This window comes from Chenopodium quinoa, unplaced genomic scaffold (assembly GCF_001683475.1).
Source record: "Chenopodium quinoa cultivar QQ74 unplaced genomic scaffold, ASM168347v1, whole genome shotgun sequence".
In the NCBI taxonomy this organism is placed as follows: Eukaryota; Viridiplantae; Streptophyta; class Magnoliopsida; order Caryophyllales; family Amaranthaceae; genus Chenopodium; species Chenopodium quinoa.
Genome location: NW_018744887.1, coordinates 330168 through 402256, shown reverse-complemented (window position 1 = coordinate 402256; position 72089 = coordinate 330168). Strand labels below are relative to the sequence as shown.

At 35.7% G+C, this 72089-nt stretch overlaps 2 protein-coding genes and 1 long non-coding RNA gene across 11 annotated transcripts; 2 read left to right on the top strand and 1 right to left on the bottom strand.

Annotated features, from left to right (window-relative positions):
• Positions 1 to 17518: 17518 nt before the first annotated feature.
• Positions 17519 to 19516, top strand: LOC110705898. Its single transcript, XM_021883815.1, has 2 exons — positions 17519 to 18469; positions 18617 to 19516. Exons 1-2 carry the CDS (start codon positions 17519 to 17521, stop codon positions 19514 to 19516), a joined length of 1851 nt encoding a protein of 616 aa, XP_021739507.1.
• A 13835-nt stretch (positions 19517 to 33351) lies between these two features.
• On the bottom strand, positions 33352 to 44553 carry LOC110705911 (MAR-binding filament-like protein 1-1). 7 transcript variants are annotated; one of them, XM_021883830.1, is made up of 6 exons: positions 44466 to 44546; positions 44309 to 44354; positions 43546 to 43831; positions 42134 to 43386; positions 36084 to 36770; positions 33352 to 34177 (listed from the first exon to the last, which is right to left on the bottom strand). In XM_021883830.1, exons 4-6 carry the CDS (start codon positions 43250 to 43252, stop codon positions 33593 to 33595), a joined length of 2391 nt encoding a protein of 796 aa, XP_021739522.1. In that variant the 5' UTR covers positions 43253 to 43386; positions 43546 to 43831; positions 44309 to 44354; positions 44466 to 44546; the 3' UTR covers positions 33352 to 33592. The 7 variants fall into 7 exon arrangements, with proteins under 7 accessions (XP_021739522.1, XP_021739518.1, XP_021739519.1 ...); XM_021883826.1 differs by having other exon boundaries at positions 44309 to 44553; XM_021883827.1 differs by having other exon boundaries at positions 42134 to 43339; positions 44309 to 44553.
• A 5865-nt stretch (positions 44554 to 50418) lies between these two features.
• Positions 50419 to 52915, top strand: LOC110705910. 3 transcript variants are annotated; one of them, XR_002508145.1, is made up of 3 exons: positions 50419 to 50661; positions 51167 to 52011; positions 52434 to 52915. It is a non-coding gene; the product is annotated as an uncharacterized LOC110705910 (long non-coding RNA). The 3 variants fall into 3 exon arrangements; XR_002508144.1 differs by having other exon boundaries at positions 51167 to 52027; XR_002508143.1 differs by having other exon boundaries at positions 50465 to 50661; positions 51167 to 52915.
• The last annotated feature ends 19174 nt before the right edge of the window (positions 52916 to 72089 follow it).

The window sequence follows — 72089 nt, the reverse complement described above, 5'->3', positions numbered from 1 at the left end:
GGGGCCAGAGCTTGGCGCCAGAATTTTAGTTATAGCGCCAGACGCCAACATTGGCGCCAAGCGCTACAGTTAAAAGCTGGCTCCATTCTCTGTTTTCTTGCGCCAATTTCCCCCAATACCGAGCCAGTAATATGCGTTCTAATTTCGACCGGTTTTTCGTATTGTTTGCTCGATCCTACTTCCTGATTGAATTTTTTCTCACTTTTCTGAAATCCATATGTGTTCTACATATGAACATAACCCTCTAGGGATTCATGCTCCATTTACCTGATTGAACGCTCCGTGCAACAAAGGGTACATCCGAGATGTTGAATTCACCAAACCATGGAAGCGAGTTATTCTAAAACTCGCGGTGTCCCATCCACTCGCGCCAACCCTTCACGGTTAGGCTTCCGCGTGGTGCATCCGGACAATTAACCATGGACCCCTCTATTGACTAAACCATATCCCGAACTTTAGAGAACTAGAGCCATGGTTAGGTTGCAAACTCATTGCATCATATTGTGCCTACTTGACTAATTGTGCATTATTTGTTGTGCATATATTCTATGTTTCTCTTAACCGTTTGTTGACTTGTGTTGAGATTAAATAAATTAATGACTAAAGAACTGTGTTTAATTAATTAATTAATTAATTAACTTGAGCTAATAAATAAATATAAAATCGAGTCATAGTTCCTTTAAGTCAACACGGATTTTTATTCCCGTACGTATACTGCACAAACGTCAACTTGTTTTGGTCATATCCGGAGTTCTAGAAAGACCTACGAGTCGTACAATATATGGATCTGTAGCCCCGAGTTTTATCTTCAATTTGGCGTTGGTTTCATCCAAATCAAAGTCACAGATCAAACGTTATGACTAAAATACCACAGTCTGTCCAGTTTAATGCATATACGTGAAGTCTTAACTTAGTCTTTGCTTGAGTCTAGTCACATAGTCTAGCCACATGGTCATGACACGAGTCTTAACGTACCATCTACACTCACTAGTCTTAGCACACACTTTGAGTGTATGTCACCATGACCATGTCTTAGGTCCATGCATGAGTCGGTCTTTCCGTCATTTGAGTTGGGGGGTACATTCTATTCTTAATTATTCATATCCCTCCGTCTACATCATTTTTCCTCCACATTCTATACCATCTTTCTTCACTTCCTCCATCCATTGCATGTTGAATAAAGTTTGAGTCAAATAATTAACAATGAATATCCCCAAATTCCTTTTCCACAGTACTTGGTCGAGGAGAGAAGGGCGATTAATCAAGGACAACCTCTTTGTTCAAGTCTCACTTTTTGATAAATCAATTCGTCAAAAGAGGAAAGCTAAAAAAGATAATGGCAAGTCAAGAAGAAGTCAATGAGCTTAGGAACCAAATGGTTACCGTGACTGAGACATTGAAGCTTCTCACCCTCAAGGTTGATGATCCCGTGAAGCAACAACAAATGAACCTCATGCAAGAAAGTTTGAGGAAGCTATCTAATGACTATAAATTTCAGGGCATGAGTTCACAAGGGGTCTCGCTGGACAAGGAACTTCTTCCACATAAGTTCAACGCCACTGACATCCCTAAATTCAAGGCAACAAATAATCCTTATTTTCATCTAAGAGCTTTCGAAACTATAATGAACATTAAGGGTATCGATAAGAAGGTTTTCCCCTCTTTGTTCTCACTATCTCTTGAAACCGTTTGCCAACAATGGTACTTCTCCCTTGACAAGGAGAAAACCTCTACCAAGGAATCGATAGTAAACGCTTTTGTTGATCGGTACAAGTGCAATATTCAAGTTGAAACCGACCATAGACAACTTGAGATGCTAAGACAAAAAGAGAATGAAGGCTTTACTTCTTTCTTTAATAAATGGAGGGAAACTTCTGCCAAGATGATTGAGGTCCCCACTGAAAAAGAATCCGTGAGGATGTTTATCAAGAATCTCCAAGAGAAGTATTCAAAGCATCTAAAATATCAACACAACTTGAATACTTTCAAGGCCGTTTATGACATCGGAATTGAAATCGAAGATGACCTTGCAAAGCAAAAAGCTACTAACAATATTAACCACGGTGGCTGGAAAGGAAAGAAGAACGACAATCCTTCTCCTTCCGAAAACGCCCACTCTAGTAACAATGTTAGTAACTTTGATCTCAGTGAAGTTTTAGCCATAGATAACCAAGGATCTAAGAAGCAACTAAGGAAAGACTTCACCCCCATTGGGATGAGCTACGATACTGCCTTCGATCGACTTCATGCCAAAGGACTCATTACTCCCATTAGACCTATTCAAGATCCCGCACCTGAAAAGAGATTGCCTGGTTGGAATCCAGACGAACACTGCAAGTACCATCAAGGTAGGGGTCATACTACTGAGAGCTGTTGGAAGCTAAAGGAGGCTATCCAACATTTGATTGATAATAACAAGCTTCCCATGCCTCCGGTTAACAAGAGGAGCGAGTGATGATAAAGGAAACAACACAAGACAAGAGGCGAGCTTCAACGACGAGATTTCGTGACCTCTATTTTCTATTTCTTTTTTATTTACCCTTTCCCAAATAAGTCTAGCATAGGCACCTTTTCTTTTCCCTTAGATTAATTTTGTAGATTATTTCTTTTTCCCCTTTAATAAAATGAGCATTTATTTCCTTATATATGATCATTTCATTATATTGCATTAAAAAAAATAAAATAAAAAATAAATCCATGTTGAATTAAGCATAAGGTATACCAATGATTTGAGGCACCCCTTGTAGCCACATCATATCTCCTTTCACCTTTCAAATATGCAATCCTTTCTTCATAAACCACTTTGAGCCTCGTCTAACGATAGCCTTTCTTTTTTCAACCTACATTTACCTAACCTTGGGATGGGATGTTGTGTAACTTATGCAACTCTAAGCTTGAGTGAATTCAAAAAATTAAAATAGAAAAATTTGCAAAAGCAAAAAAAATAATAAAAGTGTACAAAAGGGTAAGTGTTCCAATGTCTTTGATATGAAAATATCTTCGATAAGAACACGTCTTAGATTGCGTCTCTTATCGAGTGCTCGATACCGTGCCTGAGAAACATGAATGCCAAGTGAGTGATAGACCGCATGATCGGGATTTCCCACACTTGCAAAAATAAAATAAATGCTAAAGCAAAAAGAGCTAAAAAAGAGTAGAAAGTCAAGCATAAAAATACAAAGATTCAATAGCAAGGTTGCACACCTTGGGGGCTTATCTAGGGTCTTGAGCCTTTTATCCCCTTCTTCTTCAGCCTTTAGCCTAACCACGTTACAACCCTTAAAAGACCTTTTTGAGGTATACACACTTGTGCGAGGTTCGGCTAGAGCTACGTTCGGCCTGATTCCTAACGGATACGTAGGCAACCGCATATCGAGGTGCGGCCGTAATAAACATGCATTCATATTCACATTCACACACTTACACCATGATCATATCAAGGGATCTCCAATGCTCATCCCTATTCACTTAGAGCTAGACTTGGGGGCTTGATCCCTACATCATTAGCTTACCTAGCCTAAGAGTCACCACCATTTGACTCTTTTCAATATATTTTTCCACACACTTAGCCCTTGCGGCCTAACTTTAGTGTCACTATCACACACATCACACATACATGACCAAATATACTTCCTTTAGGAACCCTTTGTCATGGAATCTTAACACAACGTTGAAGCATGCCTTGTCATATCAAAATTCACTCATCAATCATAATTGTCATTGCATCACGAAGTATGAAGTGCTTAGCCTCCGTGCCTAAGTTACCCAAATACTTTCATCATTGAGTCAACCATTGAGATAACCTAGGATGGATTAATCCTTGCACCTTGAGAGATAGTATCAAATGACATTTGACTAAGCTCATTCAACATGCACCTTCAAACACTTTGATTCTTTTTTCGCGTCTTTCTTTTTCGGGAGAAAGTCGGTACCCTCCACAAAAATGACGGAAAATTTTTGCTTTTTTACATTTTTGAGTCGCACAAATCGTAATACAATGCACACACGGGTCACGAGTCACACGTGTCACTTCACTTTAAGTCGAGTCAACCTCGAGTCAGTCGATCACATCGAGTCAAGTTTATACCTTGAGTCGTGTCAAGTCAATGAGTCAAGAAACATTAAGCCTTAGGTCAACCCTAAGATGATTAAAAATATTGGCAAAGTTCTATAGTCAAAATAAATACAGGTGTAGCAGAACAAGGAAGACCCTATCACAGCGTTCGGTGACAGAGTCAATTCTTGGCACCAGAGATATTTCAGCAGCGACAGAGCTCGAAGCCTCTCAGAAAGGTAATTTCGACCTCATACAGCAATTTCGGGTTCCTTGGTACGCCATTTAGCCCCTATAAGCAATTTGACATGATTAAGTAGTCGGTTTGATTACAACAGCAAATAAGTGATCGACCTGATGAAAGATCGTCTCACTTAGCTTAAAGCGCCTAAGAATTGGCTCAAAAGCAGAAAAGGCACCGACGTATAGGTTCAAAGCAACAAAAGCGCCGACGTACAGGCATAGCGGAAGCAAAGTTCGAGCGAGCTTTAAAAATCGACAAGTGTTGGTCTTCGGTAATTTTCTTCGGAATATTATCGCAACAACTGAGGATGACTTCAAGTAAAGTTATTTTCGACGGCATTCGCTAAGATTGTGGAAGTTGTCACCAAATATTTGAGAAAATAGCACGATATGGGCGGTCTTCGATGGCATTCGCTAAGATTGTGGAGGTTGTCACGAAAGATTTGAGAAGATAGCACGAGATGGGCGGTCTTCGACGGCATTCGCTAAGATTGTGGAGTTTGTCACCCAAGATTTGAGAAGATAGCACGAGATGGGCGGTCTTCGACGGCGTTCTCTAAGATTGTGGAGGTTGTCACCAAGATATGAGAAGAGCGGTTCATGATGAGGCGGTCTTCGACGAATTTTTCTATGATTGGAAAGGTTGTCACTATGATTCAAGAAAAGGCTCGAGATGTAGCAACATTGATCGACGGCGTTCCCTAGATTGCGGAAGATCGTCAAAATAAGCAGCAAGATGGCGTTCCATAGATTGTGGAAAGTTGTCAAAAAGCAACTGAAGGTGATTTCAAGAGAAATAATCTTCGATAGTATTCCCTTGGACGTGGAATATTATCAATGCGGATGAGGATTGTTTCAAGAGAAGCAATCTTCGATGGTATTCCCTTGGATGTGGAATATTATCAAAGCGGAAGAGGATCGTTTCAGGTGAAGCAATCTTCTAATTTGGAAGCAGTTACGGGCGTAGCAGTTTTCAAGCGGGATGGCATTCTCTAGCTTGCAGGAAGTCATCAAAACAATCGGTTACTTTCAGAGATGTGTGCTCGACGGTGCAAGATACGCGTTTCTTAACTCTTTTATTTGTTTAACTAACGCAAGTTTTTCAGGTATCGGCATTACAAGAGTGGTTTAGGATCGCAGAACGTTCTGAATCATTCTCCGTCCCTATCGATACTTTGACTTTTGTATTTCGAAACTTGCGTTTCTCCAAACTCAGTCAAAGTGGGGGCTTCTGTAGACACCCATTTGTGTCTCCCCAAAACCAAACTCAGTGATGAGTACCTTTCACGTCAAATCATAAACGAATGAAACGAAAGTGTGGAAAGTATAGTGTTGCGGAAAGTTTTTATTTTCTTTTCTCTTCTTTCTGTTTTTGAAAACTTATTTTAAGAAAACATCCAATCCAATTTGGTTGGTGATATGGGTCCAATAATAGTGTAGTTGGATGGGGCTTGCAAAGACCTTTCCAACAATATATTATAAGCCCAATTCCGATGAATATTGAGTAAATTATGGCCAATTTACCAAAATGGGCCCGGTTTGAGCTTTATGTACGGCCTAATGATCTAGGGGAGGGCCTAATATGATTTATCATTCCTAATGCAATTAGGAATGGTTTTAGTCTTCTAGATTCCTCTAGAAAATTCTTTTCATTCCTAATTCAATTAGCATTGATAAATTGACTTTTGTTGACTTTTCAGAGTTTTAATCAAAATCAAATAGCATTTTTGAGGAAATTATATGATTTTATCCTCCAGTACGGTAAACTTATCGGATTTTCGAAAACGCGTTAAAATCAGGCTTGGCGCCTAACCCCAGGCCTTGGCGCCTGAAACCAGGCCTGGCGCCTGGCGCTAGTGTTGGTGCTTGGCGCCAGCTAGGCAAGGTTGGCGCCAGCTCTGTTTTCTGAGCGTCAGACTCTATTTTGTTTAATTTATCTTTTGGCTGATTTTCTCTATAAATATCGTATTAAAAACTCCGTTGTCATTAACGATTCATCATCAATTCTCATCTTCATTCATTCATCACCTATTCTCTCTAATCATTCACCAATTCTCATCATTCACGAGTTCTCATCTACAATCAGTTTTAATTAGCATTCTTTAATCTTTCAATTCTTTCTTTCTTAATTCTTACTTTGCTTTTCATACAAAATTCCGCATTCATTATATCTAGAAACACCTAGCCATATTCGAAGTTGCCTTTGCCCTAGACGTGAAAGGTTTAATTTCTGAGGGTTTGGTCCCAAATCTCTATTTCAATTATTTAATTTAATTGTTTGATTTATTATTTTCCTTGAAGTTACTAACGTGTGTATTTTGTTATTAGAAAGAGGTACGAGGCATCGAAGTAAGTGCTTTAACGGTTTTTATTGATATTATGATGTAGAAATCATGTTTACATTGTTATTATGATATTCCTAGTATCATGTCTAGGGTAACTTTAATATTAAATATGATTGTTACGATGCTTTCTATTCTCTTCCTAATATTTATTGATGTTAGTATCATGTTAGGGTTAAAGATTTGATTTTTATTGCTTAGTGACATACTAGGGTTTGTTATTAATCTTGTTAGTATCATGCATAGGATCTTGCTATTTTTATTATGCTTTAATATTAATATGAACATGATTATGATTATAATTGTTATAATGATGATTATTTTATTTATGATGATTATTATAATTATTATTCATGATATTTATTATTGTGTTGCTTGATATTTATTCTTTATTGCTTGATCACACATTTTATACATGTTTAAAGGGAATTTAATACTTGTACTCACGCTTAATAAGATATTTAATAATCTTGTTAGGGTTAATTCGATTATAAATTCAAGTGATCGCCAATAATAGTTTATTTGTGCATAATATTCAACCAACATAGATAAACAGGTTTAGGGGTAGTCCTATTGATTGCATGTTAATTAAAAAGCGCACATGAATACAATCAGAATAAAGTAGAGGCCTATTATTAGGGCAGGTTCAATCTCTTTTAGGTTGGATTTGTACCTTCATTCTCGAACCCTTATTTGGTTTTAGACCTTATTGAGTTGACGATCTCTTGGATCGTTAAGGGGTGTAACCTTCACCTCGTGAACGGTTTACAAGTTCCTTAAAAAACTTGTTGGCGACTCTTTTGCTCTATCTTCTTCCCTTTTGGACGCCACTGTACTTTAGTTTATGATCACAGTGGGGTTCAAGCTAGTGGGATTTTAAGGCTTGAATTTATTCCCTACAACCAACATCGCTCTAATTTCCACCAAAGAAGGGTTGGAGGATGAGGAGGATTGTTGTGGTTTGATTTTCTGGCCGGCATTAGGATGGTAATATTTTTGCAGCTGTTGCTGTGGCCCCTGTGGTTCTTGTGGTGGTGGATTTTGAACATTAGTACTCCAGTATGAAAAGTACGGATGATTCCGATACCTAGGATTGTAGGTGTTGGAGTATGGGTTATATTGCCTATAAGCTTGAAAGGCATTAACTTGCTTCACGGAACTCCTGCAATCTTGTTCCCAATGACCTAAAATACCACAATTTTCATAGAAAGCCTCATTAGAATTATTATTAATCGCAGAAACATTAGGTACATTTGCAGTGCTAAGATTATCTAATTTTTGGCATATAGAGGTCAATTGAGCTTGCAAAAAGGATACAGAGTCAACACTATGTTTCCCCTTGTTAACAAATCCTCTAGGATTCCCATATTGGGAATTGTGTATCGCCATGTCTTCAATAACCTGACCTGCATCATCAACATTAAGATTCATAAATCTCCCACTAGCTGCAGAATATAAAATTATTCTAGAAGAATTTCCAATGTCATTATAAAAGGCTTGGATTAACTGCCATTGTGCTAAATTATGGTGAGGGCATTCTCTTTGTAGGTCCTTGAACCTCTCCCACGCCTCATATAAGGATTCATCGGCTTCTTGGGCAAAGTTCTGAATCGCACTCCGTAGTACGGTTGTTCTCTCTGCAGGATAATACTTGTTATAAAAATTCAAAACCAGAGTTTTCCAGTCAGTTATACCAAGTGCAGTTCTATTTAAGCCATTAAACCACAATTTAGCTTTTCCAGTTAAAGAAAAGGGAAAAAGAATCTCCCTAATTTGGTCTTGAGTGACCCCGGCTTGCCTAATGGTATTGAAATATTGACAATAGTCGGCAATGTGAAGATTTGGGTCTTCACCCTTGGCTCCACTAAATTGCTTCCTCTCTATCATCGTTATAAATATAGGTTTAATTTCGGATTGAACCCCATCAAGAGCCGGAGTGGGAGTGAGATGTGGAAAATCTGAAAGCTTTGGTTGTGAGTAATTACTAAGCTTCTTTGGAACCGCCATCTCTGATTCTGCGTCTGATGATACCTCTAACTCGCTAGAATCAGTTGGAGGATCGCGGTGATTATTATTATTATCATCAGAATCCGCCAGGATTTGCTTGTAGAGATTTTTCTGTCTATAGAAGGAACGCTCGATCACAGGATTGAATGGAATGTACCCTGATCTGGAACACCTGGGCATAAACAAAAAACTAGAAGCAAATGTGAGATTTGTCTCAAAGAACTAACGTTCTTTGAGACAAAAAGAAAATAATCTAGAATACAAAAATAATCAGAAATAAAAATAAAATTGTTTCCCCGGCAACAGTGCCAAAATTTGAGAGGGTAAAGTCGTATCCCCAAATCAAAAGTATTCCTAAATCCTCTAACTAATGTAGATAGGGAAGTAGGGTCGAATCCACAGAGAAACGGATCTTTATATTCCTAATTAACTAATATAATCTAGATTATTAGGTAACCAATATATAAGTTGAATATGAAACTAAATTACGAAGGTTAAGAATAGGGAGAAAACAATATATGAAAGGATCTAGGGCATAGGTTCACCAATAAATAATATTCCAGGGTAAAATATAATAATCATTCATCAATGCATATATTAATCAGATTATAAAGGGCTTTCGCTACGTATTATAATCACACAATTAATTTACCGGTATTAAATCTCATCTTTCGAATCTCGACCTAACCATTTATAAATTAACCTGCCTATTGAAACTAGACCTAAAAATTAATTCTCATCTTTCGAATTTCGAATCAATATTATCAAACTTATGCATAAAAGATCAGGCCTAATCTAGTCATAGAGCATTAAATCAATCAATAGGAAATTAATCAAGCATTGATAATTAACAACAACAAATTACCCCTTCATATTATTTATGGATCCCCATAAACCCTAGAAAGAAAACTACTCACACATAATAGAAACGAAACTAATCAAAGCAATAAAGCAAGACATGATTAAAGGAATAAAATAAACAACTAAGATTAAGAGAAGAGAAATCATTCCCAAAATAAATCTGGGATTAAGAGTGGGTTAAGAACAAAAGTTATAGAGAAAGAAATCTAAGAAAACAATTAAGAGAGTAAAGAAAAAGTAAAAAGAGAGAGAGAAATCCTAAAATCGTATAACGGAGGAGTATTTATACTCCGTACAAATCCTAAACTAAAACAAACTAAAACGACGCTAATCGTCTCCTAATAATTACACGCGCCCGATTGGGCGAGGCACCGCCCGATCGGGCGCGCCTTTTTGCTCATCAGTAACAATCTCGCGCTCGGTCGGGCGCGTCACCAGGCGCCGACCTTAGCTTCTCCCGTCCGGCCAGGCGAGCCTCCGGGCGCCAGCCTCTTTGGCCGGACGACTCTCTTGGGCCATTAATTGGACTACGATTGGGCTCCAATTCTTCGGGCCAATCTGGGTTTCCTCTTTCAGTCTTGAATACTCAGTCCAAATGCCTCGGTATCACGTATACCGAGCCCTTAATCACCGGTTCGATGGCTCTAACCGGCTCTGGGCTATAAAATCTGGTCGTGCTTCTCCAGTGCTCGTGATTGCTCCAAAATATCTCGGGAAAATACTCCAAAAGTGTAAATCCCTGCAAAAGTCAACCAAATCTACGAAAACACTAGAAAACGCCAATTAGTAATAAAAGTGGCTCTAAAGAGCCAAAAACGCTACTAATTATGACCAAGGGACGGGGGTAAAATACTATATAAAATAGACACATCAGTATTATATCATCACATTGAAGCGGAGATTTGTGATAGTGATGATGTCCCTAAATGAAAGACAGTGGGGTGTAAATCAAAAAGTAATCATTTTACTTGGAGTTTGATGAGGAGGATTAAAATCTGAACTTCTCTTCCGGTTTTTATGTGTGGGGATTTTAATGAGATTATTGAATAAAGATACATGAGAAAGATGGTGGTGTCATTATAAGGGAACGCCAATTTAATGTCTTTAGAAGTGCTCTTGACGATTGCTCTTGCAAATATTTATTTGGGCTTTAAAGGCAACATTATACTTGGCAGCGTCATACGTTCTAATATGGAGACTTTGGTCCGAGGATTAATTGGTCGTTTCATGTTTACGTTCTAATATGTTATTTTGTATACATATGATATTTTTTATACGAGTTATGTTATTTTTTAATATTCATGTATTTTTTTATTATTTTAGGCTTTACTGAGGGAAAGGAATCTGAACTTTATCTCAAAAAAGTAAAGTCTGATAATGAGTCATATGAGTTGTACAATAACTATGCATTTAAACATGGTTTTGGTACACGTAAGGCGAAAAAGAATTTAGAGAAGATAAGGTTACTATTTGACAACGATTTTGTGTTTGTTCTTATGCTGGTTGTAAGAAAGAAAGAAAGCCAGGTGATGAACCAAAAGTGTATCAGAAGAGAAACTTTCGTACAGAATGCAAAGCAATGATTCAATTTGATGTTGAATTAGATTCTTGTTTGTTTGTTGTTGTCAAACATCTCATGGATCATAATCATAGCAGAGTTCCAGTTTCAAAAAGACATTTGATTAGGTCTCATAAGAAGGTAAGATCTTATTCATATATCTCATATATAACTGTTACCATATGTTCTTTAATATTTAACATGTTCTTTATTATACATGAGTATGTTCTTTGTGAAAACATTTGTATTTTTTTCTTAATTATTTATAGGTCAGTCAGGAACAGTTTGGTATGTTTAATAGTTTAACTTAGAATGGTATACGTGTTGCTGATGCTATTCAAGTTTTACAAAATCAAGCTGGTGGTGAGAAAATTTTGGGGTTTCTTTGCAGTGATGCTTATGATGCTTGAGCGTCACAGAAGAGAAAGAAGTTTGATGGGTGTGATACTAAGCAACTGCTTAGTTATTTTAAAGAACGTAAATCAAATGAGTATGACTTCTACTATGATTTTGATGTTGATGATAAAGGTCATTTGCAGTCTTTTTTCTTTCGAGACAATAGGATGAAGGTTGATTATGATGCTTTTGGGGATTTATTGGTTCATGATACAACATATCGTACAAATCAATATGCTATGATTTGTGGTCCATTTGTTGGCATGAATCATCACAATAAAAATGTTATGTTTGGCATTGGATTTTTTATTACTGAGAAGTGAGAGTCATTTGTGTGGTTGTTCATTACCTTTTTGAAATTGATGGGAGGTAAACTCCTGTTACAATCATGACTGATTAGGCTCAAGCTATGGCCAAGGCTATTAGGATTGTCTTTCCAAATTCTCGGCATCGGTTATGTACTTGGCATATCAAAGAGAATTCAAATAAAAATATCAAAGGATTAAGGGCAAAAGAAAGGTTTAATGACTTGGTTGACATAGTCCTAAAATACACAGATAATATTCAGGAGTTTGAGCACTATTGGTCTAGGTAATATTCTTTTGATGTTCTGATTTTATTTTGATTTTATGATTTATATTATCACATGTTCTTTTTTGTATAATGTAATGTTCATTATGCTTTAACAGTATGTTCTTTTTAATAATGCAAATGTTCTGTACAGAAATAGTTTGCATCACATTAATGTTTATATTGAACCTGATGTTCACACGTTCTTTTTTGTATAATGTATTGTTCAATTTATTTTTTTTTTTTTTTTTTTTTTGCAATTACTGATGTTCATTATGTCTTTACAGTATGTTCTTTTTAGTAAGCATTATGTTCATTAATGTTTTTCTTAATTTCAGCATGCTTACAAAATATGATTGCAAGAATAATAGGTGGATCAACAATTTGTATAATATCATAGACATGTGGTGTCCTGCATACTCTAAGGACTATTTTAGTGGTGGTATTTTATCTTCTCAGAGAAGTGAAACTATAAACAGGTTTGTTTCCCGTAGACTTCATATCACTCATGGGCTTTGTGAGTTTTACAATTCTTTTATTGAGGTTGTTGATGAATGGAGAAGTAAAGAAGGCAAAAATGATTATGACAGCATGTCTGGCAAACGTCATTTAGTGAGGGCAGATGTTAGTTTGTTGGAGCATGCTCGAAAGATTTACACTATTCACGTGTATATACAATTTGAGGATAATTTTGTGAGTGGTTTTCCTTGCACAGCAAAGATAATAGGAATTCAACATCCTCTTTATGAGTATCATGTTGGGCATCCAAAGAGGGATTTGGTCATGCACACTGTTACTTTTGATGAATCATTGGTTTCAGTTGATTGTACATGCAAATATTTTAGTGAGGTTGGACTACTATGTAAGCACTCATTGCGTGTACTTCATTTGAACAACATCACCTACATCCCAAAGAGGTATATTCTAAAGAGATAGACAAAGGCTGCAATGTGTACTCGGGTTGATGATAATGTTGTAGCTGAATCGGGAGTTATACCTTCTAATGTGTAGAGATTACATATTATTAGGACTTTTATAAGGATTGTTGATCGTGCGCAAATTAATTTGAGTTTGCGAACTGCCATTGAGGAAGCTATTGATGAGTGCACAAACAAAATTGATCTTCTTCTGAGGAAAGATGAAAGTGAAAATCAAGAGTATTCAAACAATAATTGTCAGTCAACTGTAACACAAGATCAAGGGGATGGGAATTTTTTGGAACCACAAGGAGTTTCACAAGGAGTTAATGAAGAATGTGTTCCTCAAACTGAAGATGTGAATGGTGAAAAAGAAGTTGCAGTTCAAGAAGAAATTAAAGATGATATCAAGAGAAGAAAGAAGGGGCAAAGAAACACTAGAACTAAGAGTACACAAGAAAAGATAACCAACAAGCTAAAGGGTCAAAAAATCAAGTCATGGAAAAGGAAAACCACAAGAGGTGTTTCAAAATTGAAACAAAAAGCTCAAACTACGATTCAGGTACAGATTTGAGAACCCACAATACCATGTTCTTTTTACCTTACGCTATGTTCTTTTTTACAAAATTAAAAGTTTATATATTCATTTCACATTAATATATGTTCTTTTTATATATATGTTCTTTTTACCTTACTCTATGTTCTTTTTTACAAACTTAAAAGTTTATATGTTCATTTCACATTAATATATGTTCTTTTTATATGTATGTTCTTTTGACCTTACTACATGTTCTTTTTTACAAAATTAAAAGTTTATACATTCATTTCACATTAATATATGTTCTTTTTATACGTATTTTTGAATAGTTCTTTTTATATATATGTTCTTTACTTATCTTAACTTTCTTTTTCCATTAATATATCTACTACTTACTTTTTTTTTATTTTTATATTCATATGTTGTATTATATAGGAATTCATGGTTGTACCAGAAGGAAACGTATTGGCACATTCAAATGAGTTTGGAGGATCACTAGAGTATTTTGAACCTGATGAGTATGTTGGAGTTAATGTAGTTCCTTTTGAACCTTGTCATTAGAAAGAAACTTTAGATTAAATGTTTGTTTTACTTTTGTTTTATTTTGTAGTTGGTTTAGCATATTAAAGGTTATTGAACTGATATGATTTTCTTATACTGCATATTATGCACAGTTGTTCTTTAACAAGTAACAATTGATGAAAAATAATATATAATTGATTAGTACTTGTATTCATTTCAAATCACATAAACAACAAGTCATTGATTAAAAAGAACTTGTCATTAATAAAAAAAGAGCATTTCATATAGTAAAAAGAATATATCATAAATTGTAAAAGAGCATTACTTATATATCATAAGAATATGTTTTATGCAAAAAAAAGAACCAAGTCATATCGATACATAAAATAATAAGCTGCTGCTATTATGTTAAAGTTTCAAAATCTAATTAAACTTGAAATTTTAAATGTTCCCTAATTGTTTGAAATGTTTTTTTGGCAAGAGCGCACATTTAAGGTTTCTTCTTGTTGACATCGTTGGTGATAAGCTCATATGTGTACCTCATTCTTAGCTTCTTCAATGCATCAAACTGTAAAAAGTCAATGAATAAATTAGAACTTAAGCAATAAAAACAAAGCACAAATTCATTTATAGATAGACAAATCTTACATTATTAGCTTTAAGACCACAAGTCCACTTTTTCTTCCCAAAATATGTTTCCATGTGTCTCATTGCATACACACCACAATCCGTATTGTTTTCTGCAGTCCTCCATGGAATTTCAACCAACTTCACAGAGTAATTGGACATGTTTTCCCCTATTTTAATATCTTTATTTTGCAAGTATGACCCAAAAGCATCTCTCAGTTAAAAAGAACATAAGTTATTATCATAAAGAACATAAAAAAACATAACTAATGACTAAAAAGAACATATGAGACTGAATCCTAACTAATTTTTCAGGATAGTCAAAATATTTATTCTTCATTGGGATGTCATCTGCAAGTGGTCTATTGTCAAGTATTTCCACTGTCTTTGTCTTAGTGTTGATGACAACAACATAGAAATGTAAAGATACGTACACAGGGAAGAAAAACTAAAACAATTAAAAAGAACATGTCATCGAAAAAAAAGAACATAAGTATTAAATAAAGAACATGTCATTGACTAAAAAAGAATATAAGTAGTAAATAAAGAACATGTTATTTATAAACAAAAAGAACATGCTACAACAAACTAAAAAGAACATAAGTAGTAAATAAAGAACATGTTATTTATAAAAAAGAGCATACTATAGTATATGAAAGAAAATTTACAACTTACCAATTGATATCCATTTACAGATTCTTGATAAGCCTTCTTATCATGGGTTGAGAGAAGCATTTTAGGGTGTGTTTTGATGCTTTATATGTACTTTTGTTAGCTTTTGTGAGTTTTGGGCTGTGATCTCACTTATGTGCAAAAGGCGGGATTTATGAGTATAAGTGAGTGAGTGAGCTCGGGAACCAATGAAGAGTTATGTAAGAAGGATGGACCTTGGCTCGTGATTTGAGAGTTGTGATGGAGCATGGAAGAGCAAGGAAGAAAGCTTGAGGAAAAGGTGAAGCAAAGCAAGAAGAAGAAGCAAGGAAAGAAGGCGAAAACAGCAGGAACCGCTGCCAGGGCCGCTGGCAGCTGGCCAGAGCCGCTGGCAGCGGGTATACCAGAGTGAGGGGCTGCCAGAGCAGCTGCCAGCGGGTCCAGAGCAGCTGGCAGCGGCTCTGGCAGAAATTCGGGCTGTTTTGGTTAATTTTCAGCAATTTGGCTTTGTTTTGGCTCGTGTTTTGGATATTATTTTATTATTATTATTGTGTTATGTTATTAAAATATAGAAACATATAAATAGCTTAGTTTTAATTAAGTTTGAAGTGAAAAAAGGAGAATTAAGTTTTGAGAAAAAAAAGCTTTCTAGGGTTTTCTTGGAATTTTCAGAATTCTTTGTTTTGGAATTAGAATCCATGGAAGCTTAATCTTCCGGATTCTTGGTTAAAGATTGAAGCTTTTGGCTACGAATTGTGAGATTTCTCTTCTCTTTATTATCTATTGAATGTTTATTATTCCTTTGAATTATTTCATGATTTGCTTTAATCAATTGCTAGGTTAGAATTATTGGATTCGCTTGCATCTAATTAATCTTTCCAAAGTAGCAACTTTAGGTTATTGATGCATGCTTTTGGTTGATAACTTGAAGAGGGAATAATATTATTGAAGAAATTAGACCGCTTGTGTTAATTTATTCAATCCTTGTTGATTTCTCCGTTTATTTTCTTCTTGTGGATAATTTAGAGCGCTTGTCTTGAATTGTGCATTGGAAAGGGTTAGAAAGGAGCGCTTTGCTATTTCTAACTATTTATGAGAATTTAGAATCTAGGAATTCTACAACAAGGTGTTCAATAGAGCTTGATTGAGGAGACCTCTATGATCAATTTGTATGTTCATTAGTGGATTTCGCATAACCAAGACCGTTCTTCTCATTGATTACCTATTCATTACGTTCGTTGTTCTTACTTAGTTCATTTATCATCATTGCTCGTGAAAACCCCCCTCGTTACTTAGGTTACTACCGTCCTAGAGTATTTCCACTTAGGTTTCCAGTTATTAGTCCCTTTTTCCCTGTGAATTCGAACTCGACTTCCCTAACTACGTTTATTTGCAGTTAGCTTAGTTGTGATATTTTTGGTTGCATACGACTGAGGCACACCAAATTTTGGCGCCGTTGCCGGGGACTTAAGGCGTTACTTTTTAATTGTTTATCTTAGTAGAATTTATTTTAGGACTGTTCTTAGCTATCTTTCTTTGTTTGTTCGCTAGGGTATGATAAGTACCCGTTCTGCTAACAAAGAAGTTTTGCAGTTTGATCCAGAAATTGAAAGGAATATTTCCAGGTTGCGAAAAGAGGCAAGAACAACCCCCAGTGAATCAACATACTCCTTCAATATTCAAGAAGAAGAGGAGATGGCTGACAATCGAACTCTAAGGGAACTCACAGCTCCCAACTTGAACCAACAACCGCTGTGCATTGCATACCAGCAGTTGGAGGAAGGTACTAATGTTGAGATCAAATCCGGTTTAATTCATCTATTGCCGGCATTCCATGGCATGAAAGGCGAAGATCCGAATAAACATCTGGCAGAATTTCATGTGGTTTGCACTAGCATGAAACCGATTGGGATGACTGATGAACAAATTCAGTTGAGAGCATTTCCTTTTTCTCTCAAAGATGCAGCAAAGGATTGGTTTTACTATCTTCCCCCAGGTAGCATAACAACTTGGGCAGATTTAAAGAAGTGTTTCCTTGAGAAGTACTACCCAGCCACTATTTCTGCAAGCCTTAAGAAAGCTATCAGCAATGTGGATCAGAAGGAAGATGAATCCTTGTATGAGTATTGGGAGAGATTTAAGAGATTGTGTGCTAGTTGTCCTTACCATGGGTATTCCGATCAAGACCTCATCCTATACTTCTATGGAGGTCTAATTGATGATGACTTGAGGATGGTGAATGCAGCAAGTGGTGGAGGGCTAGTGAATAAGACTCCAGGAGATGCAACTAGGTTGATTGCAGAGCTAGCAGAAAATTCTAGGCAATTCAGTCAGAGAACTCCCACGCGCCGGGTGAATTTAGCAAATTCGAATACAACTGAGTTAGAGAGTCAAGTAGCTGATTTGACTTCTATGATGCGTGAGTTCATGGTGAACTCAAGGAATCCACAGCAACTGAATGCTTGTGGTTTATGCACCTCCATGGGACATCCCACTGATACATGTCCTCAATTACAAGAGGAGCAGAATGAGCAGGCCAACGCCTTAGGTTTTCAAGGGCAAGGTCCGCAAAGAAGATATGATCCCTTTTCAAATACCTACAACCCAGGATGGAGAGATCATCCAAATTTGAGATATGGGAATTCCCAAGGAAACCAACAACATCAGCATGCTCAAGGTCAACAACAGTTTCAGCAATATAGGGCACCGTTCCTAACACCTCAAGGCCAAAGCTCTAATTCAGGTAATATGTCAACTGAAGAAATGATTAGATCACTAACTTCTAATGTTTCTACCATGCAGCAGAATATGATGCAGTTTCAACAAGAAACCAGATCAAGTATTCAAAACCTGGAGAATCAAGTCAGTCAAATCTCAAGTGCAGTAAGCCGACTTGAAGCTAAGGACTCTGGAAAGCTTCCATCCCAAACGGAGCTGAACCCTAAGCAACAAGTTAATGCAATAACATTGAGAAGTGGCAAAAAGTTGCAAGAAACTGTAGTTGCACCTAAGAAGGCTAAAGACTTGATTGGAGTTGAGGAGGAGGAAGTAGAACAAGAAACTAAGGCGAATCCTCCAACCTTTACCTCTTATGAGCCTGTGCCACCTTTCCCAGAAGCCTTGCAAGATACTCGAAGGTATGAGAAAGACAAGGATATTTATGAGACTTTCAGCAAATGTGAGGTAAATATGCCCCTCTTGAATGTGATTAAAAGTGTTCCTCGTTTTGCTAAGTTTATGAAGGAACTGTGTACGATCAAGAGAAAGCACAGGTTGGGAGGAAAAGAAAAAGTGAAGGTGAGTGCTCATGTTTCTGCAGTTTTCCAAAAGAAACTCCCAGAAAAATGTGGTGATCCTGGTATGTTTACTATTCCTGTTACAATAGGAGACACCACATTACACCGAGCCATGTTGGACCTAGGTGCATCAATCAATGTCATTCCCTACTCCCTGTTTAAATCTTTAGAACTTGGGCCTTTGCATGAAACTGGGGTAGTAATTCAGTTAGCTGATAGGTCCAATGTATATCCTAAGGGGGTAGTAGAAGATGTACTTGTTAAGGTTGATGGATTGATCTTTCCTGCTGACTTTTACGTCCTTGACATGGAACATGACAAACAAGCAGCCCCTATCCTGTTAGGAAGACCTTTCTTAAAGACTGCTAAGACAAAAATCGATGTGTCTACCGGTTCTTTGACTATGGAGGTTGATGGGAAAGCAATTGTGTATAACATTTATGATACCATAAAGTATCCTGTTGATACTCATTCTTTATATTCTATAAATGTTGTCGATCCAATATTGCATGATGTTTCTAACATTGATCATGGGGATGAGCTCCTCACACCTATTACTAATGTTGTGTCTGGTGATTGCTTGGATTCTTCTATACCTACTAATGTGCAGGTGAAGGTGGCGGAATTGAATGAACAGTCCAAGCTTCCACCTATACCACTAGGGGCAACACCCACCCCGTCATCATTTCCGGGCAAGAAATTATCCCAGGTATACCACAAAGCAAAGAATAAGGTGTGGCATGACAAGATGAGCTCCCGTTGGAAGGGTCCAATTCAAGTTGACAAGGTCTATCCGCATGGAGCGGTAGAAATTCGGAGTTTAGAGACCAACACCATGTTCAAAGTGAATGGAAAAAGGCTCAAACCATACTACGAAGGGTTCAAGGTCAAGAATTTGGAGAACATCGATCTCTACGAGCCATCAATTGATTAACGAAGTTTCATGAGTTGTGTCGAGCCAACGACGTAAAACAAAGGCGCTAATCGGGAGGCAACCCGAAAACTCTTCCCCGTTTTCATTTATTTTAGTTTTTATTGTTTTTGTTTTGATGTACCCAGTGCTTTTGGTGGATTTATGTAGGAGGATGCTTTGGGAGTACGTATTGTGAGCAAAAATAGAGCAAAACAGGTAAAAACAGGCTTTGGGAGGCAGCCCCTGCAGGAGCCGCTGGTAGCGGGTTGGCAGCTGCTCTGTAGCCGCTACCAGCGGCTCTCCAAGCAGCCAAAAAATCCCAAAGTTCTGCCCCAGCCGCTGGCAGCGGGTCTGGTGCCGCTGCCAGCGGGTGTCCTTCACAAAAAAAAAAGAAAAAAAAAAAAAATATATATATATTTTTTTTTGCAGCAGCCGCTGCCAGCGGGTCTTCCAACAACATTCACCCTAAATTCCTTCTTAAGACGCTGGCAGCGGGCCCCAAGCCGCTACCAGCGGCATTCCCTGCATACCTGAATTTTTGCCCTTTTAAACCCCTTTTTCTTCAATCCTACAATCCAATTCATTCTAGTCTTTATCCAAAACCCCAATTAATCACTTCCCTCTATCCCTTAGCAAGTATTCTTTATCCAAAACAACCCATTTGCCCCATTTTCAATCCAAAATTCAGAAATTTAAAAACCCCTCGTCTAACCTCTTTTCCCTCAATTTCAAGTCCAATTAAACCTTAACATTGTTTCAATTTCTAAATTCTAAACTTGAAATTTGAGGAATTGTGTGAACCTTGGTGTTTGGAGGTTTGGTGGGTTGCTCATTGTATTTTGAAAGAGGAGGTGAGATTTTTGCAATTCGTTCTTGTGCAATGGGAAGACATAACAAGTGAAGGCAACCTCTTCACCTACGAGGGTTGCAAGGGGGTAGACAACAAGGGGATACTTCAAGGGAGGGTGTATCACCCTCTTTTCCCCAAGCAAATGACTTCATGGGCATTCGTCTAACTACGAAAGAAAAGACTACATGGGTTCAACTTCAACAGCCCAAAAGAATGGTGCAATGCACAAAAGTCGTCGATTTGGAGGCATTGCAAGTGGTTGGTTTGGACGAAGTGATGGAGCACGAGCGCACCTACTTATGTGAGGTATAGATGAATTCCTTTCCACTTTGACTAAGGGATGTCAAGAATTTCTTTCAATTTTAACAATAAGAACTATGTCATGCCTTATGCGGTGATTAGAAATGCATTTGGTTAGAATAATCTTCCCATGGGCAACACTTGGGGTCCCCATAGTTCATTTTTCTTCTCGAGAGTTTTGAAATCCTTAATAATGCCGAATCTTCCAACTTCGGGAATCCTTCCCATTAAGGTGGTACTTATTTCTTCCCTTTCCCTTACTTTTGTTTTTATTGTTGTTGTTCTTGCATTGAGGACAATGTCTCATTCAAGTAGGGGGGGAAGCAATTCTTGCATATATTCTTTGAATTTTGTATAGTTATCTTGATTTCATGTTTTGTATAACTATCTTAATTGTGGTTCAATGAAGCAAGCTTGAAAAAAAAAACAGAAAAAAGTATGAAAAAAAAAAAGAAAGAAAGAAAAAAGAAAAAGAAACCCGCTAAGTCGAAAACCTGAAAAGGCGGCTTAGGCAAAAATGGGGGCCCGGTTAGGTTGAAAACCCGAAAGGGCGACCTAAGCAAAAAAGTGGCTAATGAGTGGGTGAGAAAGTGAGATTTGGAAAAAGATGAGAGGCTAGGATGAAAACCCGAAAGGGCTCCTAGGCAAAATGAGAGAAAAAAGAGAGAAATGTTCATGAATTTGATTTTTCAAGGAAATTTCGCATCTATTTGCCGGAGTCGGTGTCATAAGGGGAGGAGATATAAGGAGGTGTCGGGGTAGGTTTCATCTTGGTGATTTTGGGAGATAGTTGAGATTTTAAGGGAATTTGTTGATCATCTTAGGAATTTGAGAGCGTGAGTTGTTTGTTTTCACTCTTGAATGTGGAAGTGTTTTTATGAGATTTTTGGTTAAGTTGAGTTTTTGTTTGCCCAATTTTATCAAAAATTTCATTTCTTTAGGCGGTTGAGAATATTCATACTCATGGCTATGCGTTTATCGTTCCAAGTTGATTTTGGGGATGAATTGATAAATAAGAAAAAAGGGAGATTCAAAGTGTGAAGTATGGGGGAGTGTGATTGTGATTGGTTGATAAGTACTAGGATGTTTTGTTGAGTTTGAGTGCATAGAGCTAGTTTGATTCCACCATCTTCTGTTTTGAACCTTAGTGAGGAGGATGTGTTTTATTCTCTAAGTTTACTCGAGGGCGAGTAAAGGTTCAAGCATGGGGGAATTTGATAAGCCTTCTTATCATGGGTTGAGAGAAGCATTTTAGGGTGTGTTTTGATGCTTTATATGTACTTTTGTTAGCTTTTGTGAGTTTTGGGCTGTGATCTCACTTATGTGCAAAAGGCGGGATTTATGAGTATAAGTGAGTGAGTGAGCTCGGGAACCAATGAAGAGTTATGTAAGAAGGATGGACCTTGGCTCGTGATTTGAGAGTTGTGATGGAGCATGGAAGAGCAAGGAAGAAAGCTTGAGGAAAAGGTGAAGCAAAGCAAGAAGAAGAAGCAAGGAAAGAAGGCGAAAACAGCAGGAACCGCTGCCAGGGCCGCTGGCAGCTGGCCAGAGCCGCTGGCAGCGGGTATACCAGAGTGAGGGGCTGCCAGAGCAGCTGCCAGCGGGTCCAGAGCAGCTGGCAGCGGCTCTGGCAGAAATTCGGGCTGTTTTGGTTAATTTTCAGCAATTTGGCTTTGTTTTGGCTCGTGTTTTGGATATTATTTTATTATTATTATTGTGTTATGTTATTAAAATATAGAAACATATAAATAGCTTAGTTTTAATTAAGTTTGAAGTGAAAAAAGGAGAATTAAGTTTTGAGAAAAAAAAAGCTTTCTAGGGTTTTCTTGGAATTTTCAGAATTCTTTGTTTTGGAATTAGAATCCATGGAAGCTTAATCTTCCGGATTCTTGGTTAAAGATTGAAGCTTTTGGCTACGAATTGTGAGATTTCTCTTCTCTTTATTATCTATTGAATGTTTATTATTCCTTTGAATTATTTCATGATTTGCTTTAATCAATTGCTAGGTTAGAATTATTGGATTCGCTTGCATCTAATTAATCTTTCCAAAGTAGCAACTTTAGGTTATTGATGCATGCTTTTGGTTGATAACTTGAAGAGGGAATAATATTATTGAAGAAATTAGACCGCTTGTGTTAATTTATTCAATCCTTGTTGATTTCTCCGTTTATTTTCTTCTTGTGGATAATTTAGAGCGCTTGTCTTGAATTGTGCATTGGAAAGGGTTAGAAAGGAGCGCTTTGCTATTTCTAACTATTTATGAGAATTTAGAATCTAGGAATTCTACAACAAGGTGTTCAATAGAGCTTGATTGAGGAGACTTCTATGATCAATTTGTATGTTCATTAGTGGATTTCGCATAACCAAGACCGTTCTTCTCATTGATTACCTATTCATTACGTTCGTTGTTCTTACTTAGTTCATTTATCATCATTGCTCGTGAAAACCCCCCTCGTTACTTAGGTTACTACCGTCCTAGAGTATTTCCACTTAGGTTTCCAGTTATTAGTCCCTTTTTCCCTGTGGATTCGAACTCGACTTCCCTAACTACGTTTATTTGCAGTTAGCTTAGTTGTGATATTTTTGGTTGCATACGACTGAGGCACACCAATTCTATTTGGTTACTTTCAGTGAGCCAAAAGTGCATAGTCATTCAAGCATAGTTGATTTTGTTAAAAAAAAAATTCATATAAATAATAATTTTTAAGACAACAACCAAAATAAAGGAATAAAATGAATAACATGCACACTAAAAAGAACATATCTCACTAAAAAGAACATCCTGAATTATATTACTCACAAAGACATTGTTTGCAAAGAAAATCCTTTTTTTAATCATACAATAATATCAGTGTATATATACACATTGTCCCCAAGTGTTCTGAACATTTCTCTTGTCAAATGTGTATGCCCATCATCATACATCAATTCACTAGGAAAACATTATGAAATAGTATAAGTTAAATATAAACAAGAGAAAAAGATAGTGTATAGTGCACTTTAAAATGTATCGAACTTACTCGTCATCAAGTCCCGGGGCCTATGCATACTCTAATATAGCATGCTCAAACTCTTTTGTTTCTTCTATCATATGAAAGTATTTTACAAGGTAAGGTGACTTGAAAATATATGCCTCCTTCCTAACCCTTTTGACAGCTTTAGGGGATCCACTATAAAAAAAATTTGCAAACTATCAAAAGTTAAAGAACGTTCATATATATTAAAAAATGGAATATACATCATACAACAGAACATTTACCAATCTTCAACCACTCTTTCTTTTCCTTTTTTCTTATTCTTCTCAACTGTCTTCACTGACTCAATTTTCTTCTCCTCTTTTTCTTCATCTCTTTCCAGAATGTGTGTTTCAACCCTTTCTTCATGTGTTCTTTAGACAGCAGATAAATTTTAGGTTATTTAAAATCATTAATCATAAATATAATACACTAATGTACTCTATATACCTTTCTTCTACAATGGTTTTCTATGCCTTTTCTTCACTTTGTTTATTTTCTCCTTCCTCCATACTTTTGTCATGTCCCTTATAACACTCAAAAAGAATATAAGAACATATATAAAGTAAATAAAAGAACATACATTACGTACTCAAATAAAGAACATAATTTAATAAATAAAAGAACATAATTAATAAAAAAAAAGGAACATGAATGTTCTTTCAAGAGTCAAAGAACAACAATACCAAACTAAAGAGCATACTTATTATACATAAAGAACATGCTTATAAATAAAAGAACGTGAATGTTCTTTCACAAGTCAAAAGAACATACAATAGTCAAATAAAGAACATAAACCTGTTCATTATAATAATATTACACATTAATTATTCAAATAATACATTCCTGAATAAACAAGTTGCATAATTAAAAGTCAGTATTTAAGTCAATTAGTTACCCTATCGTTTGACCACTCATGACTTGGTCCATTGCATTGGACTCCAATTTTTGCTCGGTGAAGACTGAATCATATTGAGAAATTTCATCAAAATCCCGGTCACCCAAATTCATTGCACTTGACATGCTTAACCTAAGTGTAAGCCATAGGTCACATGATAATTCAGGTGGTGTGGTGGTTGGAGTAATGACATTGAATACAATTGGTTCAATATTGGGTGATTTCTCTCATCCTGAACTACAGTATCTTCAACACCCATATTGTCACCAAATTCCTTGGTATTTCCCTCGAAACCATCCATCTTGACAACATTATCTACCATCTCACCAAACCAGTCAAATGCAAAGAAATCAGTGTCCTAACTAAGAATAGAAGTCCCTTCTACTCGCTATGTAGGTACATGATTCTGAATTTCTTGAGACAATATTGCCCACATTGTACTAAAATTTAACAATGTGGTGTCTTCATCAAGTGGGTTACCATGGAACCTCTCCCCTAATTTTAAAACATTTGAGAGGTTCACAAACCCTTCAGCAATTCTCTCTATTGCCTGACGAAGCAATAGAGTATATTCCTAAAAGATGAAGAAGTATATCATGCATACATTAAAAGAAGAATATATTGAATAAATTCAACAAAGTATAGAACATGCAATGAAAAAGAAAAGTTTATACTGTACCTGCAAATTTGAAGGTTGATGCTGATCTTGTTGTTGCTCTTGATGCTGATGTTCTTGCTGTTGCTGCTCTTCTTGTGGCTAATGATGTTGTTGTTGTTTTTGTTGTTGTTGTTAATGTTGTTGTTGATGCTGTTGCTATTGTTGTTGTTGCTGTTGTTGTTGTTGTTGCCGTTCATCATCTTCAATGGCTAAGACTTGGCTAATTTATGGGGCTTTTATTCTATCCAAAACTGAGCCAATCCCAAAGCCATCTGTTACCTCAAGATAAACCCTTTCCTTAATCATATCATTATTCCACTCTTTGACAAGAGGAATTTCTCTTGGAAAGCTCGATGTACCCCGTTTAAGGCGGTCAAAGTAGCAAATCTAAACAATTAAATAATAAAACAAATGATAATCTACAAACACATTCATAATAATAAAAAAGAACATCAAATTATAAAGAACATCCAGAATATACAAAAAAAAAAAAAAAAAACATCCAGAATATATAAAAAACATCCATAATGTAAGTTAAAAAGAACATCCAGAATATATAAAAAGAACATTCAGAATATAAGTTAAAAAGATCATCAAACTAAAAATAACATCAAGAAAATATAAAAAGAACATCCAGAATTTATAAAATGAACATCTAGCATATAAATAATGAAATAAATGATAAACTACAAACATATTAAATACAAAAAAGTACATATGTAAATTAAGAATATATTACCGTAACAAATGGACATGGTCGAAGCAAAAATCTTTTTCTATCTCACTTCCAATAAATAGTCATCTCCTTCAAGCTCTCTATTGTATAAGAAGACCAGTCAAATTTTGAAATTTTGTTGGTGGCAGCTGCTGTGTACATGAACCTATCATAAAAGAACAACAACTAATAAGATAAAGAACATGACAGTGTATAAAAAGAAAATCAGATTTATAGAAAAAGAGCACGAACTCATAAAAACAACACAAACTTATAGAAAAAGAACACGAGAAAAGAACACTATATTTTTACTTAAAATAAGGCTGCGTGTTAGACATAGACTTGATGCAAGAATTCACTACAATAAGTAAGAAACTCCTCTTCCAAATATCATCAAGGGGAGTGTCTTGATTACCTAACTTTCCAGCTAACTCTGTTAAGTTTGGAATGCTCCCATCACTATATGCTTTCACTTTTTTCATCACCTCAACTAAAACTTCATCCTTAAGGGCAGCATCTACTATCTCTTCACCTCCTATTGTTAAACTATATACCAGGTGGGCATCAATTGGTTGTATATCGATTTTCTTATTTTCATCACATAAGAAATAGAGACCATCAACTTCCAAATTCTCCACAAGTGTGGCTAAATACTTAGGGGTGCCCTTTGGCATATCAAGATGCAAGAAACCGCCAAACCCCATATCTTCAATGGCTTGCAACTTCTTCTCTTGTTTCGTGCTTTGCAAGGTTCTTACCAGGTTTTGTAAAGGCTTAACTGTGTGCCTTTGCTTCAACTCTACTTCCTATATTTCTACTACAACCATTTTTTGTTTTCCATCCTGTTCATCTTCCTTATCATCCTCTATTTTCCTCCTCTTGTTTTTTGGTTTGGGCACACTTACTATTGTAGATTCAGCTTTTGGTTGTGAAACACCAGCATCATCTTTATCCATAACTAGGAACATAGGTTGTCCTAATGGTGCCCTCCTTTTCCTTAACACATTTTTTTCCACCAACATCCTCAATTTTTCCTTCTTCTACAACTTTATCAGTAGCTGGTTTCCCAGCTTGCTTAGTCTTCCTGACATTTTTAATACAAAAAAAGCAAAACATTTAATATAATTTATAAAGAACATGTACCACAATCAAAATGAACATGCTTATTGAAAAGATTATTTATACTACTAAAAAGAACATCCCACTTAAAAGAACATCCAGAACATATCTCAAGAACATGCACACTGAAAAGAACATTTATAACAATAAAAAAGAACAACCAGAATATATAAAAGAACATGCACACTAAAAAGAACATTCATAATACATAAAAGAACATCTCACTAAAAAGAACATCAATAACATATCTCAAGAACATGCACACTGAATAAAACATTCATAATACATAAAAAGAACATCTCATTAAAAAGAACATCAATAACATATCTCAAGAATAGCACACTGAAAATAACTTTTATATATCAATCAATACCTTTTTATGGTAGCAATTTGTTTGAAACGATAATCTTTCTTCTTTTTTGCTTTGTCTTTCAATTCTTGGGGTTGTGAAGGATATTCAGTTTTGACTTCTTTTGGTTCTTCTTCTTCATCCCTTCGTTAATTTTTTAAATTTATGTATTAATTTAAATAATAAAAGAACATATCCACATCTCAAAAAGAACGTTATTAACATTATCTTAACTAAAAAGAACATCATAGTATAATTTTAGTGACCCTACCAACAAGATCTACAATTTATAATAAAGTTTAAATGTCATGGAAGTCTTCAATAACCAAAAAAGGAATAGAACAACATGAATATTCTAGATAATGATACTTTAACTTACTTGGGAATATCCTCATCCATAGTTTCTATGGATCTTAGGATGAGGGGTCCACAATTGGTTCCATATCATCATGTTTCTTTTTACTCACATTTCCTTTTACTTTAAACATTTCAGAATGTGGTAAAAGCTCCTCATCCTCATCTAGTTCTTGTAATTTACTGCAAAACAATTACAAAACAACAACATGCAAACCAACTGAAAATTCAATAATTTCAAAACCAAGAAAAAATATTGAAAAATTGACAAGTTAAAAATTAACCTTTCTTGGTTTTCCTCCAGTTGTTGTTCTTCTTCTCCTCCAACTATTTTTTTGGAACAATTTGTACCTCTTTGCTTTAATCATTTTTTTTAAAAAAACCCCAAAATTAACAAAATTAAACATTTTAAATTCCAAATTATTGACGAGAAACTGTTTTCATGTACAAAATTAATACTTATACTTCACTAGAATCCACCGTTTGTTCAAATTTGAAAGTTGAATTGTTGAAATTAGAACAATTTTTTCTAGGTTTTCACTTTGAAGATGACGGTTTTACTTTGAAAATTTTTGAAAAATAGAAAAAAGATAGAGAGAAAAGATCTACAGAGAGAGAGACTCACACTTTATACCAAAAAAGGTGGGACATGTGTCAGTTATTTTCCGAAAAAAAATTAACCCACCTTTCCATTTCACGCATTCTTTTTATCAAAGCCTTTAAGTTCTTTTATAAACCTATGTTCTTTACAATCCTTCTTATTTTTCTTTCCGCCTTTTTTAATTTGTGAGGGGTTTGCGTTTTATGTTTTAGGGTACGTTGTTTTGATCGGGTGCACCATGCACAAGGTGCACCCGGGTGTACCAACCACTAATTATCCATCTCCCCATGTGTCTCCCTATGATATTGAAATTTGGGGAAAGGTCATTTAGTCGGGTGGTTCAGGGAGGAAAGGACAAACAATGAGGAGAAGGGCGGAGGGTGGCTATGTGGTTAGAAGGAGGGGCAGGGGCAACCAACTAAGTACCTAGGGGAAAAGATGGTTGGGTGGTTTTGGTGGTGGGGCTAGGGAGGATGGCGGCGATGATGATGAGGGTATGTTAATTTAACCATGGGTAGTCTATGTTTCAATTGATTATGTGAGAATTACTATAATATTACCATATTGGAAAAAACCTTTAATTTCATTGTTATTTTAGAGAATTATGAAAAGAAAAAAAATATATACCACCAATGAAAGTGCGCAATTTATATGGCTACCATCGATAATTTTCCTTTTTTATTCTACGTACATATGTTATTATTTTTTTATATTTTCATATAATCAAATTATTTTTTATTTAATAAAATGTTATTTTTGTCTTTTATCTTCTCCAAAAGCATCTTATCAAAGGACCAACTTAATTAAAAGATTAAGGCTCAGGAATATGTTTTATGTTTTATACTCTATCAAGCCCCCTCACACGAGAGCCTGTTGGACTTGAAGTGTGGATGCAGCAAGAGCCCTCCACTTACCCTATGCAAAATATTCCACTTGAAAGTGAAAGGGGGATGAGATTTGACATGTGACATGTGACCTTTGTGTAACGTTGGCTCTGGTACCATGTTAAAGGACAATCTCAACCAAAAGCTTAAGCTAATGGTTGAGGTCCAAAAATATGCTTTATACTATATCACATCTAAACAAAACGAAGGAAGAATCACACTTTCATAAAAATAACGTCTTATTACAAGAACAAAACTTGTAGTTTATAAAATAATATTTAAATTCAAATTGTAACATATATAAATTAATAATATTAGAACTTCTTTATAAAAATAGCTTGTCTTAATATATGAATAACATAGGGAAATTAAAAAAAAAACAAAATTAAATAGTATTAATTAAAAGACATGTCTTAATATACACATAATTTCAGTTGTATTAGGAGATTTTCTACAAAAAAATTTGTTAAATTTTTTTGATAAATTCGTTTTTTTAATTTACTATGACAAAAATTGATTAAATCTAAGATTTGAAGAATCTCTTACTTTTTTGCTTTCAAAGAAAATTTTCGATTTTGTCGCTATTGATTTTGCAACTTCTCTAATATGAGCCGTTTGTTTTCAGTTTTTTTTTTGGCTAAATTTACCATTTTAATGCTTTTCAATGTTTTATAATCATTGTTTATAAGTAATTCCAAAGTAATATGAAGAGAAATTGGATGTATTTGAGATTTAAATACTGATTAACAATGGCGATTTTACAAAGAGGAGAGAAATCAGTGAGAGAATTTAGAGAAATTGTTTGGAGTAGGAATTTTACGTTTTTATTGAGTTTTTAAAAAGGAAAATACACTTTAATAATCTCAACTATTGGTTACGTACTTCTAATAATCCTAATTAAGTTTATTATCTTATAATCCCAAGTCTCAACTATATGCTATATGTTTGCCTCCAATAAACCTAATGACTGGTAACCTGCTTAAAAGGTAATTTTTTTTAAAAAAAAGCCACATGTCAGCATGTGATTGGTAAGTGTAATATCAATAAAAATAAGAAAAGAAAAAAAAACGACTGCTAGCTGTAAGCGTCGTTCGAAGTGCGCCTACGTTAAAGCATGTGTGAATATGTCTGGCACTCATAGGAAGTGGGAATTGACATAATACGATTAGGGACAAGGAAAGTAGGGAACCGCCAACAAGTTTTTAAGAAACTTGTAAACCGTTCATGGATCATAAAAGACAACCACGATAAGGGACAACGATAGGCAACAACGATTGACCCGTGAAGGTTACATCCCATTCATAATCCATGAGATTACTAACTCCATATGGTTCTGAACCACGAAAGGAGGATTCGGGATGATGGTACGAAGTGAGTCATGGAGTCACATTCGCCCGTATTGGCCTCTACTCGATTCTTATAGTGAAAAGTGACACCTGCGATCTCAAAGGCATACAAACAAAGATTCAATTTGCTCCAAACTATTATTATGCTAAATTGGTTTAATATTAATGCAACACATAATTCTAAAATATTTGTGATCACTTAAATTAATAACAAGATTAAAAAGAAACCTAAACCGGTCGTCCAAATTATCTTATTAAGCGTGATTTTCAATTACATATTCCCTTTAAACATGCAATATGGTGATCATAAAAAATATATAAGAATTATCATTAATATTGGAAGCAATTTAACAATAAATCCAACAATATAAAATCGTTAGAAAAATAATAGAAATAAAATGAACATAATTCTTACTTTGATTCTGTTTGCTTGCAACTATAAAATAATAAACGAGTTAGTAACTTCAAGGAAATAATAATTAAACGATAATTAAATTAAATTAAATTAAATAGAGTTGATTTGGGGCCTAACCCTTAAACAATTCTACCTTACACGCCTTGGCTTAAGGACAGAACCACGAGTAAAGTATAGACTCCTTGCAGTGCTTGAAAAAGGAATTTTAAAAGAAGAAGAGTAGGCTAGTGTTTAGGCTAGGGCATAGAGGAGAAAAAAATAGAGAATTAATTCATGCCCCGTCCATCAGAAATGAGGGGGTATTTATAGAAAAAATGTGCTGAGGGAACACACGGAACCCTAAAAAGATAAAAACCCTAAAAAAAATGCACCGTGACATGGCGGAGGGCACCGTGACACGGTGCTTTGCACCGTCAGACGAGACAGGTTCTCGTGACATGATGGATAGCTGTGTGACACGGGAAATATTTAGGGTCCGGGGAATAAAACGCGTGAAGGGTTTACACGGAAAGGACACGGAATTGCCCCGTGTCACAGCAGGGGCACCGTGTCACGAGGAATCCCACCGTCAAACGGGGAAAATTCCCGTGACACGGTGGACAATTGCCGTGATGCGGGAGCCTTTAGTCCGTTTTTCCGTCTAAATTCATTTTTAACCCTAATTTCGTTCAGCATTTTTAAGTGCCGATTGATTATTTCGGGCCATTTCTGATTTATTATTATTAATTGGGCCAAAATAAATAAATAAATAAAATGTTTAGGCCAAAATAAATAATAAAACAATAAAATAAAAGATTTGGGCTGAAAAAAAAAAAAAAGAACTATGGTTTGACTAAACATCAAGACTGATCCATGGACTATTCAAAAATTGAATTTAATTAAATACGATTTTTAAGCACTCTCGGGATTAAATACTGAACTCGACCAACAATGGCGGTGAAATGTTGTTCATCATCGGATTTGGTTTTGGGGAGACATTTTTAGGTATCTACACTAGCCAACCCCTTCGTTTCCCCATGAAACAATAAGCAAACCCCTGCCCATCGAAAACTGGCTGGCCGGCCACCTCTCACCTCCCTATCCCCCGGAAAATGGCCGATTGTCCTTTCCCATCCCCAAAACTCGCCGTCTGACCTTCTGTTTCCCCGAATTTTCAATCGCGTGTGAAACCCAGCCAAGGGTTTCAATTCCTTTTGAAGCCTCACTCCGGTAAGGGAAGCATGTTGTTGATGTTGGTGGTATTGTGCAAGTTGTTGCGAGCTGGTAGTTGTTATGGTGCGGTAGGGGCTGATTTAGTGTTCAGTTGGGGGAACAAGAGAAGTGTGTGAGATAGAGGGGAGTTGGTAGTGTGAAGCGTGGCTGGTATTAATTGTTACGGTGGTGGGAGGTGGTTGACAAGGTGTGTAGGTTGGTTGGTTGTTGTTTGTTGTTGTTGTTGCAGGTTGTTAGTGAATTAGGAGCTGCGCTGGTTGGTGTTGGTTGGTGGATTGTTGTGGCAGGGGAAGCTGATGCTTGTTGTTGCGGTGTACAGGTGCGATGTGGCTGGCTGGGTGGTTTCGGGGATCGGGGGTAAGTTAGATGGATAGCCGGCTAGTTTCGGTGGTTAAGGGGGGTGGCTAGCCGCTTGTCAGTATGTTTATGGGTTGGGTTAGGTTTTGGTAGTGGGAGAAGATGGCTGAATTTTAGGTTTTTTTATGCTTATATTTTTTTTTTAAAAATTTAGACCAATCATGTGTAGACACGTGTCATGGTAACCTATTATAACAGGTCGTGTTGACCAGTTGTGACTATTAGAGGCAAACATATTACATAGTTGAGATTATTAGGTAATAAACCTTAGTTGGCACTATTAGAAGTAAAATTGTCAATAATTAGAATTATTAAAGAGTATTTTTCCTCCTTAAAATGGGTTTTGGTATTTATACTCTTGTAAAAAGTGGTATAAAATTGATGCTTTTATATTTATGTGTGTGTGTGTTTTTTTTTTTCAACATATGTATGTACAACGTGCCCCTAATTGTTAATCTTAGCTGCAAGTTTAATCTAGAGAGAGTAGAACCACTTTTAGAATCACGGTTCTGTACCAACAAGATCAATGTAGTCACCACTCACCAATTTTTCAAGTTCAGGAAGACCTCTGTTTAGCATTGGTTCCTACACATTAAGGGGAGCCTACAGTAGCTTCTGATCAAAGATGTCTAATAATGACCCTTCGGGTCGAAAACTATAGTACCTTGCATTGCTCTTTACAGCTACACAATCTCAATGGCAGAAATTGTTCAGAAATCATCATCCTTTTGCTTTGAAAGACTATCCCACTCACAATTTATCAGTATTATCACAATGACTAAAGTCCAGAAATCTCACAGAGAACCTCAAAATACCTCATATTGATAGTCCATGATACATAAGCTCAAAGCAGTAATGCGCAGTTCTCATCGGAGTAAAATCATACAGTAGCATGAATCCAGGAACAACTGGACTTCTAAAAAATGGATGAATACCATCTCATAATTGGAGGAAAAAATTTCCAATATTCCTTTGCAACTTGAATATCCTACAAAAATTACAAGCAACCAGGTCCATTTACAACATCAAGAGGGAATTTGGTTACCACCTGTGGCTAATTCTTCCAACTGCTTCCCATCAAGACTAGAAACAAACTCCATGGAGATAATCTGCTCAGTTAGACTTCCAAGTTCTGTTGTGTTAATATCATGTAACAACTGAAGTTGTTTTGCTTCAGAATCTGCAGCCTCGGCTTCTGCAAGAAGCACATTAGCTTCTTCCAGATCACCCAGCTCTAATGCAGCTGATCTTTCACATGAAATAGCAGCAGAAATAAGATGTAGCCTCTGAAATCTGGCCACTGCTGCCTCTTTTTCCTTTGATGATACTAGTTCTTCAATCTCATACAATTTCCTGGTAGTCTCATGAATCCCCTCCTCAATTTTACCGAGTTCTGACACAGACTGCTCCATCTTACTCTGCAAAATTTCCTTTTCAGCCATCAATGACTTGGCTTCAGAGGCAATACGCGCCGCTTCTTTAAAATTTCTGGCAGATGCAGCAACTTTCTTCTCTGATTCAAGCTCAGGTATCCTTTTGTCAATAAAAAACATTCTTTGTTTTATCGAAGCACACTCTTGCTGGATGCTTGATTTATTGGAGGATAATTCCTGTAGAGAGAGAAGTCACATATGCTAGCAAATTACAGCAGTCTGGCCTTACTAGAGGAAAGGGAGCTAGCCACAGTTTTAGTAAATGTTTCACTTAGCATGACCCTTAGATCCAGCACAAACATCTAACAAACTCCATGACCCTCGCCAACCTCTCAACTCTGCCAAACCCCACTTTCCTCCCGTGCCAGCGAAAAAAAAAAATAGCTGGCTATATTCTAAATCCTATATCCTATATCCCAACTCCATTTAGTCCTAATTTGAAAACATTGAAAATATGGGTGTCATGCTTATACAAGAACCATCTACAACCTATCCTCTCCGGCTCTCAATTTAACTAAAGCACAAAAAATAAAGGCCCAATTTGCATCCAATCTTCCAAAGAAAACCACTAAAGAGTATAATAGGAAAGTAAAATGCCATCTAGCACACCTGGCATGTTTTTAAAAGAAATAAAGACACAAGGTGAGACACATAACTAGCCATTATCTGCTTGTGATATTGTGTATAAGGCACTATAACCTTTCCACCGCCTAAAGGAATTTCAAAAGTTTAATAAATTGATGAAGCACACTTACACAACGTGAGAGTCATAACTGGCCAAGTGGCCAATATCTGCTAGTAATACTGTGTGCTTGACACAGACATTTCCTAACCTAAAGGTACTTCAAAATTAAATTCAATAATAAAGCATATAGTTAAGTACTTAAGTCACTTACACAGGCTTATCCCCCCGACCACCCTCACCAACCACAACTTCCCAAAGAATGTGTCGGAGACACATAGTTACAACAAATAAAAAAAAAAACTACGTAAAAAATAAAAATAATTGCCCAAAAGAAACAGCGACAATTCCTATTTTTAAATAGGAAACCATATAAAATTCTTTCGTCAATGCATAATTTGATCTTTAAAATCTACTTGTATACATTCGTAAATATTTTTTAAAGCTGATATTTTGAAATGTACAATAAGACGTACTACCTCCATTCCTGAAAGTTCTTTACGCCTTTTGTTTTAATCCGTTCCTAAAAGTTCTTTACACTTTTACTTTATTCCAATTTCAGCAACATACATTCATACTGTTTCCAACATTTTCTTACACCTACTTTTTTTAACACTCTCTAACTTTTTCCATCTTTTTCTTACATCCACCCACCTTTTTACACTCTCTCCCTACTTTATCCACCTTTTTCTTACAACTCACCATATCAACACTCTCTCACCAATTACATTAATTTGTGTGCAAACAGTAACCGTAAAAAACTTTTGGGAGCAGAGGTAGTAGTATAACATTCTACATGACTAATTTTGTTTTCATCTAAAGGTAAAAAAAAACTTCAAAATGGGGTATGTGAATAATAAAACATTTAAAGAGGAACAACTGAAAAATAAAATCAGATACGTGGTAGTATAAACTCAGAGAGGCAGACAGAGACGGGACCAGAGGATGAACTAACTTACAAACTACATTTTGCTATATTGCGCTGACATCCTAAAGAAAATTGTTCATCTTAATTTGGAATAGTATTCTAAATGAATGGAAATTAGGCAATATTATGTTAATATCCATCATCATTCAAGACGCTAACCAAATAGCTTTTTCACCCTCCCAAAAAAAGATACTAGGATGGCAAATCGCATTCAAAAGAATGGCACTCTCCATGGGAGAAAAAAAAAAAAGAAAAAAAAAAAAAAAAAAAAAAAAAAAAACCTTGTTGAAAAAATAGCTGTCTATGTTTGGGTGAGCCAAAATGTGAAGAGCATAAGACTATTGCTCACATGATTCAAACATTACTGAAAGCTGCAGTACATTAATACTCTCTTTTCACACAGAAATATGCAAATAATGCTAAAGAAACATATACAACAAAAAACAGAATAGAGGCTAGAGAGTAGAATTGACCTGAAGATCAACTCTTGCAGCAGAAATATCCTGTTTGAGCATCTGAGTATCAGCCAAAATTTTCTCCTCTGTTTGGGCAAGCCTTAATTTTTCTTCTCTAACTTTAAGAACTGATATCACCAAAGCTTTCCTGAGTCTAAGATTTTCTTGGTACATGTTGGCTTCATCTTCACAATCCATTGCAAGCTTCCTAAGTTCTTTCTCACGGTTCTTTCCCTGAGTAATGAGAAAATCAATTTTTTCCTTCCTTTCTGATAAAGTTTGACGTTCTGATTCCATTTGATAGAGTACATTCTGCAAATTCTCAAACTTGGAATCGATTCCTGTTTGGAGATCCTTGAAACCAGCAGCTACTTCAGCTATCTTTTTGTCAGCTGCTTCAATTTCAGAATCGTTTTTAGCTATCTCTGCCTCTTTTTCCTGCACCAAACGTAAAAGTTCTTCTAACTCTTGTGTCAAAACTTTTTTTTTCTCACAAAGGAATTTTTTTTCCTTAATATCATTTTCAACTAAATGCTCAATTGAGTCAGCCAATGCTGCACGAGCTTCATTTACTAACTGTGACTCGATTTCTAATTCCAACTTCTTTGTCTCCGCAGCTTCAACAGACATAAACCATTCATCCATTTCCTTTGAAGAATCGACCTCAACATTTTCCAAAATCACATCGGCATTGCTCACTGCATCCTATCAGAAGGAAGTAGCAATAGTTAAATTACAAGCATCATATCCAAATAAACACCTATTGCTCCTAACAGTGATTGATAAATGCTAAAGACATAAGAATTGTCAAACAAGTCAAACCCAAAAAAGAATACTTTACAAACAACATATATACGAGTATTAGCAGACTACCTGATCATTTGCAAGTGAAATCACCTAAGATTTGATGGGCTATTATTCAATATAAGGGCATGTGCTTCATAGTTAATGAGCTAACTATCATTTCCTTGATTACTTTTTGCTCTCAATTAAATTATGAATGAACTATGCAACATATTTCACTCCCCAACCCATTTGGGCAAATTTGTTAAGGCATATAGGTTACAATACTCATGCAAACTGTTTAAGAAAAAAAGGCTCAAAATCAGATGCAATTATTGACTTGATCTAAGAGTCCAGCACACACAAGATACATAAAATTGGTAAAAATGGTTATTACAAGTCCAAATTAAGAAAAAGGAAACTTGTATTGAAATAAACAAAAATATATAATTAATCTAGTGGATAAATTATGGATGTTATGAAATACAGAACTAAATGGATAATTACAAATGTAATTTAACACATCAAACAAAAATTTAAACTGCAAATACATGAAGACAAACAAAGAGAAAAAAGAAGTCTGGCAACTTCAAATGACTATAAAGCTAAGCAAGAGGGTAAATAAATATATGTGAACCCTGCCCCTTAGAGATTTTAACCTTCTCCTCAACCAATTTCACTTTCTTCCCCTCTCCCACTCTCATTATGCATCTCCTCACTCTTTTCCTTAGCAGCAATCAGCCTTCAACTCCTCTTTTTTCTGGGAGCTGGTTCCCATCAGCCACAATAATACCAAGTGTTGTTAGACTTGCTAATGCTGTTAAAAGATCAGAAGCCTTAACTTTTATCTTTTAAGGTACTTCACTGACAAAACCTTCTATTCTAATAGGCAGCCATAGATCTGAAAAAAGAGGTTACTTGTACAACAACTCTGTTCCCATTCCTTTTTGTTTCAGCGAGTGCAATCCACATCTGGGTTGTGTTGTGTTGAAAGAGGAGCATTAAAAAAAAGGAATTTTTTTCAGAATAAGAAAAAAAATACTAGATTTGGTTCCTAATGTTTTCATATACTGAGTATGTAGATTATAAATGTTTTTTTTTAAAAAAAAAAAAAAAGAGGTAGCATTAGCAACCAGTATGTACTTTACAGATTAGTAAAGACTGATACTGCCTACATAGAAATCTCAGAACATTGCACATTTTTCTAAATTACTGTAGTATAAAATTAAATGATAAAAAGAAGTATTGACCTGTAAAAAAAACCTCATAAAGGAAATGGACATATATTTGTATTCAAAACTTAACTCTTCAAAAAAGGAGAGTAAAATGTGTAACACCTTACAAGTATCTCCGTATTATAGCCCACAGCTGAATATTTAACTGAAAAGGAAAAGGTCTGCCATTAAATGAACATGTATCCTCTATTACTCCTCAAGTAGCAGCAAAAACACAATGACTTCACTAGCCTATGTAGACACCAATTCGACTTTAGGAACCAGTAGACAAAAAGAAAAACAGTGAGGAAGGATTAAAAGATGAAAAGAAAGACCTTATTCTGGCACACTCCAATAATCCAGAACTCAAAGTCACATTTTCAAAGTGAGAAAGTGACAAGTCACAAGTCTAAGCCTAAATAGAACCATAAGTGGATAACCTCCCACAGAATCTCTTTTGGTTCACATAACTATAATTGTGAAGCAGTTTGACAGTTGTAAGAATTCTTGATGCATAATTAATTAATAACTCCTAAAAAAGAATATCTATAAGCACTAAATTACGATCATCCAATTTCTGTTTGTCTTAGATGTTAATGAGAAATTAGGAGGTACACCATAGATTATTTTAATTCGACTCTGTGTTCTGGACGTTCCATATCTGGCTGCAGTCATTAGGCCATTTAGCTAAGCTCAATTCAGAATAAATGTAGAGCTTTTTAATTGGAGCAAGGAGCTAGTAAACGCAAACAGTTAAACTTTGGACTTGCAAAGTATTCATATATTGACTTATTCATTATATTAAACACATGTTCTAATTAGTGCACGCATGATGAAAACATTAAATTCTATATTTACAAATACTTGGATAGTATAGACAATTCACCATTAGTATCCGCTTTGTGAGCTAATTTTAATATGATGTTTTGGAGACTTTAGATAAGAGGAAAATAAACTATGGATTCAAGGTAGGTAGAACATGATGTGAATCAAGAGGCTAATTCTTTTGAAGGGCCTAAGACACTTTTAGAAGGTCCAAATAGCTTCATTATAGGCTGCCCAAAGAAAGAAATAAACAAGGAAAGGTCCAATAGATCGATTGGGAAAGAAGGAAGCTTGATCATCAAGGGAGAAGTTGGAGCGGTTTACTTTCGACAGCGATTGCGAAGGCCACGCGCCGCTCCAAGGGCCACGCGCCACCTTCCCGGAACCGCCTTGAACCCAGCTTCAACAAGAGCCGGCGCGTGAGACAAGGGGAGGCGCGTAAGGAGGTTTTCTGGCGGTTGTGTGAAATGGTGGTTTTTTTAACTTAGTTTTTTTTTTTCTAGAATTTTGCTTCCAGGTTTTTACCTTTCACTTGAGAGGGTTTTTCTTCGTTTAAGCACTTAGGATAAGCTTTAATTTCTATTATTTAGTTGCTATAAACTTTCTAATTATATTAGGAATAGTTTTAGTTAATTAGAGTTTGTTTAGGATTAGTTTTCCTATTCTAATTAGAAGTAGTAATTCTATTCTAGTTAGGATACTTGGGGAACAAGGTTAGGGGTTTGTCCTAATCCTTATTGGAGTAGAATTAGGTAGTTTTAGTCTATAAATAGGGGAATTTTCGTGGCTTTTAGAGTCATAGAAAACCAGATTAATTTCAATACAATTTGTTTAACTTTGTTAGAACTTTTTCTTTCCAGTTTTCAATTCAAGGATTTGTTTTGATAATTAGATCTTTCAATTCTTAGTTCAAGGAGTAGTCTAAGTTTTGATCATCAAAATACTTAGTTCTAGGAGTAGTCTAAGGCCCCGTTCTTTAGAGCTGCTCTGCTTGAGCCCTGCCCTGCTTTGCTTTGCTCTGCTTAAAAGAAATCTGCTCTGCTCTGCTCGGCTCTGCTCTTTTTTAAAATAATAAGTAATAATAATAACAATAATAGTTAATATTCAATAATAATAATTAATATTGTACTGATGATAATAATTTATTATTTTGAATAATTATAACAATTATTAATATTAAAAATAATTTTAATAATTATTAATATTAATAATAATTATTATTTATTAATCATAATAATAATTAATAATAACAATTATCAATAATAATATTTAATAATTCAAACTATTAAGAATTAATATTTAATAATATTATTAATTAATAATTTCTAATAATTATAACAATTCTTTCAAAATAAATAAATAATAATAATAATAACAATTAATAACAATTTCTTTTATGAACATTTGGTAATAGAATCACAACGTGTAGAAACATTTTATGTGGGTATTGATTGTTAGTTCATTGAGTTGAATTATTTTTTAAATCTTTCCATATATTTTAAGATTTAAAAAACAAAAAAGAGGTTGTTTTCAAGTATTACTTTGTATATTATTATTATTTTTAGGGTAAAAAATATATGATTAAGACAAATTTATAAGTAAAATCATTATTACTCATTAAATCATTTTATTTTAAAATTTTTGTGAAATAAATATAAGTAAACTGTTGTCTTTTATCTTTCTATTATTTACATATGTTAAATATGGTACACATATTTATGTTTTCACTAACCTAAATCGTATAATAATAATAATAATAATAATAATAATAATAATAATAATAATAATAATATTAATAATAATAATAATAATAACAATAATAATAATAATAACAATAATAATAATAATAATAATAATTTCGATGGTGCTCTTAGTCTTTTTAATAGGACTGTGGAGACTGACCTTATGAGTAACCCTAGTGAGATCGCTGCCCCAGACTCATGAAAAAATTGGCAGATATATATTTCACGAAGGTTACTGTATCAGCGGATTCCACTTTCTCCTTATCAGCGCGTCAGGTTGCCTTATGGAAGTCCCAACAGGGGATCACTCTTCGTCCTGGTTGTGAACGGTTCCGATATCGGGTTTGGGTCAGACTATGAATGGTAAGTCTTATCGTAACTTTCTTTGCTAAAGTTGGGTGTTCCTTTGTTCTCCATTTCAACACCGTGTTCTCCTTGCTTAAGGGTTTTTGATGGGGATATTTATGGTGATCATGCAGTGTCTTGTGATGGGATGGTGGGTATTAAACATCGGCACAACGTTGTTCGTGTCACCCTTGTTGATATTTGTTTTCGGTCTGGGATTTCTTCTCGAAAGGAGGTTAACGTTGGGTTGAATGGAGGGAACGACGAAGCTCTTCGACCAGCAAATGTGTTGTTTTATTCCAAGGATCGAGGCCTTGATGTATATGTTGATTTCACGGGTCTTCACCTTTGACACAATCAGGGTTTTCTAACTTCGTTCCTGGTCGTGTTGTGTCTGCGGCGGCTCAGCGGAAGCGGGACAAGTATGGGGCGCGTTGCAGAGCTATTGGCTATGGTTTTCTTCCTTTCTCCTTTTCTTCGTTGGGGGAATTAGAGAAGGATGATGTTGCGTTGCTGAAGCAGGTTCAGGCGTTCGCTAAAACTTAGGATATTGATGCTCGTGCAGCTGCTCACATCTTCAACAGGATCGGGTTCGCTATAGCTAGAGGGGCGGCTCCCCACCAATTTCTTGTAAATTGATCGACTTTGTAAATTTTTTGATATTTTAAAAATAATAATAATAATAATAATAGTAATAATAATAGTAATAATAATAAAGTAGTAATAATAATATTAATAATAATAATAATAATAACAACATTAATAATAATAGTATTAATAATAATGTTGAAATCTGCTCTGTTTGGCTCGGCTCTGCTATCCTGAAATCTGCTCCGCTATGCTGAAATTTAATTTACTCTGGAAGCTCAAAAGAACAGGGCCTAAGTAGTTTGAGTAGTCTTGAGTTCGTTCCAGGAGTGGTCGAATTACAAGTCATATCCAGTTCGTTATTCTTTAAATTGTTCTATTTTCTTAAGGAATTCGGAAGGCTTGCGTTGCTTGTGTGATTTTAGATTCTTTATTGGGTTAAGGGGTTTTAATCCACATCAGAACATAAATATCAATCCTGCAGAGGGCCAGGGGGGACAATACAGCAGTCCAAATTTAGTCAAAGGTATCGAAGAAGATAGCTACTAGAATAGACGAAAAGAAAACATACCACTGAAAATCGGTGTAGCAAAGAGACACATTCTTCCTCAGCAGCAATCTGATCTTTCAGTGCTTCCTCCATCTTCGAATCAATAGTATCACATTCAGCCTCGGCATCTTTTAGTGCATTTAACATGTATTCTTTTTCCTTTTCAGCAGCCACAAGGTTCTCACTGAGGCGTTCTGCCTTTTCAAAGTCTTCTGCCTCACAGGCTTCTTCAAGATCCTTTTCAATTTCCTTGAACCTTAAAGATGCTAGTTCAACATTCTCGGCAGCTTTTCGTCTCCTCCTTCTAGAATCCTTCCTTGCTGCAGATATAGATAAAGCCTGGTCTCGAGCTTGTCTCAGCTTCTCAGACACTTGAGCCTTGACATGTTCATATTTCACCTCCACAGAATCAAAATTTGCTTCTTCCTCTTCTTCTTCTTGCTTCTGGATGGTAGGAAGTTCTTTAGCATCCAGAGAAGAAAAGGCAATATTTCCCTCTCCAGTCAAATCGCAAGGCATATCTGTATTAATTTGATATTCTACTTTATCGTCTGAACCAAGAGGAATACATTCAGTTTCATGTTCGACTGGACAAGAATCAACTTCTAGCATTTTGCTAGGATGAGAAGAGACAGAAGGGACTTCTAAATTATCATCAGCTTTGGTATTCAAATTAGTATTGACAGACATGGTGGCAGTTGCCAAAGAGTTTTCATTATCAGGAGATAATTCAGAAGAATTTTGCAAAGGCTCTAGATCATCAGTGTGTTGTAAATCCCTCCCATACCCAATCCTTAAACCAGCTCTTTTCTTCTTTCTAGATATTTGCCGAAACATAGTAGCAGCCGGAGCTGCTTGTGGCTCAGACTTCATTGTGCTTGTTGTCATTACAGAAGGATTAATTGATGGTGTCAATGTCTCAGTCACAATTGCTTCAACATGGGAAGGAGTGATGACAGTTAGATCAGAGAATAGGTTTTCATCAAGGGGTTGAGATGATGGTGAAGGTGCTGAAGATAAAGCTGATGTGTCACCGTTTTTCATAGAAGAATTATCATTATGCTTATCAACTACTTGGGGAGTAAATAAAACCATTCCCTCAAACAGAGAGTCCATATCATCATTAATAGGACTCTCCATTGCACTCACACGGAGTTCAATTTGTCACTGTCCTCACTGAAGTCCCCCAAATCACTGCTACGCTTCAGAAATGTAATTATCAATAATCTACAAAGAAAAAACTGTTTGTTGGACGATGTTGAAAGCAATATAATCTGTAAAAGTAGCCCATAAATCAAAATTAGAAACCAATTTGAAATCACAAAAATATTGAACTGGTAAGCCAGAGAATAGAATCCGATTGTAACTGGATCTTATTATCTGACAGGGCGATAACAATCAATAAAACCAGAAACAAGGCAAGAGAAGCATACCCTAATTCCATAAATGACAACATAAGAATTTTAACTTGACCGCAAATTCTTCAAATCATACAATAAATCGACCACGAAGTTAGCAAATTCATAATAGGGGGAAACAGTCATGAATTATAAAAATCAAATTTGCATAACAATAATTCCAATCATTCCTTTGAGAACTTAAATAGCTGATAGACTTCTTATTGTTCAAAAACACCAATTGGCTAATGAATTGCCCTCTATTATTCACATTAGATATCAAAACATTCTCAACCGAAAAACTTGGTCGGAGTAGTGATCCCTGCATAAATAAAGGGACATTGACATCATATAAAAATAAATAAATAAAATAAAATAAAAAAGCAAAAGCACGGTGAAGTTGCTAGTAGATGATTAGTACCCACTAAGAATTTTTCAGCAGCAATTTCAATAAGTTATCATACTCAAGCAATCATCAAAGCAAAATAACAACTCAAACATTTATTTTAAATAATAATGCCCTCTTTTTCATGACTTCATATTAATTCATGATAACTTATATGATTCAAAAAAAAAAAAAAAAAAAAAAAAAAAAAAAAAAAATCATGATAATATGGATTTCCAATAAACAAAATTAACCCAACTTGAAAGATAAAAAATCATCCAACTTTCAATCGAAATTAAGAACAAATTTATCCAGCCCAAGAATTTAATCTTATTTTCCTATTAGATCAAATATTTCCAATTATAATCCACATAAACAAGATCAACGGTAAATTTAGAAAGGAGGAGCATGTACCTGGTGCAATTGCAAGATTTGAATATTGATCTACAAACCCAAATGACTGGAAAAGTGGAAAATGAGTAAGAATGAGTTGGAGAGTTGGAGCTTAGGATTGAGGGACTACAAGAATTACGGAAACAGAGTATATAGAATCACCGGTGACTAAACTTACAGGGCAATTAATCGGATTCGGATTTAAGCCTATATACTAGATCAGTAGATCATCTGTATTGAAATGGGAAAAAATTGTTTTAATAATCGTTTATCTTATAACTAATATAGATTATATTTGGATAGAATATTATGATAAAAATTGTTAGTTTAGAGTTTTATTATTGATAAAATAACAATATTAAGAGGTACAAATTGAATTATAATTTTATTAAAAAAATTATTAAATTATAATTCTAAAAAATTATCATATAAATTTATTTTTTATATCATAATATTTCTGGGAGCGAAAGGACTACTTCAAAGTGTAAAACAACCATTTATAGTATATACTAATCGGTTAAAATTATATACTTCACAATCTAATAAAATTGACACCAGTCAATTAGGGTTGGGTCAAGAATCATCTCACGTTGAGTCACTTCAGGTTACGAGTCAAGAAATGTTCAACCCTTGCTCATCGCACGGGGCAGGAAACGAGTCTAAAATATAGTCGATTTTCTTTTAATAATAAAAAATTTAGATTATTTAATGATAATCTCAATTTAAGTGGTACAGGATAAGAGTTACACGCGGAAATTAATTATTTTAATTTACTCGTAGTTTTATAATTTTGTCTCTTTAAATTATAGTGTCTATGTAAAAAGAAATTAATAATTGTTTTTATGATTAAAATCATTGATAAATAAGTCATACAACAATTACAAAAGAAATTCGTTTTTTTTATAGGAACTAGGAACTAATCACAACCGTCAAATTAAAAAAGAATGGGCGGATCAGATTATTTTAGAATTTCTTATCACGCTCTCCACACTTACTCCTCTGATTAATCTCTCTCCTCCATTGAAGCTAGTGTTCTCACTTCTCTAAATTCTTCATTAAAGCAACTTGCGAGCTTTCTCTTCTCCATAGAAGCGATTTTCGAGCTTACTCTTCTCCATTGAAGCAGCTTCTGAGGTAAGATCGATGTTTTTTTTTTTTTTTTTTTTTTTTTTTTTTTTAGATTAACGAATTCAATTTCACTATCTATGAGTTAGTCAATTTAGGGTTCTTTATAGTGAAATTCCAAACTTTAATTTATAATTTATGAGGTTATGAATGGTTATATCGATTGATTTTGTCAATTTTGGTACTTTAATTTCACTAATTTGTGCATAAATTTTGATGCACACTAACTGTTTGATTAAATTACCCAATGAATCCTATTATTTTACCAATTTCAAATGTAGATGGAAATTAAGTAGAAGCAAATGGATTATATTTTAAAGTAAATAAAAAAACTAAATTATCATAATGTTAGAGAACAGTACGATTACAGGAAAGCTGCCATCAACTATGGGCTATCTTGTTCTATAATAACCGGATTTCAGACTAACATCTTTGCAACTGTCTAACAATCATCTCATTGGCCCTCTACCTGATCAGCTTGCTAACACAATTTTTTCTTAGCTTAGACAGTATATTATTGGTTGTTAAAGAACATACCAGATTGGTTGTTTTATTATTATAACTTACAAGATCTTAAGTAAGCTGGCAGGGATCAAAGGGGAGTTGCAACAATCAATGTCTTCCTTTAATCAATTTTAAAGTTTGTAATTTTGGTGAGAATTATTCAAATCTCTTGCTTACAAACTGAGTGAATATGAATTGTTAATGCTTCTTGTTATGTTTAAAAGTAATTAGAAAATTAGTAAAAGTAAAACAATTAGTCTCAAAAGTAAATAGAAAATTTGTGCTAATTGGTGCTAAAGGATTTTGGTTTGAAAGTTGAGGATGTGGTCAATAGGGCTATGAATTTGGTTGGTGAATATGAAAAAGCTAATGTGGTTGCTGCACCTCAGCTGCTAGTACTTGCAAGACTTGGCACCTCTCTGACTTTGGCTTCTATAAAATCAATACTAATTTTGTTGTCTCAATGATAATAACTTCAAATATTTTTGGCAGCAATGATTGAAATTGATGTTTTGCAACAGTTTGGTAAACGTGATAAAATGGCAATCGGTGAGTTATATTTCAATTCACCAATGATTATTTCAATCAATACTAATGATGTTGTGTTGGAGGTATTGTGCATGACAGTGAGGGTGACATTATGGTTGTTGTTTGATGAAAGGTAGCTTTGAGGTTGAGGTTGCGGAAGCGTTTGTAGCTAGATATGCCTTAACAATTGCTATGGAAGCTAGCCGTAGCAATGTCATCCTTGAAATTAACAACTATACTCTTTTCTTATGGAAGTTTCTGGTTTTGGGTACATTGCCAGGGCTAGTCTTTGTAATCATATCTATTTCTCTTTAGTAAGTAGATATGGTAATGTTATTGGCTTCTTGCTGCCCATAAACTTGCTCATGCTAGTAGAGAGTATGTGGAGATGAGAGTGTGGATTGGGAAGGCTTCTCCTTATGTAATGCATGCTGTTATGATAGATTCTGCTAGCATTCTGTAATAAAATCTGCTGCTGCTTTCTGTCAACCAAAAAAAAAAAAACTCATAATGAGAAATACATTTGTTGTCTCTAAAAGTAAATAAAAAAGAATATAAAGTGAATAAAAAGGACTTTAAAGTAAACCTATTGGCTCAAGTGGTAGAGCACTATGCGGATGCATAGAGGTGTAGGTTCAATTCCTACATAGGTTACCTCTAAAAGTAAATACAAAACATTCTAAAGTTATTCAAAACACCTCAAAAGTATATCAAAATAACTAAAAAAGTAAATAAAATTAGCTCTAAGATACACATACAATTAATTGGGTTTGGAGGCCTCGACTATCATTACATAGAAAAACTTTAAAAATGTTGTCATATTTTTTCAAGATTGGTTAAGAACTCAACATCAACTCTATTTCTACCTCCAAATATATCTAAAGTAATCAAAAGTAGAGCAAGTTATGTCTTAAGTAAACAAAATTTGCTTTAAAAAAATCAAAATTCAAACACAGGATACAGAACCAATATGAATCGACTTTTCCAAAGTACCATTACATAGTATTTTATAGTAAGAAAGAGTAAGAGAAACTTGTTACACATGACCTTTTACATCATACTTTCAAGTCATCCTCTAATATATCTCAAAAGTAGATATAAAATAGTAAAAAGTAAATCGATATATTCTAAAAGTAAATAAAAAATTCTCAAAAGTAGGGTAGATACAAAAAAAATTAAAAAAATAAATAAAACTAAGTGCGATTCGAACCCACATCTTTTGTGCACTTGCACAATGCTCTACCTATTGAGCTAATAGGCTAGTATATATTATACATTGGAAGTAAAAAAATTTGTTATTATTGATCCGGTGTGTGGAGCTGTTGGGGGGGGGGGTGGAGAGAGTGTTTCTGCTGCTAGCCATGCTGGAGCTGCTACTGTAATCGTTCCAATGCTACCATTGCATCTGACCATGTGGGTGCACTGTTGCTAGGGGTTGGAGTCTGTGTGCTGCTACTCGTGTGGGTGTTGCTGTAAGTAGGGGAAATGAGGCAACTGCTGCTCACTCTTGTGCTATTCACACATCATGGTGGTGCCCTCCTACAAGAAGGTGGATATGGATGCATATGTTTGAGTAGGGCGGGCTATTAAGCTTGAGACAGTGATCATGGATGAGTTGGATAAGGTTGTAGCTGCTGGAAAGTATGCTCATACTACATTTCTCCTGCAATTGCTGAAGCTCTCGTATTAAGATACGACCTCCAACTAGCAAGAAGATTGGGGTATTTAAAAGTAAATAAAAAAGAATCTAAAGTGAATGAAAAAGACTTTAAAGTAAACTGAATGAAATACACACAAATAATTGAAAGAAATAATTTCATCTCATAAATAAACCTACGTGGGATTCGAACCCACATCTTTTGTGCACTTGCACAATGCTCTACCTATTGAGCTAGTAGGCTAGTGTATATTGTCGAAGTAAAGAAAATTACTCAAAAAGTAAATAAGAAAAATAAAACGATCTCAAAAGTAAATAATACGATCTCAAAAGTAATTAAAACAATCTCAAAAGTAAATTTAATTTGAAAGGAGGTATGATCCTAAAACTATATGCTTGCATAGTCCAAATCCCAAAAGACTACGGTGTATTAGATATAGAAGGATCTGACATACTTGCTTTGGGGTATGAAATATTTCAACAAATGAATATATTCCTTCCTTTGTCGTGCTATACAAAAGCCTGGATACTTAGGACACTCAACCAGAAAATAAACAAAGTTTCAAAATTATTAGAGATAAAACTGACTAAAATATCATTACATAATGCAGCAATACTGTAGTGGAATGCTCAAAATGCATTCAGATCCCTATAATCCCTTTTTATATACTCTATACATCCAACATGCCTGACATACTAGAGCGATGCGGAGAAGATACATGACAAGCAGAATAAACCACCATCAGCTACTGGCAAGCATAACCTTACCAAGGTTAAATTACCTATAACTCATTTGTAAAGCATAATCCCACATCTCCAAAAGGCATCCCAGAAATACCTTATCAATATGTCAAGGGTCAAAGTGTGGATAGTCTTACTTAAGATATATAAGCAATGTATCATTCATTACGCACATTTCTTAGTATGTTCTATCATTAGTAGATTCCATGGTATAGTAGATTGAAGGTTTGCAGATCCCAAAAGCTACATGCACTAAGCCACTAATAGCCCACTTTAAAAATCCAACACAAGGTAAAACCCCCAATTCCCCAAACCACCTTTATCAATAAACTGAAGCCTTAGTAAAGTGAAATTCTGATAGAAATGCATAACAACAACAATAATCAATGTTAAGAACGTACAAGCTAACACAATAAGCTTTCTCCAAGACATAACTCATAGTCAAGAATGCAAGCTATACTATCATACATTTCATACAAGCAGAGATTAATGTACCAGCGAACTATAAGCCATTTCCACTACATCAATACATTGAATAAGATACTATTGCCTCACAAATCGCGATGTGAACTCAAGGCATAAAAGTAAAACAAAAACTCATAAAAGTAAATAAGATTTTATTAAAAGAAATTATCCAAAAGTAAATTATTATCCAACCACCCAAAGCATATCCCTGATGATCCATTTCACCATTGAATTATCCCCTGGAAAACAATTAGAAATGCATTGCACTTTTCAAAAACTCAAAAATTATATGTCATTGCACAAAGAATAGCAACAGATCATAAAATTGCAACCAAAACAGCACGAAATTTTTTATCTGATTAGAAATTAAAGAGAAAATACAAATTAATCACAAATACCCAATTAGAAATTGTGAAAACCCTAGTTTTCGCAATTGAAATAACATAATATTAAAAATTCGAATTAAACCAAATTCAAAAACAATAATCAAAATCAAATTAACTTACTTGTTCATAAAAAACCAACAACAAAGATCGAATCATATATAAACCAAACGAATAAATATGAGGGAGGAACTAAATTAGGGATCAGAAGTACTGAAAAAAAAATTGAATCAAATATATATATATATATATATATAAACCATTATTCAGATTAAACAAACGCAAATCGCAAATTAATCATAATAAAAACTCAAAATACAAACCCTAATTGAATAAAAAGAACAAAGAAAACAAAATCAAATTACATACTTGTCTTGAAATCACGAGCAAATGAACATTGAAGAACAAATTCAAGAATTGAATTGCAAAGGAAAACTGCAGAAGAGAGAGAAAACGCAGGAAGAGAGAGAAAGTGTAAAGAAGAGAGTGAAAGAAAATGAAGTGGCGCATGAGTTAGAAAGAAAGTCATTCAACGCGTGAAATTACAAAAATGCCCTTAATGAGGCGGGTACAATATGAGCTGTTAGATTGAGCGCGATCAACGATTCAGATGAGTTCCTAGTTCCTATTATTAGACTTGGTTCATATATATATATAGGTTCATATATATATATAGGCATAAAATAGGAACTAGGAATTCATCGTGATCCTTAATTGCTCTCAATCTGACAGCTTGTGTTTCACCCGCCTTTTTCAATTTCATTAAGGGCATTTTGATAATTTTGCCAGTTAAATGACCCTTCTCCTGCTCTTTTCGCAACTCTTTTGTTTCTCTCTCTCTTTTCTTTGCTCTTTCTCTCTCTACTCTCAAGTCTCTCTGTATTTTCGTTTCACTTGAATCGAAATAGGGATTTTGTTCTTCGCTGATCAATTTTGTTGCTGTGATTCTTTGATTTTCATCACTGTTTGAGGTAACTCTTTTTTATTTATTATACTTTTTGTGATTTTGTGAATTTTTTTTATCGATTTGCGATCTGTTTTGTTGAAGTTAGGTTTCACCATTTTTTTTTTTGATTAATTTTTATCTGCGTTTTTGATAATCAGATATTTGATTTGGTATTTTTATAGTTTCATATTATGTCTTTTGGAAATAATAATTAGTTTGAATTATGTATAATTTGATTTATTTTTCTTATTTGTTCGATTGAGGTTTTCTTCAAATTTGACTGATTTTAAGGGTTTTGTATTTGATGTTCTAAAATTATGGCTTCAATCGATACTTTTGTCTTAGGCTTCTATACTGGAAATTTCATCTGGTCTTAGCCACTGTTTTGAAGTTGCTAATGTTGTCTTTGCTCATTTTGTTATTGTCAATTGCCCAGGTGCAACTTTATCTATAAGATTTCACTAAATACACTGCATATATTGTCTTGTTGCTAATTCTAGTTTTATATTTCTTTTGCGACTGCAATACAGGTTATTGCTTAGTATGGTACTTATCTAGCTGGCTGTTTTAATCCTATGGAAGAGAGTGAAACACAGGTTGTTTTGCGACTTCAACACAAAGGTTGTTGCTCAGCAAGGCCCTATGAAAATCAGATGAGAAGGTCAACAATGGTTCAAATCTTTCAGCTATGAAATTCCTGCACATCTTCTGAGTTTTATAATTTAGTTTTGTGAAATTCATGGAGGAATTTATTATTTAGTTTTATTTACTTTTGAGTTAATGGTAGTTACTTTTGAGTTGATGTTGGTGACTGAATTTGGTATATAATTGTGTGCATGGATTATTTAGTAGCAGACTACACTTTTCAATATGGAGCAGGTGACTTCCAACCTACAAAGGCAGCAGACCTTTGCCCAGTGTATGTTGCCTCTTACACTGATAGACACACACACACACACACACACACATGACAAACAACCCAAAATTCAAGGTGTTGCTTGCACTGCTATTTTAATCTTGAAACTGATTTGAGTAGATAATTTGGTTCTTCTTGGCTAACACCATCTAAATGCTGACCAAAGCTTACACTATCGTAATGTCACAATGGATTGCACTTGTCAGATGTGTGGGGCATCGTGTGAATATTTCATTCATGCCTTGCTCCAATGTCGGGATACAAAATTGATTTGGGACTTGAGAGCATAGAAATTATGTGGAGTTGTTGAATGATGCTCCTTTAAGCTCCTTTGTTGAGCGACTGTAGTGGCTTCCATATAAGGTGGAGAAAAAAGAACTAAGTTTGATCTTTGTTCTGACTTGGTTTGCATGGTTTTGCAGGGATGAGAGTATTTATTAGGACCTTGTGACTAGTCATGTAAGTCTAGCCTCTGGTAATGATCGATTTTTAAAATTTTGTTCTCCTAATATTTTTTTGCAGAAATTGAATTTTGATTATTGTTGTTTTCTTTGACTTTTTAATCAAGGTTATGTGATGCATAGATAGTAGCCTAGTTTGGTATTGGATAAGGAAAGTGTTAGCTGAATACTGGTGAAGCTTGTACCATTGATTCTTATCATTGATATCCATTTCCTCGAATTTAGGTTATTTGTGAAAATATCATATTCCATTGCTCATGTTAGTTATGTTTCGTTTTGATTTGTTTAATTTGGTTGTGATCATGTTTGCTGTTACTGTCCATATTATGCACTGTGTATACTTCAGGTTTGACAGATTAAGTTTGTGAGATGAATTTTATACGTAATTTGTTAATTGAAGGGATGTTTTAACTATGACAGGTAATAATTATCTAAAGATAGATTATTTAAGGGGAATGCTTTACAAAATTAAATGATACGTTGAATTCACTCACTGAAAAGACTAGAATTTACACAGAAGAACCAATATGACAGATTATTATCACATGAGCTTGAAACTGAAAGGTCATACCCAAGGAAGGCATGAAAAACACATTCCAATATGTAGCCGAGCACCAATATACCAGTAGAGTCCAATGTCTCAAATGAAAGCAAGGAACAATGTAACTTCTTGAGATGATTTAAGTCCCAATTTGAAGCAACACCTTCAACAGAATCAGATGCCTAACCTAGGTTTGATGATACTGAAGAATCGGAGCCGAGTTTTTCCAGAAATGGTATCAGTCCCATAAAGCACCTAAATAAAGACGGATGGCACTGTAATTTGATCAGAAATGTATTGAGTATTGAGTATAATTACTTTTCTGGGTATAGTTCAAAATGTTCAAATTTGTTCATGGGAAGTATTGGGTTTGCTTTTTCATTGAATTGTATACCTGGAAAACTGATGCAGAGGCCTTGTAGGCATCGTTTGAGGTGTGCCTATGTTAACCATGTGGTGAATATGCTTGGGACTCATAGGAAATGGGAATTGACATATACGATTAGGGACAAGAAAAGTAGGTAGCCGCCAACAATTTTTTAAGAAACTTGTAAACTATTCACGGATCATTTAAGGCAACCACGAATAAGGGATAACAAAGGCAACAACGATTGATCTGTGAAGGTTACACCCCATTGTAGGGAATATTTCAAGCGCTTGAACCCCACTGTGATCATACACTTAAGCATGGTGGCGTCCAAAGGGAAAGAAGCTAGAGCAAAAGAGTTGCCAACAAGTTTTATGAACTTATAAACCGTTCACAAGGTGAAGGTTACACCCCTTAAAGATCCAGGAGATCGTCAACTCCAATAGGTCTGGAATCATGACTGGTAGTTCGGGGATGAAGGTACAAATCCAACCTAAAAAAGATTGAACCTGCCCTAATAATAGGCCTTTACTTTATTCTAATCGTATTCATATGCGCTTTCTGACTAACATGCAATCAATAGGATTACCCTAAACCTGTTTATCTATGTTGGTTGAATATTAATGCAAAACTATTATTGGTCATCACTTGAATTATAATCAAATTAACCCTAAACAAGATTATTTATTATTTTATTAAGCGTGATTACAAGTACCAATTCCTTTTAAACATGCATAAAAGGTGTGATCAAGCAATATAATAAATATAATCAAGTAACATAATAATAATCATAACAATTATAACAATAATCAAAATCATATTAAAGCATAATATTAATGGCAAGATCCCAGTCCTGATACTAACAGAATTAATAACAAACCCTACCATGTCGCTAAACAATAAAAATCAAAGCTTTAACCCTAACATGATACTAACATGAGTATTAGGAAAGAAAATAGGAAGCATCGCAGGAATCACAATTGTCATATTTGATATTAGAAATTATAGTTGTTACCCTAAACATAATAATACTAGGAAGATCAAAACACCCTAACATGACATTAGGAATCATAATAACGATCTAGACATGATTTCTATATCATAATACCAATAAATCAATTAAAGTACTTACTTGGATGTCTTGTATCTCTTTCTAATAACAAAATACACGCGTTAGTAACTTCGAGGAAAATAATAAAACAACAATTAAATTAATTAATTGAAATAGAGATTTGGGACCAAACCCTCAAAAATATCAAACCTTTCACGTCTAGGCGAAGACAACTTCTAATTATGCTAGGTTTGTCTAGTGCTAATGTGTGAAGAATTGTGTTTGTAAAAAGTTAGGCTAGAAAGAGAGAGAGAATCAAGAAATTATTGATGAGAGTTGGTGATTTAAAAAGGGGATCTATGACCTCTGTTTATAGAGAAAAAAGAGATTCGAAGAATAAGAAAAGAATCCGAATTCGAATGGAAATAAAACTCGATGGACAACAGTTTTTGCGGATTTTGTTTTTATCATATCTTTTGATCTAGAAGCCCAAATAAGGGCATATGATATGTCGTTAGAAAGCTATTGAAGTCTACTTTCCAACCCAATTAGAATCAGATTAAAATATTTTGTAGATAAAAATATATAGCCAAAATAGTGGAAGGGTGTCAGGTTTGGATAGAGTTTCATATCTAATTCATATCTTTTTCGTTATAGCTCGGATTTAATATTATAATATATCATTGGAAAGATAATTTCAAGATCTACCCTACCATATACGATTTGGATAAAGATTATGAGGCACTAAAATAAAATCTGACTGTCTTTGAACATATTTAAATTCGAATAGAATTAGGATTTAAGAAAAAGGAAAGTTTTTATTTAACTCAAATTCTTTAATCTTATCTTTTCAAAAAGGATAATTAAGATCTTTTAGAAACTTATAGAAGCTTCTAATTGATCCTAATTAGTTTAGGAATAGGATTAGACCTTTGGACCCTCCACATGATCATTGGGTCGTAGGTAAGATCCGGTTCGAGCCCAGTTTAGTATTTTGGCCATAATTTCCTCATTATAATATATCGTTGGAAAAGTATTTTCAAGCCCCATCTAATTACACCATTATTGGACCCATATCATGGACCAAACTAAACTAGAATGCACTTTTTTCATAAATAAGGTAAGAAAAGAATTTTTTTTTTTCAAAAAACAGAAAGAACAGATAAACATCCTCATCACTAGAATTTTCACACTTTTGTTTTGCTCGATAATCAAATGAAATGAAAGGTATTCATCACTGGGTTTGGTTTTGGGGAGACACATTTGGGTGTCTACAGAAGCCCCCACTTTGACTGAGTTTGGAGAAATTTAAGTTTCGAAAACAAAAGTCAAAGTAGCGATAGGGACGGAGAATGATTCAGAACGTTCTGCGATGCTAAATCATTCTTGTAACGCCAATACCTGCAAACTAGCATTAGTTAAACAGATAAAAGAGTTAAGAAACGCGTATCTTGCACCGTCGAGCACACGTCTCTAGAGGTAACCGATTTGTTGTAACGATCTTCCGCAAGCTAGAGAATACCGCCTGAATACTGCTACGCCTGTAACTGCCTCCAATTTCCGTTGTGATAGTCTTCGAAAAGATCACTACTTGTTGATCCTTAATGCTCCCATGCCAGTACGTCGGCGCTTTGCTGCTTGTGAACCAGTATATCGGTGCTTTAATTTTGATGTGATGACAATCGTCTTTTCTTTGGGAATAGTTGCCAACACAACTCTTGTATGATGTATGACAATCTGATTTAGGGAAAGTTGTCAATGCTTTGTAACAATCCATCCTTGGAAATGTTGCCACGATGAAGCGACAATTCGTATCTTGGAAAATTTGCCAAAATCCAATTTTGGGAAAAGTTGCTAATGCTTCGTAACAATCTGTCATAAGAACTTTGCTACAATCGACAATCCACATCTTGAAATATAACTCTTGAAAGAAATCCACCGTGGAAATTTTCCAACGCTATGCGACAATCCTCTTAGGAAAATATTGCCACAATTGACAATCCGCGTCTTGGAACATTTGCAAAAAAGAGTCTACCGACAATCCACTTCGGGAAAATTTGCCACTTACTGAAATGAATGACAATCCACGTTGAGGAACCTTTACCGAAATTTATGACGAATAGAGTCCAACAATCCTTTGGGAAATTTTGTCATAGGGAACTGGGTGTATGACAATCCAATCTCGGAAAACTTGTAGCGATGACAATCCGAACTTGAAAAAAATTTCCAACAGAGAAGGAGCACGACAATCCAAGCTTGGAAACTTTGCCAGAGATGACAATCCAATTTTGGAAAAATTGTCGTTGAAGAAGATGCACGACAATCCATTTTTGGAAATATTGTCACTTGGGGATGACAATCCAATTTTTGGAAAAATTGTCGTTTAAGAAGAATGCGCGACAATAGGTATTTGGAAATATTGTCATTTAAGTGCTTGTTTTTAAACCGATACGTTGGTGCTTGTAATGAGCGTGAGACAATTTTCTGTCAGGTTAATCACTTACTACGATTGTAATCGAGCCGACCTACTAATCATGTCATTTTGCTTATAGGGGCTAACTGGCGTACCAAGGAACCCGAAATTGCTTTATGAGGTCGAAATAACCATTCTGAGAGGCTTCGAGCTCTGTCGCTGGTGAAATATCGCTGGCACCAAGAATTAACTCTGTCGCCAGACGTTGGGATCTAGTGCCAGGCGCTGAACTTTGTCGCCAGACGCCATATTTTGTTGCCATACGACATCCTGTCGTCTGGTGCTGGAGTCGGGTCTTCCCTATTCTGCTCTTGCTGCTGCTGTTGCTTGGTTTTGCTCCGAACTTTGAGCTTGGTCGTTTCCTTTCAACCAAATCCGCTCAAATCTTTTGTAAATTAAAGCTCTTCCTCTCTAATTTACTGATCCATGTAACTCCTCTTATCTTGGAGGAATCTCCTGTATCATATTTGCGGTTTTTTCGAAAAAAATGCGGGAATGTCCTTGTTTGCTGGGATGCACCTGCATTTATATCTTTGACCATATGTCTTTGCTTATCTTTCTTTAGGGTTGACCTAAGACTTAGTGTTGCTTGACTCATTGACTTGTCATGACTCAAGGTATGAACTTGACTCGATGTGATTGACTCGAGGTTGACTCGACTCAAAGTGTTTGACACATGTGTTAGACTCAAATAAAGGTGATATCATGATATGACTCAACGTGTACATGACTCGTGTGTGCATTGTATTGTGATCGTGGGACTTGAAAATGCAAAAAAGCAAAAATTTTCCGTCATTTTTGTGGAGGGTACCGACTTTCTCCCGAAAAAGAAAAACACGAAAAAAGAATCAAAGTGTTTGAGAAGGTGCATGTTGAATGAGCTTAGTCAAATATATGCGTTTGATGCTGTCTCTCAAGGTGCAAGGATTAATCCATTCTAGGCTATCTCAATTGTTGACTCAATGATGAAAGTATTTGGGTAACTTAGGCACGGAGGCTAAGCACTTCATACTTCGTGATGCAAAGATGATTGATGAGCGATTTTGACATGACAAGGCATGCTTCAGCGTTATGTTAAGATTTCATGACAAAGGGTTCCTAAGGGAAAGTATATTTGGTCATGTATCTGTGCGGTGTGTGAAAGTGATACTAAAGTTAGACTGCAAGGGCTAAGTGTGTGGAAAAAGATATTGAAAAGAGTCAAATGATGGTGACTCTTGGGCTAGGTAAGCTAATGATGTAGGGATCAAGCCCCCAAGTCTAACTCTAAATAGATAGGAATGAGCATAGGGGATGATGTGTGAATGTGAATGTGAATGCATGTTTATTACGGCCGCACTTCAATGTGAGGTTGCCTACGTGTCCGTTAGGAATCAGGCTGAACGTAGCTCTAGCCGAACCTCGCACAAGTGCGTGTATACCTCAAAAAGGTCTTTTTAAGGGTTGTAACGTGGTTAGGCTAAAGGTTGAAGAAGAAGGGGATAAAAGGCTCAAGACCCTATATAAGCCCCCCAAAGTGTGCAACCTTGCTTTTGGATCTTTGTATTATTATGCTTGAGTTTTCTCACTTTTGAGCTCTTTTTTTTTTTTTTTTTTTTTTTTTTTTGCTCTTTTTTTTTTGCTCTTTTTTTTTACTATTGCATTTTATTTTTATTTTTATAAGTGTGGGCAATCCCGATCATGCGGTATATCACTCACTTGGCATTCATGTTTCTTAGGCACGGTACCGAGCACTCGATAAGAGACGCAATCTGAGACGTGTTCATATCGAAGACATTTTCATATCAAAGACATTGGAACACTTGCCCTTTTATACACTTATTATTATTATTATTATTATTATTATTATTATTATTATTATTATTATTATTATTATTATTTATTGATTTATTTATTTATTTAGTTTGCTATTTTTAATCTTTTGAAGTCACTCAAGCTTTTTATGAAATTGAAAATTGCATAAGTTGCACACAATCCCATCCCAAAGTTAGGTAGATGTAGGTTGAAAAATGAAGGGTCTATCGTTAGACGAGGCTCAAAGTGGTTTATGAAGAAAGGGCTGTAAATTAGAATTTAGAAAGGTGAAAGGCAATATGATGTGGCTACAAGGGGTGCCTCAAATCATTGGTATACCTTGTGCTTAGTTTGACATGGATTTTTTTTTTTTTAATTTTTTTTTAATGCAATGTAATGATCATGTGCAAGGAAATAAATGCTCATTTTATTTAAAAAGTGAACGGTAAAAATCAAAATCTAAGAAATAAATTCAAGGAGGATGAAGTGTGCCTATGCTAGACTTATTGGGGAAAGAGTTTGAAAAAAAAGAAGAAAGCATGAAATCTTGGTGAGAGGCTTGCCTTGTGCATTTGTTTCATCATTACTCTCATTTTTTTTTTCAATCACATGACTCAAACTCGATTCAACATGCATGGATGGAAGAAGGTAGGAAGAATGAAGGTTGTGATATGGAGAAAGCATGTAGATAATGGAAAGATGAAGTAGATGGAGAGATAAAAAAAAATTAGGAATAGAATGTACCCCCAACTCAAATGACGGAAAAAAACGACTCATGCATGAACCTAAGATATGGTCATGGTGACATATATATTAGTGGGTGCTTTATTGTGAGTGCAAGTGATATGTTAAGACTCGTGTCATGACCATGTGGCTAGACTATGTGACTAGACTCAAGCAAAAACTAAATTAAGACTTAACGTATATGCATTAAACTGAACAGGATGTGGTATTTTAGTCATAACTTTTGATCTGTGACTCTGATTTGAATGAAACAAACGCCAAATCTATATTATAATTGTAGAGTCAATTCACCACAATCTCCCAAATCCCCAATCCTAAAATTCTATTGATCCCACTATTTTTTGATTTTATTTTTTGTAATTTTTTTCAAGGAATACCAATAAGCAATAACCACCAACATTTCACTTTAAATAGATTTCTTTCAAATATAATGTATCCCGTGCAAAGAACGGGTATGCTCTAGTTAAAGATAAAACTCGGGGCTACAGATCCATAGGTTGTACGACTCGTAGTTCTTTCTAGAACTCCAGCTATGACCAAAACAAGTTGACGCTTGTGCAGTATACGGGAATAAAAATCCGGGTTGATTTAAAGGAACTATGACTCGATTTTAGACATATTTATTACTACCTTCGTTTCATATTTTTTTCAACTTTAGAATATTTTATGTCTCACAAATAATACCCTAAAGTTGCAAAAAACATGAAACGGAGGTAGTAGATCAAATAAATAAATTACTTAATTAAGCAAAGTCCTTTAGTCATTAATTAGTTTATTAAGACGTATTTACAAGCACAAGTCAAACCAAACGGTTAGCTTAGTCACATAATAAGTATGCACAAGTAAGAGATACACAAGTAGGCAAATAGGCACAATATGATGCAATGAGTTAGCAACCTAACCATGGCTCTAGTTCTCTAAAATTCAGGATATACGTTAGTCAAAGAGGGTCATGGTTAATTGTCCGGATGCACCGTGCGGAAGCCTTACCTTTTAAAGGGTTGGCGTGAGTGGATGGGACACCGCGAATTAAAAACTCGCTTCCATGTTTTGGTGAATTCAATATTCTCGGATGTACCCTTTGTTGCACAGAGCGTTTAATCAGGTAGATGGAGCATGAATTCCCAGAGGGTTATGTTCATATGTAGAACACATATGGTTTCTGAAAAACGATAAAAACTCAATAAGAAAGTAGGATCGAGCAAACAGTGCTAAGAACTAGTCAAAATTAGAACGCATATTTCTGGCTCGGTATTGGAAGAACTTGGCGCCAGCAAACAGAGGTCGGCGCCGCGATTTGGCTTTGGCGCCTAGCGACAAGAGTGTCGCCTGGCGCCAGAGTCAAATCCTCGGCGCTAGACTCTGTTTTCTGACCCTAGTTCCTACATGCCTCAGCAGCTTTATGTGCTCGATAAAATTTTCCAGTTTCGCGCAACATTATTTCGATCCTAATTGTGAAAGATATTCCTCAAATTTCCTACGTGTAAAAATCCTATGTTTTTAACTCATTACGAATGGTCTTTCCAATGAGATCTTTTTTATGCATATGACAATAATGTTAATCAAAATTATGCACATGAAATACTTAGAACTTTTCGAGTCTCATCCACTCATTCTAAATCATTGACAAAATAAATTTCAGGAATTAAAATAAAAATCCTCCCCAGTGGAGTCGCCAAAAACTGTAGGGAATATTTCAAGCATTACCCCTAGCTTGAACCCACTGTGATCATACACTTAAGCATGGTGGCGTCCAAAGGGAAAGAAGCTAGAGAAAAATAGCGCCAACAAGTTTTATGAACTTGTAAACCGTTCACGAGGTGAAGGTTACACCCCTTAACGATCCAGGAGATCGTGAACTCCAATAGGTCTGGAACCAGACTGGTAGTTCAGGGATGAAGGTACAAATCCAACCTAAAAGAGATTGAACCTGCCCTAATAATGGCCTCTACTTTATTCTGATCAAATTCATGTGCGCTTTCTGACTAACATGCAATCAATAGGATAACCCTAAACCTGTTTATATATGTTGATTGAATATTAATGCACAACTATTATTGGCGATCACTTGAATTATAATCAAATTAACCCTAAACAAGATTATTTATTATCTTATTAAGCGTGATTACAAGTACCAATTCCCTTTAAACATGCATAAAAGGTGTGATCAAGCAATATAATAAATATAATCAAGCAACATAATAATAATCATAACAATTATAACAATAATCAAAATCATATTAAAGCATAATATTAATGGCAAGATCCTAGGCATGATACTAACAGGATTAATAACAAACCCTAGCATGTCGCTAAACAATAAAAATCAAAGCTTTAACCCTTAACATGATACTAACATGAATATTAGGAAAGAAAATAGGAAGCATCGCAGGAATCACAATTGTCATATTTGATATTAGAAATTATAGTTGTTACCCTAAACATAATAATACTAGGAAGATCAAAACACCCTAACATGACATTAGGAATCATAATAGCGATATAGACATGATTTCTATATCATAATAACAATAAATCAATTAAAGCACTTACTTGGATGCCTCGTATCTCTTTCTAATAACAAAATACACGCGTTAGTAACTTCGAGGAAAATAATAAAACAAAAATTAATTAATTAATTGAAATAGAGATTTGGGACCAAACCCTCAGAAATATCAAACCTTTCACGTCTAGGGCGAAGGCAACTTCTAATTATGCTAGATGTGTCTAGTGCTAATGTGTGAAGAATTTTGTTTGTAAAAAGTTAGGCTAGAAAGAGAGAGAGAATCAAGAAATTCTTGATGAGAGTTAGTGATTTAAAAAGGGGAGATATGACCTTTATTTATAGAGAAAAAAGAGAGTCGAAGAAAAAGAAAAGAATCCGAATTCGAATGGAAATAAAACTCGATGGACAACAGTTTTTGCAGATTTTGTTTTTATAATATCTTTTGATCTAGAAGTTCAAATAAGTCATATGATACATAGTTGAAATCTCTTGAAGTCTAATTTCCAACCCAATTTAAATCAGATTAAAATCTTTTATAGATAAAAAGATATGGCCGAAATAGTGGAAGGGTGTCAGTTTTGGATAGAGTTTCATATCTAATTCATATCTTTTTCGTTATAGCTAGGATTTAATATTATAATATATCATTGGAAAGATAATTTCAAGATCTATCCAACCATATAAGATTTGGATAAACATTATGAGGAACAAAAATTAAATCTGTCTGTGTTTGAATATCTTTAAATTCGAATAGAATTAGGATTTAAGAAAAAGAAAAGTTTTTAAAAAAGGAAAGTTTTTATTTAACTCAAATTCTTTAATCTTATCTTTTCAAAAAGGATAATTAAGATCTTTTAGAAACTTATAGAAGCTTCTAATTAATCCTAATTAGTTTAGGAATAGGATTAGACCTTTGGACCCTCCACATGACCATTGGGCCGTAGGTAAGATCCGGTTCGAGCCTAGTTTAGTATTTTGGCCATAACTTCCTCATTATTCATCGGAATTGGGCTTATAATATATCGTTGGAAAGGTATTTTCAAGCCCCATCCAACTACACAATTATTGGACCCATATAATGGACAAAACTAAATTGGAATGCATGTTTTTCATAAATAAGGTAAGAAAAGAAATTTTTTTCAAAAACAAAAAGAAGAGATATTTTAATAAAAACATCCTCATCACTAGAATTTTCACACTTTTGCTTTGCTCGATAATCAAATGACATAAAAGGTATTCATCACTGGGTTTGGTTTTGGAGAGACACATTTGGGTGTCTACACCCATTCATAATCCACAAGATTACTAAGTCCATATGGTTCGAAACCATGAAAGGAGGATCGGGGATGATGGTACGAAGTGAGTCATGGAGTCACATTCGCCCGTATTTTCCTCTACTCGATTCTTATAGTGAAAAGTGATTCCTGCGATCTCAAAGGCATACAAACAGAGATTCAATTCGCTCCAAACTATTATTAAGCTAAATTGGTTGAATATTAATGCAACACATTATTCTAAAATATTGTGATCACTTGATTAAACAATAAGATTAAAAAGGAACCTAAACCGGTCGTCCAAATTTTCTTATTAGGCGTGATTTTCAATTACATACGCTCTCTAGTTGTCCTTTAAACATGTGTATCCGCCACTTGAGGGTTAGGTTGCTCCCCTTCCTCATAAAGCTCTTCTTCATCAGATGAAGACTCACTGTGATCTGAAACATCACCATAATCATGAACTAGTACATCACTACCATCAGGCTGTACCTCACCAACATCATCATGCATCACATCAACATTCTTATTTGCCGGCTGGTCAACAGGATTAGTAGAAGTAGAAACATTAGTAGCATCAAATAAGAATTCTGAAGTAGAAGTGTACCTTGTACTCAGAAGCTCGACACCCATCTCGTGCACAAAAAAGACTACATAACTACTTTCTTACTTACAGAGAGCACTCACTGAGTTACTTACGTTCCCTTGAAACATGCAAGATGGTGATCATAATAAATATAATAGAATATACATTAATATTGGAAGCAATTTAACAATAAATCCAACAAAATAAAATCGTTAGAAAAATAATAGAAATAAAAGGAACATAATTCTTACTTTGATTCTGTTTACTTGCAACTATAAAATAATAAACAAGTTAGTAACTTCAAGGAAAAATAATAAAACAATAATTAAATTAAATTAAATTAAATAGAGTTGATTTGGGGCCAAACCCTCAAACAGTTCTACCTTTCAGGCCTTGGCTTAAGGACAGAATCACGAGTAAAGTATGGACTCCTTGGAGTGTTTGATGGAATAATTTTGAAAGAAGAAGGGTAGGCTAATGTTTAGGCTAGAGCATAGAAGAGAGAAAAAAGTGAATTAATTGATGCCCCGTACATCAGAAATGAGGGGGTATTTACAAAAAAAATGAGTAGAGGAAACACACGGAACCCTAAAAAGATAAAAATCCTGAAAAATAACACCGCGACTCGGCAAAGGACCCCGTGACACGGTGCTAGGAACCGTCAGAAGGGGGAAAATCCCGTGACACGGTGGACAACAGTGTGACGCGGGAAATAATTAGGTCACAGGAGGTAAAACGCGTGAAGGGTTTACGCGGAAAGGACACCGAGATGCCCCGTGTCACAGCACAGGCACCGTGTCACGGGGAATCCCACCGTGGCGTGACATTGGATCCCGTGACACGGTGCTTGCTGCTGTGACGCGGGAATCTGTAGTCCGTTTTTCCGTCTAAATTCATTTTTACCCAAATTTTATTCAACCTTTTTAAGTGCCGATAATTTCAGGCCACTTCTGATTTATTTTTTTATTAATTGGGCTAAAATAATAATAAAATAAATTAAAAAAGTTTGGGGTAAAATAATAAAATAAAATAAAATAAATAAAATAAAAAGAGTTTGGGCCAAAATTAAAAAGGAACTATGCTTTGACTAAACATCAAGACTGACCCATGGATTATTCAAAAACTAAATTTGATTAAATATGATTTTTTAAGCACTCTCGAGATTAAATACTAAACCCGACAAATAATGGCGGTGAAAGATCGTTCATCATCGGGTTTGGTTCTGGGGAGACTTTTTTAGGTGTCTACGGAATCCCCCACTTTGACTGAGCTTGTGGAAACGTCAGTTTCAAAAACGATATTCAAAGTAGTCGATAGGGACGGAGAATGATTTAAGACGTTCTGCGATCCTAAATCACTCTGTATACGTCGATACCTGCAGAAAAACGTTAGTTCCACAGATAAAAAAAAGTAAAGGGATAGAATACTTATCTGACACCAGTGTATCGGTGACAAATGAGTTTGGTAGCTTCCTATGCTTGAAGGAATCCACCGGATGACGTTTTGCCGAATACTTTCCATGCTTGAGGAAAGTCGACCGATGAACTTGGTAGATTTCTAAGCCTGAAGAAACCTACCGGATGATACTTTCCATGCCCGAGGAAAGTCGACGTATGAGTTTGGTGTTTTTCTATGCTTGAAGAAATCCACCGATAATGCTTTCCATGCTTGAGGAAAGCCGACTTGGCGGTTTTCTATACTTGAAGAAAAATCCACCAATAACGCTTTCCATGCTTGAGGAAAGCCGACTTGGCAGTTTTCTGCACTTGAAGAAAAATCCACCGATAATGTTTTCCATGCTTGAGGAAAACCGACTTGGCGGTTTTCTATACTTGAAAAAAAGTCAACCGATAATGTTTTGCATGCTTGAGGAAAACTGACAACTGATATAATTGCTGAAATTTGCAAGTGTATGATGGTTCGAGTATCCCCGAACGTGGGCCGTAGATGATTTACCTTCAAGTCGACTATTCGACTATATTAGGTGTTTGAAGTGTTGAAAATGCAACCCTAATGCTTGTTAGGGGTAAATCGGTAATTTTGGTACACTTTAAATACCAATTAAAATTTTCCACGCAATACCGATGAGAGGATACCTGACCAAAAGTTGCGTAAAATCGTTCCAACTTGGTCAAAGAAGCTAAAATATCTTCCAAGAGGTTTAAGGAGCGTGCAGGACACACGAATTGGCACCGCACCACGTGGACAGGTCCTGCGACACGGTGCACCTGTCCCGTCAGACGGTGCATATCCCCGTGCCGCGGGACTCCTTTTTTAGCTGAAAATGTCTACGCGCCTTTTTCTAAACACCATGCCACGCGCAAGAATGGCGTTACACGGTAACGGAATACGTGGCACGGGAACGGGGTCGCATAGCGACTACTTTTTGGCTTTAAATTCACTGCTTCTTTCCCCTTTTGTTACTTCTTCTTCACCATTTTCATTCTCAAAATTGTTCTGTTCTCACTTTTCTTTTCTTTTTTTTTCCCATTTTGACATCTCTGATCATTGTGCTACGAAGCCGAGCACCGTCGCTCGTTAGCTCTCACCGTGATGCGGCGCTATTCATCGTGACACGGCTTCTGTTCTCGGTGTACGAGAACTTGTTTCGCCGTTTTCTTGCCGTTGCTGCTGTAAAAATATTCCACCGCGGCCGTCAGATTATTACCGTGACATGGGGAATCTTTATCGTGCCACGACGTTAGACCACCTTGTCGCAGTGGTGGCGCTGATTGCGCTGCACCATTTCAACGGTTTTTTTAGCTTTTGGAGCTTAAATCTCCACCAAGTTCGCTCCAATTATTTTTTGCTATTTTCCTCATTTTGGATTTCTCACAAGGATCTATGTAAGTTTCTTTTGCTTTTGTCTCAAATTTTGTTGTAAATTTCATATTTGCTTGAAACCCTAAAAAATCAAATTGGGGGTTTTTGATTTTGGGCTTTCATGTCAAAATTCTTGCTAAGAATTTACTTGTATATGAATGTATGTTTGTTTGTGAGCAATTTGAGACCAAGAGTGTGTGTTTTGGTGAAAAAGTTGAGCAAATCACCATTTTTGGTACTACTTGCGTGAAATGGTGTTCTTGTTGTTCATGTTATTCTTTTGCACTTGAAATGGTGATATAATGGTTGTAGATCTTGTAAAATATACCATGATGTGCCGATCTATTGTTGTTGTGCAATTTTGAAACATGCTCCGTTTTGTGTATGTACTATATTGTCATGGAGAACATAGTATCATGCAAGAAATAGTTCCATTAATTTGCTAATTTTTAGCCCTGAGGTAAAAATTTTGCGTATAATAGAAAATGCAACTTGATGTAACTGTTAAGCCGCTTTTGAAAAAATAACTAAATAACTTAGGAAATGATGCTAAGAATTTAGATTTTTATTTTTTGTAATAACATGCCTAGACAACGGGATCACGATCTTTCTACTCGTGGCCGGCGTCAGGCTTTTCTGGAGGACACTCCCACAATTCCTGAGGGCATGGACAACGATGCCCTAGTGACCGAGCCTCGTCCTTCTTCGATTAGGGGTAGGTGGATTCCCCCTCCGTGGATGCCAGACGAGTTGGTTTTCTACCGTGAGAACCACGTTTCTCACCGTCCACTTGCCGGCATAGTCGATGGCACGCTTCGCTATCATGGATCCGAAGCTGGAAATTTGATTCCCCGGCTATATGGGATTATCACGAGGGATCCTGTTACGAATGCCTTGTGGGAGTCTACTGGTTTAGGAGATTTTTATTCGGCGGTCATAGGATTTCGCAGCCCCGGGGTTGTGGCCCGACAATTGTTCGTGCGTTGTCGGAGTATTTTTGGGATACTACCAACACTTTTCGCTTTTCTTGGGGGGAGATGACAGTGACCCCTCTGGATTTTAGCATGATTAGCGGCTTACGCTTCACCGAGCGGGTCATACAACAGATTCCTGACCTCACTTGGGGGGCGGCTGAGGTAGCAGATTTGTTAGGTCCGGTCGTTCATCATATCAGAACTTAGCCGGTGCCTCGAGATGGTCCTAAGAGCGGGAGTTCAGAGTTTGCTTCTGTTCTGGCCTGTAGCTTTGACATGGATGAGACATCACCTAAGCAGCGAGTGCGGATCTTCATTTTGATTCTCATTTCTGTGACTCTTTCTCCTGATAGGATTTCACGTGCGCTCGTTTGCTACCTTCCTTCTTTGGTCAGGATCGGCGAGATAGGATCCTTTAGTTGGGCCAACCTTGGATATGCCGATCTACTCTCGTCACTACGTCATGGCTGTAGGTAGCTGAATGACCAGGCCCCTGTCACTGTCTACGGTTTATGGAGAGTCGTAGAGGTGACCCCTTGACGGCGTCAGTCTTGATGTGGTTCTATGAGTACTTTCCGGGATTGGCCCCTCGACGGCGTCGCTGAGCGGTCCATGACTTCCCTATCGGAGCTAGCTGGCGTGATCGAGGTGAGTCACGAGTGGAATCCGTCTCTACGTTGCGTGGGCTGCTGCGCCGAGGCACCTCTTCTGTTGGTGTAAGAATTGATCTTGCAGCAATTTATTCTCTACCTTGATGTTATTTTTCGGCATTCATTGCAACTTTTTATGTGGTTTTCAGGTTGCTGTTGAGATTCAATATCGGCCTTGGGCTGGGATGACTGATCTTCCCGAGGCCTTGTGGCTTTTGGCGTACCGTACTGTTTTTTTTGGTACTAGACACTTTGCTTGGTATCTTGGGGAGCGTGTTGTTTGTCAGCACAGTGCTGATCGCTTTGTGGTGCCCTTGCCTCCACCGGAGTCGATGCTGGACTCACGTTTGCTTAGGGAGTTGATAAACAAGGGAGAGCGCTACACTTTTACTTGGCATGAGCTTGTGCGTATGAAGGGCAATTATTCGCAGGATTTGTTTCCCTATTTGGTTCCTCCACCCCGTCTTCCCGAGGTACGCTATCTTTTGAGAATTTTGTCGCTAGTCTCTGTTTAAACCATCGAATAACCTGATTATTCGATCGTATTTTCAGACAACTGTTCGCCATATGGGGAAGATTGAGGTCCCGCCTCAATCTGTCCATTACACGGGGCCGATCGGTATTACTGAGGAGCATATAGTTGACGCGCCAGAGGGTTTCAGACAGGCACATGAGTCTTTGCCTGATGTGCTTGAGCCGGTAATTTTTTAACACATTATTCATCCTTTTTAATACAACATGTTACTGATTTTTCTTTGCTTTGTTCTCAGCCTACGCACTCGACCATGATGGGATTCATCAAGTTGGTTGACGCTTTGAAGTACTGCATCATCAAGCTTCGACGTGGCGCAAGTTTTCGGAGCGGTTCTGGCGATATTCTCGAGGTATATTCACCCTTTACCCATATTTACCATTTGTTCTATCTTGCACCATTGACATCTTTTCATTTTGTGTTTTTCAGGAGCAACGGAGGTCTCGCTCGCGCTAGAGGCATAGAGGCTCGGAAGAGGGGGAGCCTAGTCGCGGCAGACGATCTCTTAAGGTTTGTCCACATTCTCAGTCTCAGCGGCAGCCTTCTCAGCCGTTTTAGGATGCTCAGTGGCAGCAGCCTTCATCTTCCCAGCCTTCATAGCCTGAGTTCAGGCTAGTCATTACTCTTGTTGACTAGGGTTTATACTCAGTTCCATTGTCTGGGGCGCTTCCTCCTCTGGTGCAGGGCTTATTTTCAATTCCATTGTCTGGGACGATGCCTCCACCGACGCTTCCTACCTCTTGGAGTCAGTCTACGCCGTTTACCTGTTGGACAGGTCCTACTTTGAGTTTGTCTGCTATTGGAACTATAGGGACTAGTAGGGATGCTACTCCTCGTACTCGGATGATGGAGGGACTCTTTGGTACACCGTTCCCGTATTCGCAGGCTAGAGATGACACTGATCCTCACTCTTCTAGTTCTACATATTTTTGACAGAGGGTTTTTATTTTGTACTTTGGTTGATGGCACTTGACACTGTTTATGTATCATGATTCACTTTTTACATTATTAACAGTTTATACATTTATTAGTGTGTATTAGTGTGTGCTTGAGACTCATTGTGTGTGATTGTGTATTTATTAATGACACGAAAAAAATCGTAAGTGGAGGGTACCGACCTTCTTCAAAAGAAAAAAGAAAATGAAAAATGGGACTAATTTTACAATTTCCCCAAAAGAAAAAAAAAATAAAAGAGAAAATGGGGCAAGTTTTATAACTCCCCTAAAATAAAAAGAAAAATAAAAAGAGAAATAAAAATAAAAAAAATAAAAATGGGACAAGTTTTACAACTTCCCCAAAATAAAAAGGAAAATAAAAATCCAAACTAAAAATAAAAATAAAAATAGAAATAAGAATAAAATAATAATAAATAATAAAGATAAAAAAATAAAAAAAAATAAATGGAGAATTTTATTGGGAATGAAACTCTCAAAAAACAGAATTAGAAGATAAACGGTGAAGGCAAAACAATAAAAATCCGGATAAAAATTGGTAAAGGATAAAAATATGAAGACGCGTGGGCACTGTGACACGGCACTGTCGTGTCACGGCAAAGCTTGCCATGTTGTTTCACTAAATCCCGTGTCACGGTGGAAATTCTCGTGTCACGGTGCGCGTGTTCTGCAGCGGTGTAGTTTGCGTGCATAGAAAGATAGATTATGAGTATTTCCAAACATTTTGGCTATAAAAGAGGACTAGTTTATTCGTGATATGCATAATTACGAAACATAAAATAATTATAATTTCATATTTAAATAATAATGTCTCAGAATTTTATAATACATTGCGCGACTGGTCTTATTCTTTGACCAATGCTGACAAAAGAGAGTTGAAATTGTTTCATGTTAGAGGCTTATTAGCCTTGAGGCATGTAGCAATTGAACATGATTTTCTTAGGGCAGCTTTAGATTACTGGAGTCCAGAAACACATTGTTTCAAATTTGATTGTGATGAAATCTATCCCCTGCTGAAGGAATTTGGTGCCATCTTTGGTTTTCTTGCCAGAAATCTCATTGCCATGCCTACCCTACGTGAGTATTATTACCAAGACTTTGAACGCCATCTGAATCTGACAGATCCAGATTTAAATAAATTGTGTGTGGTAATGAAGTAGACTTAGAAAAGCTTGTAATTTGTATTTCAATCGTCCTGTCTCTGAGTCTTATCATGTATACCGTAGAAGGGCTTATATTTTTGGCATGTTTAGCAAGATTTTATTTGCAAATGGTACGGTAGGACATGCTTGTTTAGCATCTGTGCTTGAACATGTTGAATCTGGGAGATCTCCTATGCCTACTTGCCTTGGAGAAACTTTGCGCGGCCTTAACGAAGCAAAAGCTGAACGGAAAGCCATCAGGAAGGGCTCTCTAGTACAGTTGCAGATAAAAACGCGCTCTGATTAGCCCCCGTGACACAAAGCAGGCACCGTGTCACGGTACATATTTGCCGTGACACGGTTCAATATGCCGTGTCACGGTGGTTTTCTGCAAAAAAATTGTTTTCTTTCGACTGATTTTTTTATTTTTATTTTGCAGATTTGGTTGATGGAGCGTTTAGAACTCTTTGAAGCCCCCGAAGATATTGAAAAATATGGTCCCAACGATCTAGTCCGCAGGAAGAAGAATTACTCTGCAAACATGTCATATGATGATTGGAAGATTTTCTTTGCAAAGAGAGAATTTTCCATTCGGTGGGTGGTGCTATAACACCCTAGAAATTGCATTCCTTTAAATACCTATCTTACTCTTTTAAAAATACGATACACAGCGGAATACTTAAAATCAAAACCGTTTAAAACAAGTCAACTTAGAAGTCAACCAAACGAAAGTAAAGTTTAAAACCAAAGCAAACGAAGTCGAATAAAATCAGCTTACAACTTGGAAATATTAAAGGCCCTTATTCACTACCAATCCAAAACCAAAACTTGCGTTATTTCACATATAAAATAACACCACGAATAGTTAATGCATAAAACACATTGTAATCTAATGGAAACTAACATGATTCGCTCTTCACTCATGCCCCGTCATGAATGTGCTTCAGAATCTGAAAAGCTTATCTCTACTTGTTTCCATTATTCTCCATTAAAAATAGGTCATCATAGTGCCAAGATAAAGACATGGCCAAAACACACAAACACACACACACACACAATTAGCAAAGCTGAGTACATAAGCGTAATTAAACACACTATCATGCTTTCACCTATCAACACACACTTACCTCAATGCACCTATGAACAAGCACACACAACATTTAACACGACTTTTTAACTAGACATTTAATAATTTATTTAGCGTTGATTACGCATCGAACGGGTTTCCAACTCTACCTCCCCCAAATGAATTGAGGTTAACTGACACGGGAGCTAACCGTGCCAGCGACAAAACCACACATAGGTGGTGGAATTCCTGCGCATAATAATAAATAAAAAGGAATGTACAGCGTCATGTACTTCGTTAGAATTTATGGTTAAATATAAAACCCCATAACCCCCCCCCCCCCCCCCCCCCATATGTTCATACTCAAGGTATATACATTCCAAGAGTTTTGGTGCATAATCTCTTTTACTTTACGTTATTTACATATTATTGGACTTGGTGATTACTCTCAAAGCATAATAATCCAATCAACAATAATTATTCAATCAACAAACATACCAATTTAATTCTTGAATATTTAGTGACCACATAATATTTAATGTTGAACCCTTTTTAATTCTACCCCAGTGTCAAAGACACCTTAAACGCATAAAGCGCCAA

Coding starts and splice junctions, on each gene's coding strand:
- LOC110705898 (XM_021883815.1), top strand. CDS start 17,519: ATGGTGAATGCAGCAAGTGGTGGAGGGCTAGTGAATAAGACTCCAGGA. Junction 18,470..18,616: donor AGACTTTCAGCAAATGTGAG/GTAAATATGCCC, acceptor GTTTTCCAAAAG/AAACTCCCAGAAAAATGTGG.
- LOC110705911 (XM_021883826.1), bottom strand. CDS start 43,252: ATGGAGAGTCCTATTAATGATGATATGGACTCTCTGTTTGAGGGAATG. Junction 36,771..42,133: donor TGCTACACCGATTTTCAGTG/GTATGTTTTCTT, acceptor TCCTTCTGATAG/GATGCAGTGAGCAATGCCGA. Junction 34,178..36,083: donor CTGCAAGAGTTGATCTTCAG/GTCAATTCTACT, acceptor CTCTCTCTACAG/GAATTATCCTCCAATAAATC.